This window comes from Coturnix japonica, chromosome 2, assembly GCF_001577835.2.
Source record: "Coturnix japonica isolate 7356 chromosome 2, Coturnix japonica 2.1, whole genome shotgun sequence".
Lineage (NCBI taxonomy): Eukaryota > Metazoa > Chordata > Aves > Galliformes > Phasianidae > Coturnix > Coturnix japonica.
In genome coordinates, this window is record NC_029517.1 from 133,810,596 (window position 1) to 133,882,684 (window position 72,089).

General features: G+C 45.1%; 1 long non-coding RNA gene across 1 annotated transcript; it reads right to left on the minus strand.

The window, feature by feature from the left end:
- Window positions 1–26,870: 26,870 nt before the first annotated feature.
- LOC116652894 lies at window positions 26,871–41,809 on the minus strand. Its single transcript, XR_004306089.1, has 2 exons — window positions 41,602–41,809; window positions 26,871–27,202 (listed from the first exon to the last, which is right to left on the minus strand). It is a non-coding gene; the product is annotated as an uncharacterized LOC116652894 (long non-coding RNA).
- Window positions 41,810–72,089: the final 30,280 nt, after the last annotated feature.

A 72,089-nucleotide genomic window follows, 5' to 3' on the forward strand; every position in this document is an offset into this window, starting at 1 on the left:
ATTAACCAAGCATACATTTATCTGGACAAATGAGGGGGCAGGAAAGATAGTATTGCCAAGAAAATGTAACTGCTGGCAAAAAGAAGCCTGTGGCTCTCACGTAGGTGATGGGGAGGTGAGATCAGTTTTATGGGTGACCATACAGCCTCTGGTTGCGCTCCTACAGAGACCTCACTGTAAGAAGGTTTAGCCAAAGAGGCATAGCTCTTCCATCCCATGCCTGCTTTAGTTATTTCAACAAAGTCTCTCTCTAGGCCATCTCAGATACCTTCAGTTTGAACAACAAAGCCACAGATGGTGGTGTGACCTTCCCTCCCTGCCATCACTGGCTGAAGAAGTCTCTATTTCCATTGCTTTTAGGCTGAGAGCAGACCAAATGTTGTCTCAACTGTTGACCCAAAGCCAGACCTCAAGGGGAACACTTTTTCTGTCTCATTACGTTTTCTTTCTGGGTCTTAGCATAACCCTTTTAAAAGGCATCTTTTCTTCCTCTACCATACTGGTGATGGGGGCCATGGCAACCTCTGAGGTCTAGGATGAATCAGTGGGAGATGCTATTGGAGGACACAGATCTCAAGCAGGATGTCTTACTGCCCGTGACTTATCAGAGCAACAAGGACTGAGAGGGAAGGCCTGCATCCAAAGCATCTCATTTAACAACCACCAGCAGATCTCCAAGTGAAAAGGACATCCCTGGGCTGTCCAGAATCTCCACCATCATCTGCTCGATTGTCCTGCCATTGCAAGAGGAGCTACTAAAAAACAAAACAAAAAAGCACAAAACTTCATCTCACATTGAAACTCACTACCTGATCCTTCAGCCACAGCAAGGCAATCTCATATTGCTTCTTGTAAGCCTCACTCATTCTTAGGATGCACAAAGCAGCTACCTCATCCTCATCTTCATCCCCTTCCCTAACTCCATCCTCCATCTGACTCAGCCCCCTCCCATTTTCACTGTCAAGGCCTCAAGCCAGCAGGGATTTCGATCTCAGGAGGCAGCTATTGTGCTGTAATTAAACAGCAATTGATTGCAAACAGGGTTCTTTTGTGTTTGGGATTAATGAGAGGCAAGAAGATAAATTTGGTCACCACTAATTAACCCCAATTACAGGAGCAATAAATTAGAAGCATACCAAGCTATGTGGCATCCACTGCCCCCTGTCTGAGGCATGAAGAGGGCACTGATCCTTCTTGCTTCCTTCTTTGAGTTCACACAAATCTGTGGGGCTTTCAGGAGTGAAGTGGAGGCCAGTGGACAGCAGGTGGGATTTTGACAATGCACAATACATGGGGATGCTGTCATGAAATGAGCAAGCTGGAAGAGCCATTGTGATTCCTAATGCCCACATGGGAACCAATGGTTTCACTAATTCAGACCTCTAATCCCCTTCAGTTTTTAAGAGCTTTGATTTTTCATGCTGGTAGAACAGGGGCAGGGAAGCCATGTGTGCTCTGCTCACTGCCTGCTGTGTGTTATCCTGCTGCTCTCCAGGGACAAAATCTGTGTGAGGGTAGCAAGGCAGAGGAGAGAACCCCTGCAATTAGAATCAGTTTTATCCAGAAGATTGGTCAGGCATTGGTACAGGCAGCCTGGGAGTTGGTGGAGTCATTGCCCTTGGAGGTGTTCAAGAGATGTGGCACTGAGGGACATGGTTTAGTGGTCATGGTGAGGACACGAGGGGGCTAGTCTTGATGATCTTGGAGGTCATTTCCAACATCTATGATTCTAAGCTCATCAAGCTAAAAGAGCAGGAAGATATTGTAGGCTGGAATTACAAAGACTTCCGTCAGCTCATTTCAGTCCTGGCTATTAATTGCCATGCTGCAATGTGGCAGCAGACTCCATCCTTCCTCATGTCCATAAACATTTCTGCCTTAAACCTCCCATGTTTTCATAGCTGAACAGCTTTGAGGCTGGGCCACTGATACCCTGCAGCAACAAAGTATTAGATGAAGAGTGTTTCCCAGGGCCTTCCAAGCTTCTCCTTCATAGAATGGTTTGAGTTGGAAAGGACTTTTAAAGGTCATCTAGTCCAGCTCCCCTGCAATGAACAGGAACATCTACAGCTCAGTCAGGTTGCTCAGAGCTTGGTCCAGGCTGACCTTGAATGTCTCCAGTTGGCTTCCATGATCTCTCTGGGTAACATGTTCCAGTGCTTTACTTTGCAAGAAAGACCCACAGTTGCAAAAGTGTTTGTTCCCCAGTCCAAATGAGAGCAAGCCCTGCTGTTTACCTGGGTACAAATCCATATTCTACATCAGTGTTGAGAGCACCCCAGGAAGTGTGGGAAACAAGGAGGTCCTTGTGCTCTCAGAAGATTGACATATCCATGGGAAGGGCTGCAATACTGGGTCATGGTCCCTGCCATGACCCAGTATCCAGATAGGATACTGACAGAAAAAATCTCAGCCTAGCATTTGCAGCATCTCCCCTGGCAGATATGTGAGCATCCAGGTGTGACCCCAGCCCCATCTCAGTTAGGATGGGAGATGACAGAGAAGCAAAGGGTGAAAATACCCTTGTTCCCATCAGATCTTGCCTCTTTCATCCCACATCCCTGCTATGCATCTGAGCCCTTGCTAACGTTCTCTTCCTCACCGGGAGGAAGAGCAAAGGGGCTGAATCGCCACCTCTGCCTGCAATCAGACCCTCTTCTCATGTCTCCTCACTGTCATCCCAACCTGGGTATAAGCACAGAGGGGTCAGTGGATGCCGGTGCTCAGAGGCCAGGGCAGATCCCCATGTCTAATGCTATAATCCTCCTCTCTTTCAGGCAGCAGGAAAGCCCTGGCTGACAGGATCCCAGTGCAGACAGGGTGTAAAGAGCCATGGCAGCTCCAAAGCAAACACTCCCACATCTTCATTCCTTCCACCCTATTGGCCATTGATTTCAGATAAATATCCGTCCAGCCCTGACAGGGCTCAATTCTCCTAATTATAGCCCTATTGACATGTGATCTTTAGCTGCTCAGCTTGTCAGGAGCCATCTATCAGGCAGACAGATTTCTTTGGCTCAGGAGGAAATGAGATGAGAAGGGGGGAAAAAAAGGAGGAGACAGGGTTGGGGAGGGGATGGGTTTAGCAAAATGGCTCTATTATTGTGCTGAAGAGGACCTCTGGCCCAGATTTCAGATTATTAACAAATACATTGCAAAGGGCCCCAAACACCTACCTTTATGGTAAAGTTATGAGGACAGAGTTAAGGATAAGAGTTTTAGTTTGGGAACGCTGTGTATGGATCCCTGCAGATAGTGTCCACATCTCTCTCTTTTCCATACACACGTGAATTGATTTTGCCAGGTCTGTGCAGCCCTGAAATCAAAGAATCACAGGATCACTGAATCACAAAAAACAGAATCACAGAACAGCTTACTTTGTATGTGACGTTAAAAATGATTATGGTCCAACCCACCCGCTATGGGAAGGGTTGCCACCCAACCAGATCAGGCTGCCCAGGGTCCCATTCATCCCAGTCTTAAGCACCTCCAGGGATGAGGCATCCACAAACACCAGATGTGGGTAGATATAGCAGGGGCAAGACATGAAGTAAGACAGACCCCAGGCTCGACTGGCCCTGGAAAGAAGTGTTGCACTGGACTTGTAGGTCTTGCTCCTGAACTGGACCCACTGAGAGGCATGGGGACAAGGCCAGGAGACCAGACTGGGGCCGTGTTTGGGGGACATACTACCTTCACCTGCCTTAGAATCATAGAATCATTAAGGTTGGAAAAGACCACCGAGATCATCTACCCCAACCATCAACTCATCACCACCACACTCACTAAATCATGTCTCTCACTGCCATATCTAACTTCTTCTTGAAAAATTCTAGGGATAGTGACTCCAAATGCTCTTACAGATGGCTGCACTGGGAAAAGACATACAACTTGGGGTCCTCCCTGTCTGTTTCTCCTACTGTATGAGCTGCATAGGATAGCCATGGAGTTCTGTAGACTGCAAACTGCTGTTTGAATCACCTCCAGATCCCCAAAATGACAACACACCCATGTGGGTTTTCCAAGCTCATTCAATAGATGTCTGTGCTCATTGCAGGGTAGACTAGTGACCTTTAAGGGTCCTTTCCAACTCAAAACATTCTATGATCCTATGATTATTGTTTTTTTTCCTCCTAAAATCCACATGAGCAAATACCGCCTTGATGGTGATGCTGTTACAGATGGGTTACAGGCTACATCCATCATCAGCCAACACTGCAAAGCAGAGTGGGGCAGGCACTCAGTCAGCGATCAGGGAAAGAGCCCTGTTAGCTGACTCATATCCTGGTCGGCACATCTCTGTATTGTGAAAGGACCCAGCCAGCCGGAGTGTCTGGAGATAACAGCCTTTACCGGGGAGCCCTGAGAGCTCTGGGTTCATTTACAAAGCTGGGCTTATTCATTCCGGGCTGACTCTCTCTGTATCTGCATTATCGATCCTCTCCCCCCCCCCCAGGTCTGCAGTATCAGCCCATCCATGGAGATATCTGTCTGCAGAACCTGCTTCCACCCAGCTCAGGTATCCAGGGTACGAGTGGCAAGGACTGGCTTTGCTGAAGTGCTGAGCATTCAGAAATACTGGGTTTGGTGAAAAAAAAAAGCAAAGACCCATGCAGCTCTCATCTCTCTCTCCATGGGAAGGGAGAAAGAAACAAGGACTGTTTGCTGCTGCAGAAATGGGCACAGGAAGAAGAAATGATTTCTCAGTGTCTTTGGTGCTCAGTTCCACAGCTCCAGTAGAATAACACATCTCCCATCTCTTAAATTTCCTTCCCTTTAGTCCATTCAGCAATATTGTATTGAAAGGCAGGACTGATGAACTTCTGTGATGGAATAGGATGGAGAGGAATCACCATGGAGTGGGCCAGAGGTGCTGAGCTGCACATCTGAGTGCTGCTCCTAAGATCCAAGCCATGAGCCTAGCATCCTTTCATAAGCATTTCCCACATGCTTGGCAAGTCATTTGACCCACAGCATGGCATGGTACTACAGGACCTATATGGGCACCATTCTGGGCACATGTCAATCCTTATTGAATCTTCATCCTAGGTTCTTCCTCAGGGGTCTCTGCAGGAGTTGGGATTGACCATTCATGGTAGCTGCATCCATGAAAAGTGAAATGCCCACCAGAAGGGTGATGTGCTAATGGAATTGTGCTTCTTGCAGATCAGGGTTGTGCACATGTGCATGAAATATTTAGAACAGATGTGGCTTCAACAGGGAGGAAAACCCAGGGTATTTTGTCTGGGGTTGGGAAGCCTCATTGCTGCAAGACTAGTGCATGGAACTGCAGCAAAAAGGATTGGAGACCATCTTTCCAACATTCAATCTGAGACCCTGGCCTTGTGCAGATCAGTTTTGAAAGGCATTTGAAGAGAAAGCAAGATCAGAAATCACTGCAGACATTTAACAGAGCCATCTTCTCTCTTGTTCCCTGCAGAGAGCCCATCCCACCATCCTTGGCTGAGGTCCCCACAGCCACTCTGTCATGGGTCATGTTCATACAGATATCCACACCTCCTTTCCATACCAACTCCCCATGTGCCCCAAAATAATCCACCTCCAACAGTTACACAATGTCAGAGTCCTGCAGGTAAAGAGCAGGAGTATTTAAAGCCAGCAGTGACTCACAGTGCTGCTCAGGCTCTCAGCAGGGTTTGGGATGCACCTATAGCTGGTTTCCATGTCACATTTGCAGCTGACACATATACATTTATTTCCATGCATACATTCATAGCCAGTTCCTGTTCTTTTATCCCTGCAATTCTTTGAGCATCCAAGTAGAGCTTTGCTTTCAGATGACCCAAAGCAGAAATAGAACAACACTATTCTTGTCAAATCAAATGCTGCTCAAATGAGAATTTATTTTAACTCTCAGTTAAGCATAAACTTCAGAAAGAGGAAGAGGCTTTGGTTCAGAACTGGGAGAGCTGCTGGCAATCCAAGTGCCCCAGTGCTGTGTTATTTCAGCTCTCTCAGCTTGAACTTCACAGGGACACAATGTCTGCTTCTTCAGGGTTTTAATCCCAAGTGGAAAGTACAGCTCAGACTCATAACACAGTGGGAAATGGCAAAAGCAATGTGAAGGTGTGGATGGAGAACCCTCAAGGATCTTACCCTTCTCCTGCATCAATTTGACACTGTCACAGTATCATTGACTCAAGGGTAAATTATTGTGATTTATGCAAAGTTAGCATAATAAAAATATATATATATAATGAGACTTGGATGCACACACTTGCCCTTTGGCTGACTTTGCTTCACCTGGACACTCTTAGGGGCATAGCAAATGCAGTATGGCCAGGATGCTTATCCCAGGGCTAGGAGCACTTCAGCACAGGAATTGGACTCATTGATCCCTATGGATCCCTTCCAACTCAGGATTTTCTATGACTCTGTGTTCTCATCAGTCTGTGGGGCAATGGGTATGGAGTCAGCATCCCCATCCTGCCCACCCTCTCCATGTACACCATTCATACTGGAGAGGGAAAAAAATCACACCACTCAGCCGACATGGTCCCTACATCCAGTCCCCTTTGCCTCCAGCAGAAGCATCGACAGATCCTTTGCTTTAATGTCAGCTGAGTTTTAGCACTGGCCCCCAGCTCTGCCATTTATCTAGAAGGCTCTGAATCATGAGTGATCAGAGTTAATAAATCTACTCCTATGTTGCCTATAATCAGGCTGGTAAATAAAGTAGAGCTGTCAGTAGCCCATGCCATCAGGTTCCTTGTTTTTAGACATGTTATGTTGGTGTTGTCCAGGTAGGATATCCATTTATTTCTGCCCAGTCTGCAGCCACCATCGACTGCTTATTCCAGAGTGGAAGATGCTGAACCTAATCCCAGGTGGTGCCTGGAACCTTTTCTTCTTTTAAATTCTTCTCCATTGATGGAGACAGCTTTATCACACACAAGAATCATAACACTAAGGTTCTAAATGAAATCAACACTAATCTACCCCCTTGCCTTCACAATGGGTAGCAAACCCAGCAGAGGATCAACTTCATTTTTCCTCCATCCGTATTCACCTTGTGCTTTCCTGTAACCCCAGGAGCCCAAGCTGCCCTACCAGGGCTGGAAACACTATGGGGAAAATGATGGGATTTAGCTCTATTTCCCATTCAGCTGACAGTCCAGAATGTGACAGTATCTTTCCCCAGGATGGGACTGAGAAGCAGTTTTTCCTGTGATGGGTGGATGGATGGATGGATGGATGGATGGATGGATGGATGGATGGATGGATAGATGGATGGATGGATGGATGGAATTATGAATGAATTATGGATGCCCAGCTGGGACTAGCATCTCCTGTGAAATACCCTGGTATCCTCAGACAACATCTCAACTCTGAGAGGGGAAATCAAGGCATGCCAGGAAGGGAAACAGCACACATCAGGTTCATTTAGTTAATAAGTGACTTCCTCTGAGTGTAAGTGGAGGAGAATTGATTCCAGCCAAGTCCCTCAACAGACACAGGTACTGTAGGGAGGTTTGGTAGGAGCAGGTTTCCTGTAAGATGGGAAGTCTTCCTCTTGCTGTACCCTGCTCTCCTCATTCTGCTCTGGCTCTGGGAGGCAATCCAAGCACTACATATCTTTAATTATTAAGTAATTACCCATTGTAGTTACTTATGTGCTACGGAGCCTCCGGGATGTTTCTGCCAGCAGTACCAGGGCGTAAAGCATCCCCTGATGCTTCCTCTGCAGCATCTGAATCACCCAGCTCCATTAACTAACATCCACTGCATCCCCACACATAAAGACATCCCTCTATGCATCCCCCTTTCCTCCACTAGTGGCCTCCATTCCTCATCAAGCCCCTGGGAACCCTTCTGGCCACCACTACCAATTACAAAGCAGTTCCAGGAAGGAGGATGGAGGTGTGAGTTCTTCCGTCATAGCCCCAAAGGAGCCTTCAGGCTGGGGTGCATCCTGCAAATTGGCTGATCATGGAACATCTAGGGACAGGTTCAAGAAGACCTTTCTTGTCCCTTCCTCATCCTTGTCAGAGGGAGAACTCCGCTTCTCTATGGGTCCTAAGTGCCTTCAAATGGCCATTCGCCAGCTCTTAGGGTTGGACTTTGGGGCCAGACAGCAAGGAGAAAACTGTAATGTGTTTTTTTGTTCAGAAAAGGATCTTCCACCGGCAGAATTTGTCACATGGACATGACCTTTTGTCCTGTGGCCAAGACAGACATACAGCTGAGATACGCTGTTGTCAGAGCATAGACGGAGTCTCCTTTTCTCAGTCACTTGTGTCCTGGCTACCATTGTCTTTATATATCCTCTGTGACCATTGCTGACCTCAGACCATGATGATCTCCTCCTCATCTCCACTGAGAGCTGTGGAGGAAAAGCATTTTTTCAGCAGCCCCAAGGCAAGGTGAATCCTTTGCTTTCAAGTTCCTTGAAGCTCGTGCTCTCCAGAAGAGCTGAATAAATATTTTCCACGGAGCATCAGAAAAATGCTGCTTGGGCAAACTCTGATTGCTTCTGGGGAGTGCACTGCAGAGCAGCACTTGCAAGGGAAAACTCTTAGTCTGTTTGCAGGTAAACTGGAAAGTCTGGGTTTGATTTGTGTTATTATCAAAGTGTGAAACATTAACACAAACGCATTTGGCTTCAAGGTAGCAAACCTGCTTGTCTCCAGGAGGCATTCTGCTGTTCACACATTCACAGATTCTATATTTTTCCCAGATTAGAGGAGTGCTAGCTTCAGTGTTTCCTAAGCACCATTTCCAAAGTTTCAGCATTTACTGATGGTCCAGATTCCTCTTGCAGCGCACTGAGCTAGTAAGGAAGCACAAGACTATGACACACAGAGTCATAGAATCATTAAGGTTGGAAATGAACACTAGGATCATCTAGCTCAACTATCAACTCATTGCCAGCATGCCCACAGAACCATGTCCCTCAGTGTCACATCTACAGTGATTCCAACACCTCCCCTATTTACCTGATTGCTCCAGGGTGTTTGGCCAACAATCTACTTGCATATAATAGCTTAAGAAAAGGTATAGGATCTGTGCAAAACTTCCCACGACACTCTCCCAGCCTCCAGCATACACTCTAGAGCTGTGTAAGCCAAAGATGGGTCACTAGGTGGAATCTACACAGGTCTGAGGTGCAGTCTTGCACTGCTTCCTCTGGACAGAGCGTTTCTAAGGAATTAGACTAAGAGTGATTTACACCCCAAAAGTGGTCATCATCCACTACTACATTTGTGCTAATCATAAAATCATAGAACCATTTGAGTTGGAAAGTACCCATAAAGGTCACTTGGTCCAACTCCTCAGGGATCTCTAAGGCTAGATATAGACAGCAAACCAGATGTATGCACCAAAACATACTTACCATGCTTCCTATGAAAGAGGAAGCCCCCTTCCCAGCAACATAAAATCAGATGTGGGCTGACAGTGAAACACTTCACTGCTGCTTTGCAGATAAAGAGGTTTGAATGGAAACATTGCTCTTCAAATCCCTTGAAATAAATAGGTCACTTTTTGACTGCGGTGCACTGCCTTTACTATTTGATGCCAGCTCTTCAGCAAAAAATGAGACAAACTCAGTGTTAGTGACCTGGAATTCATTCATCACTTTTTCTCCCTTGGCCAAAGATATTTTCTCCCTTCTTCTATCCCCTTTGTCAGACAAATGGCAAAAATTCTCATTGCATCCAACTAAAAGTGAGACATTAAGCCAAAGAGTGTGCATGGCTGTCACTCCCAAAAAGCGATTCTTTTGGTAAGTTTTAATTTTCTGGGTTTTTCTTTCTCTTTTTTTCCTGTCTTAATACAGCTTAAATACTCTCCACTTATGCAGAAAAATAATTGATTATCCTCATCCAGAACCATCCCTTGGACTTTTATGGTCTGCACGGGGCCATAGAATGGTAGAATCATATCCTGGATTGGAAGGGACCCACAAGAATCACTGAGTCCAGCTCCTGGCTCCACACAAGACTACTCAAAACCCAAACCCTATGTCTGAGATTGGTGCCCCAACTCTCCTTGTGCTCCATGACCACTGCCCAGGTAAGCCTGTTCTACATCCACTGCCCTCTATTGAGAACCTGCTCCATGCCATTCCCTTGGGTCCTGTCATTGTCACCACAGAGCAGGTGATGTGAATTGGCTGTAGGACAACATAAGGGACCTATAGGTCACCATGATGCCTCCTCTCAGCCTCCTCTTCCCTGGGCCAAACAAACAAAGGGATCTCAGTCACTCTTCATACATCTTGCCCTTCAGATCCTTCCCCATCTTTGTAGCCCTCCTTTGGATGCTCTCTAATAGTTTTATGTCAGTGGCAGTGCTGGGCCTGATGCACTTCAGAATCACCTTTTTGTCTGTCAGGTCACACTGAACAAGGTAAAACTCTCTTGTCTCCTGCCCTGAGGGATGTGCTTATGCTTATTCATTTCAGAGCATGATGGTGGTGAAGTAACCCAGTGCTGCTGACAGCTGTTCAACATCTTCTCCAGCAACCTGCATGGAAATGCATCCTTCCCAAGTCTGTGGTTGACAACTGGTTGGGAAGTGAGGTTGGTGTAACAAACAGCAGAGCTTTGGCCTGGGCAGCCTCTTCCAATGCATTACCACTCTTTCTGAGAACTTTTTTCCCTAGTATCCAACCTGAACCTTCTCTGTTGTCATTTCCTCCTATCTTGTATTAACTCTCTGTGTCATCATGTTTCTATCAGTGTCTACAGAGGACCTCAGCATTGCCGTCATCACAGACCAGGTGGGATAACAAAGGCTAAGGGAGAGGTGACCTGATGAGGAGCACCTATAGCAGAGGAATGGGGAACAGCATGTCCAAAATTCCCTGCCTTCATCCCTCATCTGTCTTGCATTTCCTAGAAAGCAAAGCTTTAGGAAGCCTATGCAGAAATCCACCCCAGGGGTCCTTCTGCCTCTCCACAGGCCTGATTAGCTCATGCTGCATTTCCAAGGGCCTCTTTGGACTCCTCCATCTCAGGAGGGAGCACACAGCAGTCTGCAGCCTCAAACAACTTCTTGATGTTAAATTTCCCAATCTTCCAGTACTGAATCCACCTTGAAATTGGTCTCGAAACCTCTCTTTGCAAGCAGACAGGAAGGGAGCTTAGGAGATGGAAGGAGAAGGAGGGGAGGTGGGAGGGAAAAGAAATTAGATATATATTCTGTAAAAAGAAGAATAAACAGGAAAAAAAAAATAATCTCAGCAGTGGAATAGTGGAGCTGTCTCTAGGAAATGCCCATTGTGAAGGAATAGCACAGAGAAGTAACTGTAGGGAGCAGATAGATGTGAGGTTTGGTGATGGTAGGGGGACTCCAGGAGCTGTATTAGCAGCGGCAAATTTGGCATCCTGACCAGGCCAACCCTGGCTAAGGCCAAAATCAGGATCTCTAAAGAGAAAAGCCACAACAGAAAGAATTTAATCACCATTAGGAAATATAAAAAGTAATTTTCCCATGTGTTCATACTCTGTGTGCATCCAGGGTTTGATCATGGATGAAATGATGACCTGGGGCAGAAACAATTTCAAGTTCTGGGGACTAAGATAGAGAAAAGAGACAGGATTTTATCCACACTACTTGCTCTTCTCTAGCATAACTCTGCCTGTCATGAAAGATGTTTGTGCCTGAGAGGGACAAGAGTAGCATCCCCTTAAAATCAAAGCTTGATAATCTGTGGTGGGGATTCTTCACTGATGGAACTCAAAGGCACTGAAGTAAGTCATTGCCAGACCATTTCTTTCCTTGGGAGTCCCTGCAAAATCCTGAAAAAGAATGGATTGGCAATATCTTCAGAGCTCGAAACACTCTTTACTCAGCCCTGCTGAAAACAGGGAAACCACCAAACATATCTGTGCCAGGGGAGAGTGGCTTATAAATCTCCTTTCCATCTACATGAACTGATTTGAGGCAATAATTGGAAAGGATCTAAGTCCATTTAGAGACTGGATACCAGCACTGTCTGTTTTTCACTGTCTAACCCAAACCATACTTTTTGGTGGGGGAGACTGTTTCTCTCTCCTCTCTTCTCCCCCTCATCTGCTCCAAGCTTGAAAGGGACAGGTCAGTCAGTCTGTCACCACTAATCTTCGGATACTTTTAGAGTCACTCTAATGGCAGCACACCTCTCTGCTGAGCCACTGAGTTGCAGCAATAAAAGCCTCTAAAAGCCAGCAGCCCCTTTGAGCAAAGTGCCTTGTCCACTACTAGGACCATTCCTTCCCCCTGGAAATGGTATCCAGCAGATTAGCCCTGCTGCCCGTGACAAGAATTGGACATGAAGACTTCCACTTTAAGATGCATTAAAGTCCTTTGCAGGAAGTGCTCATAAGTCCATCCTTTGCCTCCTTCACCTGCCCTCCCACCTCCCATTTCTCCCTCATTCTTCTCCATGCTGAAGAATGATCATCTCAGGTGATACTCTCAGGATTACCATGGATGGGTTGGCTCCTTCCCCACCAAACCCTCTCTGTTTAGTGCTGAGGAAGCTTAGGTGATTAATGCTCTTTGGTGCATTGGGATGGAATTGTCAAAGGACCTCTGACATTGGCCATGAATGCCCCAAGAGAGACTGAGGTCTGCTGAGGTTCTGGATGCCCCATTCCTGGAGGAGTTCAAGGTCAGGTTGGATGGGTCCCTGGGCATCCTGATCTAGTGGACATCAAGTAGGGATCTGGAACTGGATGATTATTAAGTTCCCATCCAACCTAAGCCATTCTATGATTCCATATGATTCTGTTCCCAATAGCTCTGCATGTACTGGTAAACTATTAAAGGGCATCCAGCCAGTACTGTTGCCCTGTCTTGTAGGATAGGAGAATTTCATAATGTAAATTTGTGCATCCCTTGCCCATTGGCCTTGGGAACAGGAACTCCAATAAAGACATAGTCTTTGGGGCTGCCAACTCCCAACCAGTCTTCCTGCCACTTCTGACCACAAAGAAATAGTAGGCAGATGGCAAGCAGGCAACACTCTTTCAAACTCGCCTCTTCATTGAGTTTTGGCAGTTTTATTCCTTAGTTTCCCTCCTGTCACCAGCAATACATGGGAATAAGAGGGCAGCAGCCACTTGGATAGGATGTGAAAAACATAATGGTGTCTACTCCTAGGGTGAAAGTCTAGGAATTAATACCAGCTTGCTCAGCCCCTGGACCCTCTACTCCATCCTCAAGGGAGCCAGTCTGTCATTTCACACCCCAAGTGGTTGCAGAGCTGTGCTATGCATTGGTGAAGAGCTGCTGAAGGAAATGCACAATAATATGAATAATAAATAAGCTTGTCTGTTGGTTTAGAGGATTTTGTTCTGCTGCAGGGTTCATCAGGGCATCCTTTGGGATCTGTTGCATTTGAAGGGAGCACTGTGTCCCTAGATCATTAAGCCATCTCAATAGCAGTACAACAAGCTTGCTTTGGATGTCATGGGTTGGTACAGCTCTTGAACCCCCTCTCTCAGCATGATGGCGTTCAGAAAAGAAATATTAGCTTTGTCACAACTCAGTGGCAGAACTGCTTTCTTATTGTTTCCCCTCATTTCACCAAGTCTGAGTTTGGAAGGTAAAAGGTTGATAGCCCAGTATGGTTCTGCTCAGTTCAGCAATTTGGAATCACTCAGAGAAGTGCACCCTGGGGAAGGTGAGATGTGTTATTCCCATGCCCTGGCGTGTGTCCCAGGCAGAGTAAGGATGAAATCAGCAGGCAGATGGGTGTGCTGAGAGCTATAGGCAGCCAGCATGAGCTGGAACATGGATGAACCAGAACCAAGAGGCTGTAAGTCACCAGGAGTCAGGAAGGGCACAGTGGGAAGCTGGGATTGCACGAGGCAACTCCAACCATTTAGGGGTTTGCATCTGACTGTGCAACTCACTCTCTTGAATTTATGCAAGGCATTTATGTATGGTTCAGGCTCCCCCAGTAGAAAGCAATTTCATCAAGTCCTCTGAATCAGTGGAGTTTGACTGTCTTTGAGATAAGGCAGTGCTAGGGAACATGCTCAGGCCCCGGAATCCAATCACCATTAAATTAATAGTGCAGCTTTGGACCAGCCCAATTAGCTGCCTCCCATATGATTCACAAGTGCATTTCCACAGTCATCAAGGGCCAAGAGGTCATTCCCAAGAGGCAGTTAGATACGACCAGTGTGTCAAAAAGGATACGAAATTTTAATGAGGTAAATATGGATATTCCATGCCATGTGGCCTCTGTGTCACAGACTGATCCAAAGTATGTTTAATTTATTAATAAAGATGTGTCCTGGGAAGCTAAGTCAGCCTTTCTGATCTACAGCGGAAGAATAAAAACCCAGTGTCTCCAAAGCACTTAGGCAAGTCACTCCCAGCAATCTGAGAATCACAGTATTGTAATATTGTTTGAGTCAAAAGAGACCTGTAAAGGTCATCTAGTCCAACTCTTCTGCAATGGACAGGGACAACTACAGCTAGATCAGGGGGATCAGATTCCCAACTAGCCTGACCTTGAATGTCTCAATTATATGTGTTTGGGAAACACTGACCACTGCCAGACAAAAAAAAAACAAGGATCATTTCACATGATGAATATCATGAAATTACCTTTTCCTACAGTGAAAATCATAGAATCATAGAACTGTCAAGGTTGGAAAACATCTCCACGATCATCCAGTTCAACCATTCATCTACCACCAATATCTCCCCAGTAAACCACATCCCTTAGTACAACATGTAAATATCTAAGCCTCTAAAATCCATACATCCCATCCAAATCAAGGGGAAACCAAGGGAAAATCTTCTGATTGTTGAGTAGATGTCCTTCCTTCAGATGTTAAGAAGCAATTTTTTACTCAGATGGTGGTGAGCACTGAAACATGTTATGCAAAGAAATCATGGATACCTCATCCCTGGAGGTGTTTAAGGGCAGGTTGGATGGGACTCTGGGCAGCCTGATCTAGTGGCTGACAACCTGCTCAGGCAGGAGGGATGGAACTAGATGATCTTAAAGGACCCTTCCAATATAATATTCTATATTTCTTCCTTCCTAGCTTTTGGGCAAGCCAAGTGGTGACGGTCTTCTCCTTTCCAGTTGCCTTTATAATCATCTTGGCAGAATAAGATATGCAGGGAACAAACCATCTCAGCACTGTATCTGTGGGAACATACATCAGAACCACGACCCTTAGTGAGGCTGGAGAAACCCCAGGAGCCAGAGAGGCAACGAGGAGTTGGATGCATGGCTGATGGAGGCTGAAGTGACCTGAGAGCATTGCAGCAAGAATGGTTGGAGGTCATGATGAATCACCAGCATAGGTCCAAGTGGATAAAATCATGAAAGGGTTTTATACACCTAAGAATATGAATCTCCAAGCACCAGAACCAGCCCAGCAGCCCCACATCTGGAATCAGAAGTGATATCAGCAACTTTACTTATCTAGGTACAGCATGGCCAGAAAAAGAAAGCCAGATTTCTGCAGACCCTACTTCTTTTTCTGACCCCATCTCTGTGACATGTCTCAGTTGCAGTCAATCAGAGTTGTGTACCAATTTAATATTAAAAAAAAAAAAAGGAAGATAAATTACTCAAACAAGCAATCCCAGAGTCTGTACGGGAAGATTTTCTGGTGTTGGTTTGTGAGATTCTCCTCTCTTTCAAGCCAGGCTCCTCTTGCAGCAGCTCCTGTGTCTTGGATCACTTCATCCCTGCTTTCCCATTCCCTTAAACCTTTACAAACCCTTCTTACAGCAGCTGCACATATGCAGAAACTCTTCCTTCCCCTCCACACTCCTCCTCCTCCTCCCTCTTCCCCTCCGGCTGCTTGAGAAATTCAAACCTTCCTCCTATTAGGAAGAAAAAAGGTTGCGCTACCAAGTTGAAAGGGAAAGCAGAGGAATGGGTTAAAGAGGTTTAAATTGGAGTTTTATGGATATTTCTCGCTCTCCTTTGTGAGCCCGTTAAACTTTTCTTTCGTTAAAACCAAGAGGACAGGAATGGGAAAGGAGAGGAAAGAAGGGAAAAAGAAGGGGGGGAGGAAAAAAAACCCTCAGATATTCATGTGTGACACAGCTCAGGGAGGTGAGACGTACGGCTGATTTGCTTAATGCTGACAGGTCTTTCTTCTTATTGGAAAGAAAACACAGCAGGGATCCTAAAATGTGCCGTGTAAAGGTCCATGGCAGGAGCATTTTCAATCTTCCGTGGTGATGCTGCGGGCCAGGTATTCATACAGACACATCAGGGGAAAATAACACAAAAAGTTCTTAAGTAGGCTTCCATTAACCTGCTGCCTATGGTAATGTCAAGCCTAAAGCTGCTCCTATGCACCCAGCTAGACAACACAGGGAGACATAAGTGTGCAAATGTGTGTATGTTGATGTGTCCATGTAGGGCAGAAAAGAAAGAAAAAGGGGAGAATAAAGGGAGAAAGAGGAATACAAAACCAAGGTGGAGAGAAGATTGAGAGAAAGGCAAGACAAAGAGGGAGGGAGAGGATCTAAAAGAGGATAGATACAAAATGAAGGTGAGAATGATGATAGAGAATTCTTCCCATGCTGTCCTGTTCCCTGTTGGGCTTTGAAGGTTCATTCACCTAGAAGAGAGTAGGGCAAGCAACTAAGCATTTCAGAGTAAGAGAGCCACCAGTCTGCCTTTTCCTCGTGCCCTGCGTAGCTACAGTGCTCTTCTAGAGGAGCAGCCCCTCCAGACAGCCTGACTGTGCTGTCTGTCTCCTCCAATGAGTGGATGGCTTGCCCTGGGGGACTGTGCATTTGCCTTCCCTTGTGTCAGCTTCACAACCAGTAGGGTATGTCTTGCCAACATCATGCACAACACACGAGCTGACACAGTTGATGTCCCTTGATACTGGGACAGCTGAGATGCCCTACGAATAAAGACATGACTCAAGGGCAATCATCCAGCTGTGGAATAGGCCATGACAAAGGCTGGCATGTTACCTCTCCAAGGGGACATCGTCCCCACTAATTCCCTCTCCATACCTCATGGCCCTGCATCAGAGAATCACAGAATGGCTGAGATTGAAAGGTACCTTTAAGGGCCATCTGGTCTAGCTTCTACTCAAGTAGGGATACCTAAAGCAGGTTGCATGGGACCGTGTCCAGTTAGCTTTTGAAAATCTAGAAGGAAGAAGACTCTACTACCTCCCTGATCAACCTGTGGCCGGAAGGAATATCCTGTGCTCTGTTTTGTGCCCACTGCCTCTTGTCTTGGCATGGGGCATCACTGAGAAGAGCTTGTCTCCATCTTCTTTGCACCCTCCCTTTTATGTATCTGTACACATTGATAAGATCCCTCTTTTTGTCTCATCTGAGATAAAAGTTGGGACAGATCATTATGTAAAGTTATGATGTGCAAGCATGGTTACAATGGCAAAATCACAAGCAGAGGTTAGTGAAAAGGAGTAGCCAAGAGAAGAGCATGGAGCTAGGAGCTGGACTTGATGATCCTCATAGGTTCATTCTAACATAAGATATTCTGTGATCTTTGATTCTATGATTCAGAAGAAAGACAGGTACTTATATGGACCAGGATTTGGGTTTTCAACATTAACCCAGAAATGGAGAAGAGGTGATGTTTGGTGCTGGTCAGACCAAGCTGATGGCATGGTGCAAGCTGAACATATTTATGAATAGCCATGGAGCACAACAGGAACAACAAGAATGCAGAAAGAACAGTTTACACCTCCTATCTGCAGTTATCATGTATTAGCCTTTTTGCTCTGGGTGACTAGAAACAAAATGTAGGCCAAGTCACAGAGCATTGCAAAGGCAACAGGGACACTTCATGTCCTGCTCTTTCTAGAGTTACCTAAGCTACTCATTCCAGGCTCACTCTTTGTGCCATTAGTAGTCCAGAAAATGAAATGTGGGCTATAGCTAATCTCTAAAGTGCTCAGAAAAACTTTCCCTGTTATTGACCCACCACACATGCAGAAAGGAACCGTGTTTCAGTCCAGCTTTCCAACAGCTTCTGTATACAGAGGCCAGGACACTTGGGCATTTTGGAAGGTGGCATTCAGATGCTAGAAGCAAGGGGTCTATGAAGGACACAGAGAACAGGCACATGTAATGGACTTCAGTTAGCAGTTGGGTCTCTTTTGAGAGGGTCTACCCTTGCCTCACAACAGGACAAGCAAGAGGTGCCATGTTTCAACCGGGAGATGCATCAGCGAAGGAGTGATGGGATAGTGTTAGCCAACTGATGTTCTTGTGCTACTCAGAGATGTTCACCATCCCACCATGTCACCCATGGGATCACCCCATAAAGCAGCTTCACACCAGGAAACAAAATCTTACTCTTCAAGACATGCAAGTCTCCTCCCAAGGATCTTAGGGCTTCACCACTCCAAACTCCATCATAGAAATATCTTTTTACAGTCATCCACCAGCTGGCATGGAGGCTGGAAATCAGGAAGGGAACACTGATACTGCCCATATAACATGATACTGAGGTTCGTGATGGGGACATGGTCACTGTAATGACCTCTTATTAGGGCCACTGTGGCACAGCTGTGAGAAGGAGAGCAAATGAGTCCAGCAAAAGCCACCAAGGTAGCTAGAACCAAAGCAAAGAACATAAGATGAGGGGCCAAGAGCTGGGCTCATTCACCAGAAGACCAGGCAATGGGAGACCATATTGCTATCCATAGCTGTTCAGTGGGACAATAGAGGCAGACTCATCACAGATGTACGCAGTAGGAGAACATGAGGCAATGTGGACAAGCTGGAAAACGGGACAACAGGGCTGCCCCATCCTTCCTTGCTCCATCTCCTGTAAACATCATCTCTCTCCTTGAACAGACATGAAGTTAAGGGCTAAACTCATGGAAAAGAACATTCCCATATGGCTCTTTTGTATTGGAAAATATTAGAAATCATATAATCATTTGAGTTGGAATGGACTCTTAAGGTCATCTAGTTTCATGTGATGTTTATTTACTCCTACTAAAGCATTTCCCAGGATGAATCTCTTGTGTGAGCAAGATGAAGAGGGGGACATGGGGTTTCTCAGGTTGTAGGTAAACTTACAGCAGCAGAACCAAGGGGCACAGGATAGGCTCAAAAGGATATAGTCCCTCCAGTCTGCTCTCCTTTCCCCATCCTGAACCAGCTCTTCTCCCACACCACTGCACTGAAGTATGGGAAACTTTCCATTGCCCCAGAGTGAATGCTCTCGCTTCAACCCCCTGACACTTCCCTCTTGGTTTATGTCCTTTGCCATGCCCCAAGCTATAGGAGCAGTGCTTCTGGGCAGCTTTATTCACCCTACTCCAATTGAAGAGAAATGCCCCTCTTGGTTCATTCCTTCCTCCTCCTGGGAAAGCAGAGTCCTGTGTGGAAATGAGCTCCATTCCTCTCCCTTCTCCCCCTCTTCTCTCTTCCCCTCTGTATCACGCCCGTTGTTTCATCCTTTGAGAACTCTCTGCCTCTCCCTATGGGACCCACTTTAAAAAACAAGGGGAGGAGGAGGGATGGGGGAAAAAGGAAAGAAAACTCCATTGTCTTGTCAAAGGGAATAAGTGAAAAGTTGCAAGTGTCTCTCTGCAGGTTTTGGCTCCTGTGTGTTCTCCTTTCAAACCCTGCCAGCCTCAGGGGCTGTCATTTCGCCTTCATCTCAGCGGATCGACCCGTGGTTTCCCACTGCTCCCCCTCCCCAGCATCAGTGAGCTCGGAGCTGCCAGGCTTTTCACGGCCACCATAAGCTTGATCCTATTGACAGGTCTCTTCTCTTTGCTTCCCTTTCAAAGGGGGGCTCAGAGTCCCTTCCTTCCTCCCTTCCTTTCCCTTTCCTTCCCTCCCTCCTTTTCTTTTCCTGATTTTCTTCTTCTCAGAGGCACGCTGCCGAGGTGCCGCTGTGCAATGACTTGATGAGGCTACACGCGGTGGAGCCGGGGCCCAATTATAAACCCCTCTTTAAGAGAGGCCTTCATTTAGAGAGTGAGATCGGAGCTGTCGGAATATTAACGAGCTCTTGCCAGCAGCACAGCATCCAGCAGTGGGGAAGGTATGCAGGGAGGAGGGGTGCATTCATCAGGACAGGGTGATGCCCTGGGCAACACTTTCCAGGAGTGGAGATGGTGATGTGCACCCACCACTGTGCTGGGCATGGTGTTGGCTAGACCAGCTTATCCCAGCAAGGCTGAATATAGGTTGGACACGATGACCCTAGAGGTCTTTTTCAACATGATCCTATGTTTCTGTTATTCAATGATTCAATAATCCTACAGTCCTACTATTCTATGATTCTGTAATTATATGATTCCATAATTCTATTATTTTATGATCCTACAATCCTATGATTCCACGATTCTATGAGTCTATGACCAAGAAAATGGTTTCAAGTTGTGCCAAGGAACATTTATATTGTACACAAGGAAGAATTTTTTTCAGGACAAGAGTGGTCAAGCATTGGAATGTGTTGCCCAGGGAAATGGTGGAGTCCCTGTCCCTGGAGGTAATTAAGAGATGTGTGGACATGGTGCTAAAGGATATTATTTAATGATGGAGCTTGACGAGGCAGGTTGATGGTTGGACTTGATGATTTTGAATGTTTTTTTTCCGACCTAGACTAGTCCGTAGTTTACTGTGGAATCACCATAACCCCTCCCATAAAGCATCACCCAGACATAGGGTTCTGTTCCACTATTCCTGATGTGGTCTTGTGGTTACAGAAGGTACAAGAATTTCTGTCACCACCCTTGAAAGTGGCCTTGGAACTTTGTCCCTTGGGTGGCACAAGGCTTTTTTCATCACCTTTCCTCATCTATGCAATGCATTAGGGACTTTTTTTTTGTGGACATTCAGCAGAAAAGCAGTTGTATGCTGCCAGGTTTCATCCAGCATTGCTGGATGAGCAATTGAGCCCAAAGCCCATTAAAGCCTTGAAAAGGGATGATGTAAGAAGTGGGTCTGGAAAGATCTCCACTGATTACTGGAGGGGCATATAGGTGCCCATCAACAACACAACCGTGTTGGCAAACATATGGAGCCAAAGATGAGCACATGCATGCAACAAATGTCAACATATGCAAATGCATGCACACAAATGGCAGGCACATCTGCAAGCACATCTAAACTAGCCTATATCTAATGAAATATTTATCACCCTGACCATACAACACAGCCAGACCTGCACACAAATGCATCTGCACAACCACACAAACACAGAAATCCAACCTTCTGCTGGCACCCTCAGACACCCTTCCATGCAAGAAAACATTGGCTGAAGGTGTTGGAAGACTCAGAAGCTACATGACAAAAAAAATTGGGTCTACCACAAGCAAAGTCTATGAGAAAAAACGGAGAAAGAAACCTGCAAAGCAACAACAAGATATATAAACAGAGATTTCTTCACATTGAAACTATCCAGCTATGTGATCCAAGCCACGTCCCAGATCACACCCCAGGACAGCTGAGTCCCATTTTTGGGTCTCTGGGGCTTTTATCAGCTGCAGCAGAATCCCAGGGGCAAGATGCTGGAAGCTGAATCAAATGCAGTGATCAAGGTGCTCTGATTTTTCATCATGTGCAAAGCCAGATGGAGGAGCACAGGTGGGAGGGAATAGAGATATAGCAAAAGAATAGTAATAATAAGAGAGTGGTGAGAAATGTATTTTTTGAACCGAGGAAGTCCACAGAACACCAAGGACCACAGTTCATTTGACTACAGAGTGCACTGCAGCAACATTTAAGAACTAGAGACAGAAACCAGCAAAGTATGCTGAGATGGATAACACCTTTATTAGACCTTTAGCATAGGTAGCAGGTGGATTTTCAGCCCATAAATGCTTCTCCAGATCTGAAAGAGAAATTGTCAAATTGGTAAAAAAATTTTGTTAAGTGTAGTGTATTTATGTCGATCAGCTGGAGAAGGTAGCTATAATGTAGACCAGAGGAGATATCAGATCCTTGGGACAGAGAGAGTAAAGAGGTGCAGGTAGAGCCCCTGGAACACTATAGAATTAACCTCAGAGGAGGTATGGGATAAAGTATAATACTGAATAAAATCAATTGATACTCATCATAAATCCATAATTCCTGGTCCTGAATTGTTTTGTGATTAAGGTATTTAACAGTTCTGCTTCAAAGATCAGAACAGAGAGCTGTTAGGAAGTATTTGCCTGCTGGGGGCTCATCAGGCATCATTGCTCTGGCAGATGATGATCATCTGGTCGTACTGGTTTTGTTTCCAGGGCCCACACGGTGTTATTTTGTGGATAGTGTGTTGNGAAACATTATCCTTTGCAATACAGTAGCTACCATGGATCCCAAGAGCAAGTGGGCAGGGCTTAAGAAATTCAGAAAGGCAAATTTCTGATGCCTTTATGAATTTTCCTATTAATACAGGATGATAGGTAATGATAATAATGATAATAGCTAACAGCTATTAGCTAAAAATGCTGCAGAGGGAATGCTGCTTCCTTTAAGAGCAGACTTCCAGGAGCTATTTCTTCTATCCCACCACCCCATTAAGCTCTTCCAGTCTTTTCCACAAACATTCTCCATTGGGAGCACTCGGGTTCTGCCTGACTCAAAGGATGAGCTCCACATCATTAAATGGATTTTATGAGAAAAAACTGGGACTAGAACCTATAAGCATAACCATCATTGCCACCACCAAATCCTCTAATGAGCAGCCCAAGAAACTCCCATCACTGTAAATGCATAGTATGTGGCTTCAGGTCATAGATATCCCCAAAAACACACCACTGGGGCACAACATAGATCCATGGGGCATCCCACTCCCCACTCCACCAGCACACATAAAGCTCTATGCATGGAGGCTGAAAGCCAGCCTGAGCTGGGTTAATGACATTCAGCAGTTGCCTGCCAATATGAGAGTCTACAAGGAAGCAGGAAAAGACATTTATGCCTTGGAGATGGACTCAGCCCACCAGTTCCTTCTGGGCTACCAATTCTCTCCATGGAAACACCTTGGTGCATGCAGGCTTTGCTTGAGTCACTTATAGGGGAAAAAACAGAGCTGCTGATTATCTGCTGCCCAGGGCTGAGCTCATGGTGGGGCTGGAGTTCGCAAACCAAGTGACGATTCAAGGTCTTGATGTATTTGTTGGATATCTGGGAAAATTTCTTCTCAGAAAGAGTAATAAGGTATTGGAACAGGCTGCCCAAGGTAATGGTGGAGTCACTGCCTCTGGAGGTGTTCATGAAAAGAAAGCATGTGGCACTGAGTGACTTAACATGGTGGGGATGGGTTGGCTAGATGATTTTAGTAGTCTATTCCAGCCTTAATGATTCTATGAAAGTCACTACAAACAGGGAGACTGGACCCAAGCAAAGAGTACCACAATATTAATGGGGAGTAGACAGCAGGGATTGGCTGGTGATGGAAAGGGCAGCAAACTCCTCAAAATACCTGTATAGAGGGTTGTGTGTGGCAATTATGTCCAGATGGCCCTCTACAGGTGTATTAATTAATGCTGGACCATGGTGCTGGTGTCAGCATCTCCTACATTTTGATCTCAGAGAAGTTGGTCCACAGCTGAGGGTTTCATGGCACTTTACAGTGTAGAATCACAGACCAATTTTAGTTGAGAGGGTCCCTTAAAGGTCATCCAGCCCAGCTCCTCTGCAATGAACAGGGGTGTATCACACATCTGAGTGCCCTAACACCTTCCACCCAGATCTCTGCTAAACAGCCATGGAGACCTTTACAATGAAGCAGATTTTTGCTGGCTCATTTAGGAAGCCAATGACCCATAGGTGGTGAGACTGCTCAGGATGGAGCAAGCAGGGTGATGGGATGCACCATGCAGAGCTTTGAGTCATAGAATCATTAAGGCTGGCAAAGGCTACTAACATCATCTAGTCCAACCATCAACCCATCACCACCACGTCCACTAAATCACATCCCCCCAGTGCCATACCTGCCCTTTTCTTAAAGCAGCATCTCTCCCACATGCTCTGGAGATGCAGAAGAGGGGAGAGAGTCCTGCAGTCCCAGCACTGCCAGCTCAGCACTTCTGTGCTTTTCTTGTCAGAGAGGGGGAAAAAAAAAGTATAAAAATCCCCTTTCTGTTTTGTTTCACTTTTTTTTTGTTTGCTAATTTATTGTTTTGTCCTGAGCTCATACTTCTGCGAATCCCTTGTTCTTGATGCTCATTAAAATATTCTCAGCTCACACACGGGTGCAGTTAGTTGCTGCTACGTGCTTTTTGTATTTATTTTTCTCTCCTCCCCAGACCCCCCCCCCTCTATACAACCCCGCGGTCAAAACGTCCCTGTGTTTTCCACATGCTTATTACCCAGAGAATCAAGGCTCCTTAGCAATTTGCTAGTCACTCCAAAGCAATCAATTATGCATCAAATGACTTTTTGATTCTTTACCTTGTGAGAGGAGAGATGGAAGAAGAGGCTGCCTTTTTATTCTTCTCTCCTCCTCTATATTATTATTATTATTATTATTGTTGTTATTCCCTTCTCTCTCTTCTTCTCTCTCTCCCTTTCTGTGCTCAATCAGGTCTGCCTGCTGGCATTGGGACTATGACATGATCAAATGGCTTGCTCTTAATTGGCAACAGCTCCAAGAAGAGGGAAAGATTAATAAGAAAAGGCCACTGGAGCTGGAGCACTTGTGCATGGCTTCAGAAGCTTGTTGTGGTGCCAGGTGAAGTGGGAGGACAGGGATGAGCCCAAGGGGCTCCAGACACTTTGGGTGAATGGACAGAAAGATGGAGACAGGCTAATGGAGACAGACAGGTTGGACCAGACAGATGGGGACAACCATGAGGATGGTGGAAAAGGAGAGGGGTCAAGATTGTGGAGCTAGTCCAGCTTTGCTTGTAGCCATGAGTTCAGAAAGAGCAATTAACTTAAAGGTTACCCAAAGAAGTTGTGGGTGCCCCATACATGGAGGTGCTCAAGGCCATGTTGAATGGGGCCTTGGGCATCACCTAATGCCTGATATAGTGGTTGATAACCTTGTCCATGGCAGAGGGGGCCCCTGCAAAGCCTTCCTATCACACCTGCATATCTGATTCCCTGTTCCCATCAGTGATCAGTGATCCCCTAGGGACGCTTCCTCTGTCTCCAGGGGAAAGGAGATGCTTTGTAAGGTGGAGAGGTCACAGCCTGTGGAATTTTCCTGTGTATAAGCTCTTCTAACTCTCAATTTACAAGCTATCAAGCCTCAGTGAAAAGGGCATCTGAGTGAACACTTAGAGTGGAATAGTCACAGAGGGGAAAAGAGAGAAAAAGGGTCCAACAAAAAGGTTTTATACAAGCAAAGTGCAGTCTAAGATTGCCCAAGATCCCAGACAGGATTAATCCATGTCCTGCTTTAAAGCCTCAAAGGGAAAGCTGCCCTCATCCCAGCCACCTGCAAAGCCTCCCCACCTGTCCTGCTCTCTGCAGGCATCAGCAAGTGACCGTACTTTTCCTGCAGACTCTGACACTGCAGATGGTTTTGTGCATGTCCCTCATGAACAGGCAGCAGGAACTGCATCCTCGTCCTTTGCTCTTTTACAGTTGTACATTTGGACCTGTATATCATAATTTGTGGCAATGGCCTGTGCCACGTACATGCTGAGAGAGACTATCACAAAGGGGTTAAAACAACTGCATAGGAAAATATACAGTTTACAATGCCTGAAACAACCATCCATTTTCTCTCTAACCTTGATTTATAGGGCCAGCCTTGTGTCTTCTTGGTCCAGTTCAGGTGAGGAGGTTATTTATTTGCCAGGGCATGGACGTTTTTTTATTCCCCTGCTCAAAATATATAAGCAAATAAGCAAAACAAAACAAAATAGAAGAATAGGTTGTATTAACTTGTATGTTACACTTGACCATCGGCAACTCAAAATGTGTTGAAATTTGATGAGCCCTGAACTTAGGCTTCCCTCGAATTAGTAAAAGTGATTTAAAAATCCCCTCCTCCTCTCCTCTTGACTATGATGTCAATAGAAAGGATGACCATCACCCAGGAGCTGAGCTTTTTAGTAGTGTTAACAGCACAACAACAGCAGATTCTCACCAGCCCTTAAATGACCTGATGGGTATGACAAGTACTTTCTTACATCCCCTGCTCCCGTGACTCCAAACATCCCCGAAGATCTCCCCTGCAATAAGAGGCAAGAGCGCATTCAGCCTTCATTGCATCTCCATCTCTATGGCCCCTCAATCAAGATGTTAATGAGCCACACTCAGGTCATGCCCGAGGCTGTGGATGTCCTTTGTAGGGCACAATAAGGATTTGTCTCGGATGTGCTGCCTCCATCAGCAGCAACCCTTTCAGCAAAGAAAGCCGATTGCTTCTTGGGCTACATTTGTAAGTGCTCAGCCATCAGTGCCAGAGAAGTGATTATTCCCCTGGATGTGGCACTTAGGAGGACAACTCAAACACTACTTTTAATTCTGGGATCCTGGTACTAGAGGCAAGCTGACAAAATATAGCAAGATCCGTGGAATCCATCAAGATATAAGAAAGTAAGATATAAGGAAATATATATATATATATACCGTTAAGCTTAATGAGCAGATTGTCCAGAGATGTAGAGACATTCAAAGTCATGCTGGGCTCTGAGCAACCTGATGTAGCTGTAGGAGTCTCAGTTTGTTGCAGAAGAGTTGGACTAGGTAACTTTTAAAGGTCTCTTCCTACTCAAATGATTCCATGATTCTATAGGATGGATTGAGAATTGGAACCCATGAAAGACAAGGGCAAAGTGAGTGAAATCAGAGAGGAATTGGGATGTGAATAGAGCACTCAGTTACTGACTCCAGTACCTGAGAGATGTTCATAAAGAAGACAACACCAGACTCATCTTTGGCTCTGTGATGTCTATGACTCTTAGCAGTGCACAGTGAAAGGACAAGAGAATAGGATGAGAGGGAATGGCCTCAAGTTGCAACAAGGGAGGTTCAGATTGGATATTAGGAAAAATTTATTCCCCCAGAAGAGGGCTAGTAATAGAAGATCCAGATGTCAGGAAGCCTGTGTGAGCTTGCAGCAAAAGGTCTTCATATGTTGGTAAGCAGTGTGAATAGTGCTAGGAGAAAACACTCCTGCTGCACCATGTTCAGAAGCAGTTCTGGTTGCTTGAAGACTGGGGGCACTATCGAGCTGGCTTGTTTCTCATCCCCATCCATTTTGGCAAGGTATAGTGTTCTCAGCAGCCAACCCTTCTCCCTGCACCACATCGGTAACTCCAGGATGACGCAGAACTCAGGGCAGAGCCAGCAGTGCATCCCTTGGCAGCTGTAAATAGAAAGGAGACAGCGAGCTGAAGGGATGACAAGCTGCAACTGCTATCAGTGTGATATCTACATCACCCATTCAGGGAATATGGGATCTGAAGTAGCAGGCCAAAGGGATTCATTCACTGGTGAAATCCATGAGTGATCAGAGTGGGACTAAGGGGAGTTAATGAGAAAAGAGCAAGAGCAAAACTCAACTTGCATTCCAACAACTCTTCATGAAGGAAGACACTATCCAATACTAAGGGACATACTGAGGACATGGTAAGGAGAAACATCCATGGTTTTATGATAGCATCAAGTAAGAGAATGTCAGTGTCTCAAGAGATTTGCAACAGTCTCTGGCTTAGTGTTGGTTTAACACTGGCTGAAATGAAGGAGCACAGGGGAGGTCTGTCTATACTCTCCATGTAGCTAGTGCAGATTCATAAGCATCTTTATGAAATGATTATTTCTTGTTAAGTGGATATGTCTTATGGCACAAAGAAACGTGGTTTAGTGGGTGTAATGGTGATGAATTGATGGCTGGACACGATGATCTTAGTGTTGTTTTCCAACTGTAATGGTTCTATGACCCTGTGGTCAAGCACTGCCTATTGACAATGGGTACTTCTCAGGTTGAGGAACCTATGTGTTGAATGTTGGGATGAGATTCATACTGCCAGATCTGACCATCCATGCTTTAAGACTATACCAGTACAAATCAACTTTAAATCTCTTAACCTTTAGTCAGCTGAAGGTTAGACAACATAGTCCGGAGTACAGCTCATCCTCAAATAGATTCCTGTCTTTGATAAATGTAAAGGTTCCCTAAACTCTTCTCTCTACATTGATTAACAATCTCTACTAGCTGCAGAGGGGTATGGACCTCCTAGTTCATCTGTCCAATAGAAAATTCAAGTCAAATACAGGATCATAGAATCATAGAATCATTTGAGTTGGAAGGGACCTTTAAAGGCCATCTAACCCAACTCTCCAGCAATGAACAGGGACACCTATAACACTTTGCTTAGAGCTCCATCCAACCTGACCTTGAATGTCTTCAGGGATGGGGAGATAACATCACTGGGCAACGTGTTCCAATGCTTCAATAACCATATGGTGAAAAACAATACATAGAAAGAATCCTACTCTATTGGATTATCCCACCTGCTCAGCAGCTTTGCACTTGTCCTCAGATGGGCAAGTCCAGATGCTACAGAGCTGACTGGCAGTGTAATTCCAATGTAAGGATGCCAACACATAAAACAAGACAGATGTGTGCCTGCAAAATGAGAAGGGATCTGACTCCTTTGTCCAGTGGCTGATATTTGGGAAGGAGTATTAATGTGACTTGATAATGGAGTTGAGCTATGCAGCAGATTATCGATGTCCCACCCAAGACATATGGTCAAGCTGCAGTGCCCTCTCTACTACAGAGCTGTCTTCACAGAGGTCTGAGTATTGGTTGAAGGTGGCATTCTCTTTAAAGAATATGGAAAAGGTAAGATCCCAACCATCACCCTTCAGGCACAAAGCAGTCATACAGCATTCACAATAATGTCTGATCTTTAGATTAAAGATCAAATTAGATTAAATTAACTCTTTAGAAGTGGATGGATTAAACCCAGAAATGGCCAGAAAGTAAACATCTTCTATATACAGCCATGATCTCAACTGTGCTGAAGGCTGCACAGATCTCTTCAGTGGGAATATTACATTGGAAACCAAGTTATTTGAAACTGGCATTCAGAAAAAAAAAAAAAAAAGAAAAGAAAAAAAAAAGAAAAAAAAAAAAAGAATTAGCAATTCCTGCAATTTCTCAGGAATTCCTTGGGCCATTGGGATGAACGGCTGAGCCATGCAGAGACCAGCTGTCCAAACACACATGGTGTGAGACTTTAACTAAGCATGAACAAGAAACAAAGTCTATGGGGAGAAGCACGGAGAAAGCACATATTGCTGTCATCCATATGTCCCTAACTTTCACCCCAAACCTCAGCACATCAGAAATGATTAGTGCACAGGAAAAAGGAGAACGATGCAGGAAAAATCAAGCTCTTGCCATGCAGAATCCAAGGAAGGTATGTGGGGAATCCTTATTGCTTACTGAGCTGCAAAATTTACTACCTCAGGCAGAGAAGTAAAGAATTCTCCAGGGACCAGTATTCCTTTTTGTGCAACAAATTCTTTTGGAGTGCTGTGACACCACCTGAGTGAATGCTTGATGAGGCCCAGGTAGAATGCATCTCAACTGTAAAGCTGTAATTCTGGCCATCAGTGGAAAGCTAAAAGTTGAAACAAATTACAGGACTGAGGGGTAAATTAAAACCATTTAGATGAAATATCTGAAAAACTGAGGTCTGATATGTGAGGAGATTAATGTGAAGTCCTGGATGTTCTGTTTTTTGTTTATTTTTATTATTATTATTATTATTATTATTATTATTATTATTATTATTCTATGGTTGCTCTCATAGGACTTGCTCCAAGCACTAGTGAACAAAAGAAGAAATAGAAGGGTAAGCAATCAAATGTTTGACATCTCCATCCCACCAAAAGTCTCCATTTGGATAAAGCCTCCAGAGTGTTTGGGAACTGGTTATAGCCAGTCAATACTTCATTTTCACATTGACCCATGCTCAAATAGTCATTGGCATTGACACATTGATGCTTCAGTTAAAGAGTAGGAGGAATTTGCATTAATACCTGGGGAGCTCAGAAGCACCAGCTACAGACTGCAAAAACAGGAGACATTGCTGTTATATGGGGATTTTAGGCTTGCTGGCTTTGAGTGGGTTCTTGTGAGGCACTTGGGAGGGTGGGCTCATCCTATGCCGCTGGCACTTAGCAATGATTGTCATGCATGATGGTTACGGAGAAGCTGATCCATGCAGAGTACTGTGGTGGCTGATTTCAGAGCTCTCCTGTGCATTAATCTGTTATGCACATATCCAATTAACTCACTGCCAGTCACTTTCCAGTACAGATTTGAAGCTATTGACTCATGCTAATTTTGCATGCAGCAAACTCAAAGAGCATGTTACCTGCCTTCTTGGACACAGAGGCATCTGAGACAGAGAACACTCTGTAGGAGGCTCTTAACGTGGAAGAGAAGCAGATTGTTGTAGACTCTGCAAAGCTTTTCTATGCTGCAACATAAATGCAGATGGAAATGGAGTTGTAAGATGCAGTGCAATCACAAAGACAAAAGAAAACCATAGAATGACAAAAGAAGATCATACAGCCATTTGAGTTGGAAGGGATCCTTAAATACAGTCTGATCAAACTACCCTCCAATAAACAGGGACACTCCACAGCTAGATCTGTTTGCTCAGAGCCTGGTCCAGTCGTACCTTGAATGTTTCCAGGGATGGGGCATCAACCACATCTCTGGGCAACCTGTTCCAATGCCATGGATTAGATCTTGTAGAGTTACAGAAGAATATTATTTACAACTTGGTGCAAAATTAAGACCATCTAGTAGGATACAGTACCAATGTTTAGTATCTAACTGACCGCAGACTGCAGATGGCCAAACACCACTGTGCTTGTTCTGCTCAAACTCTCTTCTTTCCCTAAAAAGCCTGTAATCTAGGAAAGGAAAATGTAGGACAACTGTATGAAGACAAGGAGATTAAATGTTCTGTATTAGTCTGCATCAGAGCAGGATCTATTGAGACTATACCCAGCATCTCAGTCACAGAACCATCTTTCTCCATACAGGTAACAAAACACTTTTCTAACACCATGGAATCATAGAATCACAGAAGCATTAAGTTTGGAAAAGACCAGTAAGATCACCAGCCCAACCCTACCATGCCCACTTACACCACGTCCATCAGTGTCACAACTCCCTTTTTCATGTATTTCTCTAGGGACAGTGACTCCATCATGACCCCAGGCAGCCTTTTCCAATGCATTACAACTCTTTCTGAGGATAAATTTCTCCTAATAGCCATCCCAAACCTCCCATGGCACAACCTCAGGCCATTCATTACCTCTTGTCTTATTTCATTCCAGCCCTTGCCAACCTGTGCAAGTGAGAGAGGCAAGCTGTCAACCATCCCCATCATCCTGATGGACAGCAGCTTATATCCCACGCTGGACCCAGGAACCACCAATTCTAGCAGCTTATTCCAAAACAAAGTGTGCATTGAGGGGTTAGGTTTCAGTTTTTCCGGCTGTGAGAAGAAGAGGCTGCCAAACAAAATCACACTGACAGCTGCTCTGGGAGTCACGCGCTGCTGAGTAACCTCAGCCCCTTTGCAGGGTGGCCTCCAAACAGCCAGTGGCCAGCAGTGGCACCAAACACCAGAGCAATCATTAGTGGCAGCCAGGCCAGTATTTGGAGAGACAGAGAACTCATAGTACAAGATGGAAAATGCACCATCACCCTCCAGCACTGTCCTTTCCCCTTCTTGCCCTCTCCATGATGCTCTCACAAGAGTTACCACTTCAGGGGTCCCTTTTGCCACAGTGATTTTCATCAAACTCTCAGAAATGCAAAGTATTCTGTAGAATACGAATTCTGCAATATTTAGGATCATAGAGGGAACCAGCCACCTTACAGGGAATTTGCCTCATGCAACACAAAGAGTAAAGTGAAAACACTCCACAAATCCCTTTCTTATTCTCATTCCTCACATGCTGAGTTATTGAGAGTTTGTAGAATATCAGCCATGCAATCCTCTCCTGTCTACATGCTTTGTTGCTGTCTCAAAATGAGCTCCCAAGCTGACTGCTTGAGAAGGAATGATTTCTTGGAGACTGCCATCACAGGAGATAGCTCAAGGGGGTCGTAACAGGGACCACTTAGAAACCACACTGAGCTTCACAAATTTTCAGGCCCAGTTCTCACATGGCAGAGATTTCAACCACAGTAGATCAGTTCAAATCTGCTGAAGCTCTGACAAATCCTGTCCTCCCAACTGCTGAGTCAATAGCCACATTACATTCAAAAAGAGAAGATAATTTCACTGTTTCTATTGGATATGCTGAATGTCCATGCCCAGGAACTCAATCCTGTCTTTGACACGGTATCTTTGCTGATACCTCAAGGTATCCTGGTTGACGTTCAATTGCCAGTCCAAAAGAGCTGAGGGCATGGGTTTTTTCTTGATACTTTCTAATTCTGTGCAGATGTCTTACATATTAAAGGATATCTCAAAGCTCAGTAGGAATCATCTTTAGACAGTTGAATAAAGCCCTTGACAAATGCATAGTCCCAGAGCAGTATATCAAAACCAGCAAATGAAAGCCTTTCTGATTCTCCATCAAGCTGAAGATCATGGACAACCAATGCATTAGCACTCTTTAATCTGACATCATATTGTCTTTCTCTTATGCATGATTCCAGTCACTCCTTGCTGCGCTTCTAAGCATTGCTTCAGTTGAGAAAATGTAATGATTTAGGCAACAGTTATGATGAATTAGAGGAATACTTTTCAGATTGTTGTCTACTTCCTCTCTGGTTGAGGCACTCAAGTTAAGGGTTTCCAGGTTGATACTGGGTTTGGGTTGGAGTTGGGGGTGGTTTGGGCTGGGGGTGAGGAGCTGTCACTACAGGTTCTGGATAAAGCTCTTGATCTTCTCCTCAAACCAAAAACAGTTGTCATTTCTTGACTATTGTGTCTGTGGCTTTTCAATAATCTGAAATCTCCTGGATGTGGTTATCAGGAGAGACCATGATGGTATCTGTTACGATCCTCACACCCCAACATTTTTAAACTTCTCTGGTGTAAATTACATTACAAAGAAAATTGTGATTATAGCACACTGATAGCCTCTGACTCTAACTCTGACTCTTTTGTTGAGTTTTCTTCCTGCAGCAACAGGTGGCATGGTGGAGATCCTTCCAGTTTTGCACAGTGGGGAGAGTGGCCCGTGAACTAATGACTCTGTCTGAGTCACTTTCACTTTCTTTACAGATTTCCAGCTTTCTTGCATCTGTGCTTTCCAGCACACATGGCAATTCACTTTCCATAAGAGCAAATTAAATGCAGCCAGGAAAGTAGGAGATGCCTCACTAACAGAGACTCAGGCAGGAAAGTTTGCACAAGCAATCACAACCCTAAGGAAGTGCAGAACACATATCCAGGTGGTCATCTAAATTCTCAGCTCTTGCAGTTATACATCCAAGCAGCACTTGGATATCCAAACTTCTTAAGCTAAGGAAGTCTTTGGATCACTCTTCGATCCACGTATTTAAAGAAGACAAAGTGTTCACCTTCTGCTTGGGTCAACATTGACTCTTGGAAGCCCAGATAGGGCTAGCTGGCCTGGATTGCTGTCCAGAAACGCATCCCTATCCCACAGCCTCCTTCCCATTCACCTTCTTGATCTTCTCTTTGCAAACTGGAGAAGTGAACAGATGTTTTTCTGCTTTCCCATCTAGCTCCCCCACACCTCTCTGTTGGAGCGAACTCACCTCCCCAGTGCAGGAAAGCCCCGGAGCAACCTCCTTTGCAACTCTGCAGACTCCGTGTTACCTCACCTGTCACACAAGCTGGCGACAAGGCAAGCAACAGCACACAACCCGCCAACCATCACCGCGAGCCAACGGGGGAGAGGAAGAGGGGGTGGTGGTGGAAAGCAGATGTACCACAAGTTGCTCCCCGAAAGCATTTGTTTTTTCATCAGTAGGTGTGAAATAAAGCCTGCACCTCCCTCTCCCAGCATAGGTACCACAGCAGCTGCCAGTGGCTACAGGCCTACCACATCAGCTTTGCTATTTCTGTGAGATGTCAAACATGCAGCGCTAAGCAATCATCCCTTCTGCCATCTGCCAAAGTGAACATGGCGTGTGGATGTTAGATCAAACAACTTGACAGGCTCTCATCTCCTCCCCCCTTCTTTTTCCTTTTCTCCCTTTTTGTAGAGAGAGAGGGGAGGGAGGAAACAATACCACATTCGAGCAGACTTGAGTCACAAGTATGGTTCTGTGACTATGAGAGCAGGAAATTCATTTCAAACTGGGTTCTTTTCCATTTCCAGACAGGACATAAATGGGGAAGGGCAGCATCTTCTGTCCTTACAATACCATCAGTTCTCTTTGGGATTAAAATCACCATGTTGGCCCTAGAAACACCACCAGTCTTAGAGAACATCTGTAGTCAGCAGGCATTGAGTGCTTGTTGAAATGCTGAGTCCATTCTTGCCTATCAAGGTAACTTTCAAAAGGTATGGCAATGAGAAAAGACTTGGGCATGAGAGTTGCCCTTTCCAGTAAGATAAAGTGACAAACACAAAAGGTAATAGGTTTTCTCCATATGTGTAATAAGTTTTCATTTTCCTGCTTTCTGGACTGCACACAACACAGAGCTACTCTGGATAAGTTCAGTGGTGATCAGTGAGCCACTCTTCCCTCATTAAAACATGAAGTCTGAAGTAACGAGCAGGAAGGACCTACAAGGTCACTCTATGGCATGCTCTTCAACATAACACATCAGGAGGAGATATTTTCTGTTTCTTAACTAGTTCCTCATGGCAGTCATGCTAAAGAGAAGGTTTTCTTTGCAAGTGAAGTCTTCTTGCAATGTTTGGGTCATCTCCAGTTTTCCTCTGACATTTATCCAGCTGATACTTCATCAAGAAAAGGCTACGGTTTCAGGAATCCCAATAAATAACTTGCATACAATCTTCCAGATATATGAGTCTACAGCTTCATTCCTATCTTGTTTTATAGATCTTTATAGTCTCCTTAGCTTTCTTGCCCGGTGAGACTCTGTGATAATTGCAAATTGAAACTGCTATTGAAGCTTAGAGAATGGGAAGGAAGACCAGTAATGTCTGCCAGTGGAACCAGTTGCTTGTTTGACTCGTGAAAAGTCTCTGTCAAAGGCTGGAAGGATGATCTCTCCTCTTCCTCTTGTATTTCACAATTCCATAAGACACAGGGCTTTGATGGGAATATAAGAGGAGCTGCTTGTTTGCTTGAGTATTGAGAAGGAAAATCCTCCAGCTTGGCTTTAACTATGTCAAGTCTATAAATTCAGACTTAAATCATGAAAGGCAAAAGACAAATCCTACCCAAAAAATCCACACATAACTGTGTTTAGTTGCAGCCTTTGCGAAACTAATTATCAGTTTCCACTGTTCCATCTCTTCTACCATTTGTTTTTGTTGCCCTGTCTACCCTCCTTAAATGTACAATTTACCGTTTCCCTCATTTTACCTGTATTTTCCTGAGCTATGATAGAGTCCTCCTCATGCTTTGATGGAACTTCACAATTTGGGCATGTTTGATCTTCATGGTCCATTAAGCTCAGAATTTACAGACTTACACAATTTACTTACTTACAATCTTGTTTGCCCTGAGCAGGGACTTGGAAGTAGTTTTACAAAAACCTCCCTGATTTGGGAAAATCAGAGTTAATCCTCAATACTAGAAGGATACAAGAGGGAGTTCATAGGGAAACATCTTCCTTTTCTGGCTTTGCCTTCTTTTCTGAGATCTGCTTACAGCCCACGTGACTCAAAATCTCAGCAGACCTTATGGAGGACACAATGGCCAAAATCAAATATGTAAAGAATGCTTCATGGGGTTATTTAGCATGCTCAGACAGGCACAGAATCATGGATCTGTAATGTATGTTCAAAGGTTTGCAAGCTCACTTCATGGTCAAGTTACTCTATAAGTACCTATATCAAGAGTTCTTTTACCTTCTGCTCTTGTAGAAGACCAGAAGAAAAGATTGGATGACCCCCTGCTTATGGTAAACAGGCAATATAAGTATTTCTAGGCAGCAACAATTCAACAAGATGCTTCTGAGGGAACAAAGAGAGGAAGCAAGGCTTGAAGACAAATAATTCTTGATAATGATGATGCTGAGTAGGAATTTCCCCAGCTCCTCAGCCATCACCATGACCAACTAGTCATAGAGCTTTGGAGCAGAGACATAAGCATGCCTTCTGCTTGGACATAAATCCCAGAGCAATTCCCAAGAGTGGATTGCATCCTCTTCTCAAGCAGTCCAACCAGCACATTTGCTGTGCAAATGGGGATGTGAGCCTGAATATCTCTTCCCTAAAGCAATGAAGGAAAAGAATGTACTTCTCCACATTCCTATTTTGTACAAAGACAGTAAGACTGGGTTTATTTTCTTTTGAGCCATCTGGTTTCACAAAAATGTACTGATGTTGTCTAACTGGAGAGGAAAGCAAAGTATGTGAATCATACAATACAGATAGTGGTGGTGTTTGTATGTTTGTCATACAATGAACTGGAAATAGACATGCTCTATTCAGATAACCACACATTGAATCCAATACACCCTATCCTCAGAGATAGCAGAAGGGATAAAATATTTCCTTTTTAATACCAAGCCATCACCTTTGGGACTGAGCACAAATGTTCAAGGCTTACCTCTCCAAAGCAAAGAAGTAAGAAGAACATGATAGTCTGGAAAGTGGGAATCACAGGGAGAGCCCCTAAACTGAGCAGAAACCCAAAGTAGGTGATTAAAACCTGAGGTCACAATGAAGATGAGTGAATAGCTTGCTGGAAATACAACTTATTTGAAAGCTCCAGCACTTGTTACTATCCAGAAGAGGAAGAAAACTAACCTAGGGTTGCCAGAAACCTAACTGAAGACTTTGGCGGGGGAGTGGGTGAGGGAACTGCACCTCTGAGCCCATCACCTCCCCTGGCTTCATGTCAGCAGCTGAATCTATGACTGATGGAGAGCATCCTGGCTGTCCTGGCCATCCCCAACTGTAAATCAGGGACCTGTCAGAGGAGTCGGCCCTTTGGAGAAAGAGGGGCAGATAAATCAATCCTGCCAATCGACAGGCTTGCAGTGAAATGCATTGTTGGTTTATCAGTCAATAGTTATCAATCAGGATCATTTTCCCAGGATGATATTCTGCTCTCAAAAGAGAAAACAAACAGTACTGGAAAAGTAGGCTGTAAAAGTGCTCAGAAGCACTGGGAGGAAAACTGGAAATAAGGGTTAGAGGGAAAAATGTAACTGAGCAGATGGGGAGAAGACTGGCACCTGGTAAGGGTGCAAGTGAGGGTTATAGACAAAGAGTGATGGTGAAGGGAGACAGAGCATGATGGTTGGCATTTATAAGAGATGTAGAGATAAGAAAAGTCCATATCTGCTTCATGTCCAAAGCCAAGAAAGAATCCAGAAATCCCAGTTTTTCCAGTTCCCTCTAGTCTGCGAAGCACTGTCTGAGTCTGAGTCTGGTCCATGGTGAATACAATAGCCTAACTCTGCTCTCAGCTGCTCCCAGGTATGGTTGAGGAGAACCAAGGGGAACCAACAACCTCTTCAAAAGACTCTGAAAACAACACATACCCCAAGTTTCAGAGCAAAGGGGCTGAAGGATACAAGATCAAGCACCAAGAATTAGGACTTAAGGGTTCTAAATCTGCATTAGGCATCTTTTCTGAGATGAGTCCACACCCATATTGCTCAGTCTTCCATGTATTTCTATGGAAAAATATTTCATCTTTCTGAGGGGCCCTTACAAAAACAACAAGCATCAGAACACCTGAAGTGCTGAGTCTAGGTCTGGATTGCCAATGCAAGAGTGACCTGGGCAGGCTGGGGGCATCCTATGGCTCTACAGAGATATAGCACAGCCAGACATCTACAGCAATTTTTCTTCCTGCTCTTTGTCCAGTGTTAAGCATTATGGGGACCCCCAGAATACAGCAACATGCCTTAACCTCCCAGAGTCCCCCTCAGCTCCTGGCTCGCTCCCACACCATTACTGTTTCAATCAGTCCCTAAATTGGCTCTTTGGGAACCAAGGCTGCTCACGGTTGGTCACTGCCCTGTCTCTTTTTAATTGGAGGCTTAATCTCCTGCTGGCTATAATAATACAATTGGTATCACCAGGCAGTTTGCGAACGGTTAACTACCCGTGCCGTCCGCAGCCCATTAGACACATGAAATCTGCCAACTGCTCACATTAGTTGGAAAAGACTTTAGCAGAGGGAATGGAGCTACTGCAGGCATGAGGGCCGTCTGAGCTAAGCAGTGCTCCATTCTTTGAGATTTTCAAGGCCAGGCTGTATGGGGCCCTGGGTAGCCTGACCTGTTGGTAAGAAACCAGCCCACAGCACTGGGGTTGGTATAAGATGATCTTTAAGGTCCCTTCTAATCCAAGCCATACTATGATTCTATAATTCCTTCTATGATGAGGTGCAGGCAGAACTCTGGATCTTGTCCCTGCTGTGCTGTTTAGTAATTAGTCCCCAGGGAGACAATAATTTGGGGTTGAAGGAAAAAAAAATAAAAAAAAAAAAGAAGAAAATAAAGAAAATGGTCACTGGAAGCAGTGACGATGTACTGATGTTGTCTAACTGGAGAGGAAAGCAAAGTATGTGAAACATACAATACAGATAGTGGTGGCGTTTGTATGTTTGTCATACAATCTTGGAAGCAAGATTGGTTGGCTCAGGACTCCTGGGTGCTATTGTTTATTCTTGAAGTATTTGGGATTAGCAATGGGTTCCAATGTATGAGCTTCGTATGAGAGGTATGAGAGTAGGATGTTTCTACCATCAACCCATCAGAATTGTTCTGCCCACGTTTTTCTCATTTCTTTATCAAACCTATCTGGTGCCCAATATAAAACATGGGCAGCAGGAGTGGAGATTAAATTCTTGGGTTTTCTCCTCAAGCTTTTCCAGGGTGTTGAAATGACGGTGCTCATGCAAAGTAGAACTTAGGGCCTCAAACAGATTGGGAGGAAATAGTTCCTGAACAGCCTTCAGTGTCATCATTGAGGACATTAAAGAGTAGTAGTCCCAGTACTGACCCCTAAGGAACACCACTCATCACTGATCTCCATTTAAACACTGAGCCATTGAGCACCAATCTCTGGGTACAATCTGCAACCAGTAAGCTGGATTGGGCTGAACTCGGGGTGAGCAAAGACTTGTGTCCACAGAATCAGTATTACAATCAAGTGGTCACGAGGATAAGGACAGGAAGAAACCCAAACAATCTAAGTGTGGTGTTGAGCTTTAACAACGATCCTTCAGTCACTGTCAAATAAATGTGCTCACAAACCGGAGTTGTTTAACACAACATGGATTATTCTACTTCTTCCTTTCCCTCCTGCATGATTATACATCCACATGGGTGTGAGCCTGAGCTGTTCACTTGTTTCATTTAATTTATGTCCCCTCTGTGGAGGGCACAGATGACAAGGCGAGCAAATCCCATAGCAGCCTCTTAAACAACTCAGTAGAGGGGGACAACATTTTCTTTTTATTGTTGTTCATAAAATTTTATGGATTGGAACTCACTATTTTTGTTCCATAGAATGAAAGGAAGCGGTTCTTTTTTTTTTCTTCTTCTTAATATTATTATTTTTGCAAATCTACAGTGACTAATGGAATAGCTCATAAATGTGTGAGCCTGACTCTTCTTCAGAAGGAAGCCATGCATCAGAGTAGGAGAGGTCAGAAAAGAAAAGGGGAAAAAAGAAGGCATCTCCCTTCAACATCTTCACGCAAGTTGCTGTTTTGCACAAAGCTACCACTGAAGATACAGGACCAAATTTAATGCTGTGTGCCAGTGTTCATGTGTATGCAGATGTCCCTGAATCCTATGAAGGGGGATATTGCTATACATAAGGACCATCTTTCAAGGTCGAAGGTTCACTACCTGTTGTGCTATTCCCAACAAGATGCTCTATGCACCCAGGCCTGCCAAATGGCACTTATGCAGCTTCTCAATACCAAAAAAAAGAAGAGTCTCCCATCACCCAATCTCCATCAGAAGAAACTACAATAGAAGACAACCTGAGCAATGAAGTGAAATTCAACCCAAATTGACTATGTGGCAGCACAAGCTATATATATATAGGAGTAGGAAAAGTGGAATAGATCATATTCTCTTCACCCCAACCCTCCACTGGCTTAGCTAGAATGAATGTTATTCCCTCCTACTGCTATCATCTACACAGAACTTCTCTAAAGGTGCTTTAATCCCTGAGCTGCTAACACAGCTGAAGACATCAGTGTAAACTCGAATATCATCCCAGCTGTGGAATGGTGACCCCTCTCAAGGCTGCTCACCCTCCCATGTCTTTCCATGGTCCCAGATGATCTGGCTTTCCTTGGCTGATCTGACCCAGCAAGGAAAAATCTGACCCACTTCACTGAACTTGTTCTGCAGAGAAGGCAGGTGTCTAGGGGATAACAAAGGACATGGAATTTCTAGGGAAATTAGCAAAAGCAAAACAAAACACCATTTTCAAGTACTTTTTCAGTGCTGGGTTGTAGACACAGGGATATTTCTCGATTTCCCATGTCCTCCCTTTCTTCTCCCCCTTGGGCTGTCAGCAGCGAACCAGTTTCCCCTGGGAGAAGGTGAATGTAGATGCTTTGCTGCTTGTAACCACAAGCCCTCCCCATGCCTCCACCTCCCCCAGGACCCTCACAATGTGCACACTTCCTACAAGCAGAAGCTGTCCCTATGAGCATCCTTCCCCATGCACACACCTTGCAGAGACTAACACTCCCACATTTTCTCCTTCCTTAGATGCTTCCCACTGCAATACGCAACTGGGTTCTCCGCTAATCCCCCCCACCCTCCTCAATACCTGTGCTTGTCTGGGCGCCTTGAGAGGATTTGGAAATATAATTAGACGTGATGTTGCCCTCGGAGTGAGAGACGGGGCCAGCATGTTGAAGGGCAGCGGTCAGCAGAAGGAGCGAAAAGGAGTCAATTTAGCACGGCTTACGGTGCCGTTACGGCTGATTAGGGATTTGATGAGGGAAGGGGTTTGATTTTGGCAGCCAGAGTGACAGAAGCCTTACGGTCAGTTGAGATCTTGTTTAAGGAGGGCAAGCGGATCTGGACTGGGGATAACAGATAGGGAGGCAGGGATGACCAGGACAAATTGGCATGGTTCCCTGTCCTTCTTGTCATCTCCCTGACCTCATCCAGACAGGGCTGGTTACCAACAGGAAACAGCAGAAAGGAGGGCGGCAAGGAGCTTGAGGGAGGAAGAGAGGGTGAAAACAGAAGCGGTTAAGAAAAGAAAGAGAGAAAGAGAGAAAGAGAGAAGGGGAGAAGGAGAGAAGGGGAGAAGGAGAGAAGGAGGGAGAGAGGAGAGAGAGAAAAGAAAGACAATAAGACAGGAATGAGAAAGAAAGCAGAGAGAGAAGAAAGAAAGAAAAGAAAGAAAGAAACGAAAGAAAGAAAGAAAGAAAGAAAGAAAGAAACGAAAGAGAGAGAGAGAGAGAGAGAGCAGAGAAAGAAAGAAAGTAAAGAAAGAAAGAAAGAAAGAAAGAAAAGAAGAGAAAAGAAAGAAAGAAAGAAAAGAAGAAAGAAAGAAAGAAAGAAGAAAGAGAAGAAATGAAAGAAAAGAAAGAAAGAAAGAAAGAGAGAGAGAGGAAGACTTGTGTGACTTTTAAATACCTCCAGGAATAGTGATTCAGCTACTTACCTGAACTTTTTCCAATGCTTCACAGCCCTCCCGGTGAAGAAATTTTCCCTAACATCCAAACTAAACCTCCCCTGACACAGCTTGAGGCCATTTCCATCTCTCCATTAGCCCCATGCTCAGAAAGTTGGATCCTCCACTTGGAGGAGGTTTTGAGATGCCGTGGTGCATCTCAAGAAGAAACAACTCCGAAGAGGCAAGTGATGACATAATACAGCATGACTATGAGGCAGTCATAGAACCATAGAATCATTAAGGTTGGAAAAGACCAGTAAGACCATAAAGCTGAACCCCAAAACACCTCCACCAGGCCCACTAAACCATGTCCCTCAGTGCCACATCTTCCTTCTTGAATATCTCTAGGAACAGTGACTCCACCACTTCCCTGGGAAGCCTATTCCAATGCCTGTCACTCTTCTGAAAAACCAGTTTGCCCTAATATCCAACCTGATTTGTCCAGAGTCTCATAATGCAGGTACTGTGACTACAGTCACACCATTCTTGCAGGCACAGAAGCAACACTGTTAATTGCAGCCACTGTAAATAAGAATAAATTCATATTCCCCCCTGGAATGCACAGGTAAGAGGCATCTCTAGGCACCAGGGAAACTGCCACAAAGATTTCTGATCAGACAGAGCTGCTGTAAACAGCACCAGCTCCCTTTTGCATTGTCACACAGAGATTAAGTGACTTTCCCAGCTGCCCAGCTAGGGCTCCAGGTGTCAAAACCAATCTGCTAAGCCCCATGCCAATGTCTTAAGCATGGCACAAGCCCCCCACCATTATCAGGTCACTCAGCAGGTTCTGGAAAGTAAACTATTAGGAGAAAAAAAATCAAACAATGTGATCTCTTGTTCTACTGGAGAGGGGAAGAATGTCCTCAATGTAATTTCAGAACTAAACTGTGGTCTTCATCAGGACCGGACAGAGACTTTTGACCCAGTACACCCATTTAACTGTTGGCACAAGGAAGAGGATACTCTGGGATGAAGGCCAGAGGGGGTAAATCACAAGAGAAAATGTTCAGCCCTCAACACCCCAAAAAGCAAAATCTCCACAGTGCCTGGTGCTGTAATCTGCCTTCCTCAGCACCCAACAGTGCAAAAATGAGGCTAGAAAACATTTGTTGGGGAAGCCAGCAGGAGAGCTGTGCCAGCACGGCTGAACCTTTTAGAAAGAAAACAGCTGCAATCTCTAGCCAGAAACAAAAGTAAGGAAATATTCTGCGTTGATAAACAGAATGAAAGGGAAAGTTAAAGCCATCATTCTCCCTGTTGTACTTATGATGTGTTTGGCTTTCAATTCTCTTTGACAATCTGTAAGAAATTAACACCATGAGATATACAATTATTGTCAGATGTGAACGAGGTAATCAAAACATTTCAAATCAATGTTTTGTCAACAGAAATAAATGAATGTATCTGCCATGAAAATTCCCACCAAATATTGGCCTTTCTTCCCCTGAAAAGCAAGGAATCTCATTTTATATCAGCTCTGAAGATCCTTTTCATCTGTCATCATATCTTGAAATGATAAGAATTACTCTCAGTAGGGAGTTATTTCTTCACTTCTTTTTCAGCTCAAAATAGAAAACACTTTTTTTTTTCCCACCCCAACTAATTTGAAATAAGCTTAATATTGTCTGTGAAAATTCATCATCAGAACAGAAATATCAAATCTTTCCACAACTCATAATAACAAAGCAGGGGACTCTCACCTGGTAACTGGTGCTTCCAAATGCAGTCTCAATATAATTAAATAATAATACTACAGAAGATACAAAGACAGAGATCTTGGAGTAGTGCTTAAAGCTGTGCCACCTCTATTTCAGACAGCTGAATGTGAACGTGGGTGATTTATTTGATTAATTAGCTAGATAGGTTTCTAGCAACCCTCTGCTGCATTTTCTAGAGGCAATATCCAAAGCCCTCTTAAGCCAGTGTAATAAAATCTTTTGCCTACAAAGGGCCTTCAGATAAACCCATGGGTATGTGCCAAGGGGTAATTTCAGTTTCAGCTCAGACTGGGTCTATTGCACTGCAGTCCCCAGTGATTTCACTGGAATTGTTCCACATTAACACAAGCCATCCCTGGGAACACACACCTGACTGTACAGAGGAGATATTTTCAGAGACCCTTTGAGGCATCCCCTGCCCAGGATCAATCCTCCTCCACTCATCACTTCACCCTGGAATCTGCCCTGGAAATTGTTATTTTGAGTGGGGTTAAATAATGTGGAGTGAGTTGTGCTCTAAACAGTACAGTTCCCCCAAAGGTGTTACACCATTGGCAGCAACTGGAGAAGAACAGTTGAGCTGGCATGAAATGCCATCTCCCCATCCTGGGCATCCCTCCAGAGCCATGATCTCATTCCTCCCACCTTCCCAGAAGTGCCCTATCTGATGTCCCAAACATGACTGTTTGTTGCCATCTTCCCTGAAATTAAATATCTTGAGGGGTTTGGGGACTGCAGTAGACATCCTGTTGGGCACCCATCATTACCAGTGCATCCTCATTTTCCCCCACCACTCTACAAGGATCCCAAACCCACTTGGATGCCCTACAGAGACATGACACAACCAGAGAGGGAGGATGGAGAACATCCTCCTCTTCTGGGAACAGAGCCTTCAGGTTGGGGAAGACCCCGAGGTCTGGTCCCAGGTGCTGCTGTGGTTTGGGATAGCCATGATGGATTGATGCAGGCAGCCAGCATTTCAGTATGCATAATGCTATCCTCTCTGTAGATCCAGCTCACCATCATTTTAGGTTTTTACTTGCAGGATTTAGTGGTTTGAGGAGGAAGGAGAGAGTCTTTATCCTATTTTTTTATTGGGAAGGAAAGAAGAGAAACCCCACAGCCCTCCTGTGGTATACAACAGGGATGGAAGCCATGCTCTCACGTCTCTGAGCTCAGGAAGGTAATTGCCTCTCTCGCTCCAATCCCTGAGAAACCTTTAATATGTGTCTCCGCCAACTTTTGAGGCCTTGTCCAATCTTGACAAATTTTAGTGGAACAAATCCTGTTTGGTTGTAATACAGTGATTCGAGGGAAGATGGATGGGGGAGAGATGGCATGTCCCATGTAGCCATTTAATGTATTTTGGCTAGGAGTGCTCAGCAGAGGCAAAGCAGGCTGCTGGAGAAGTGTTGCCCCATATCAAGAGGGGATCCCAGCACAAACAGTGCACCCAATCCCAACTGCATGGGATGCTAGCAGGGATGCACCCCCAGAATGGCACCTGTGAAAACAAGTTGGATAACTCACCCCATCTCTCTCAAAGAAGCAATGTGGTGGTGGAATTTCTTTGAGGCATCTTTTGAGGGCTTCCAACCACCCCAGGATCTCCTGGGCCATTCTAGGGTATACAGAGGAGTTGTTTGGGGCAGGAAGAAGAAATTCAGCAAATCCTAATCCCACCCTGTTACATCCAATCTTATTTCTTACCCCCAAAAAAGGCAAATCCAGGGAGCAGGGGAGAAAAACTTTGCATTTCCATATATACTATCCTGTAGCTGTAAGCTGGAATTTGATTTTTGACAATTAAAATGAAGTCTGTAGGACTGACAGAACACATGTTAAAAAAAAAAAAAGAGTGACAAAATTGCACTTCTAACAGTCCTCTGCATACAGGTATAACCTATTTGCCAGCAGATGAATGTCAGTCTCCAGCACAGAGCAAAGAAAAGAAAATCCAAAAATGTACCACATCAGGAAATTGACAGGGAATAAGCTGTTTTACTAACTAAATCTATGACTGAAAAGATATCAGCAGAGTAATGCTGCCGGTATTAGACTAGGTCACCGTTGTGAATTTCCTATCGTGTTTCATCCTAAATCATGATATATATACAGAAAACACATGCATAGATTGATGTGTATTTATAATTCTATTTAAATATGTGTATATGTATATATATATATATATTTCTCTATGTCTGAATATATAGAGAGATATATACAAAAATAGATGAATGTTTATGAAAGAAACAGCCCTAAGAATATTTCTGAGAACGTGTCCATCATTCCCCCTTTCCCCCCTTTCTTTTTTTTTTTTTTGTTTTGTTACATTTAATTGTATCAGGAATCATAAAATCAAACCAAGCCTTTCTGATGTGGTGGAGACGCCACTGTAATTCCTTGCCAATACTGGAATAAAATCTGTGTGTCTCTGCAGAAGTTGTTTCTTCCCAACTTCTTTTGAGTTGGCCTTTCCCAATCAACATCTCCTGTTCAAAGACACTCAGCAAGTTCAGTTCAATGAACTGTTGGTTATTCTTTCAGTAGTTTAGGTCCTTTTTTCTATTCCCCAGAGGGAAGCTAGAAACTTCTGTACTGTATTCAGGCAGAGCCTTCTCAGCCTTAGTTGGCCAAACTCATCATCATGATAACCATGCCCGTGACTAATGCGTTTGGATGCCCCATCCCTGGAGGCATTCAAGGCCAGGCTGGATGTGGCTCTGGGCAGCCTGGCCTGGTGGTTGGTGACCCTGCACAGAGCAGGGGGATTGAAAATAGATTATCATTGCAGTCCTTTTCAACCTAGGCCATTCTACGATTCTGTGATCTTCATTTAGCCAAACCCTTTAGAAGGAAAGGTGCATAAGCAGAAAAACACCATCCATTCTATCTCACTTTTCAGTCTGCCATTTGTCCCAGTAAAGATAAAGGTTAAAATCTCCCACAAACATTTACTCAGTAATTTGTGAAGATAATATTCTGTTGCAAGGAAATTGCTGAAAGAATGCTTTTTACTGTGTCTTATTAGACAGAAAGGGAAGATGTATGTGAAATTGATTATATGACCTACTTGTACAATAACACATAGAGCACTACAAACATAAGCACATTGGACTTCGGACTCTGAATTTTATGCTTATAGGTTCATGATCCTGCAGAAAATGACGTTTGTATACCTAGAACTCTGCATTTAATTTTGTTAGTCCCGTTACTTTTATGAATGGGGTGGATCAATTTTGCTCTTCTATTTGTGGAACATAAGTCTTCTCTTTTCCCAGTGTGTGTAGAATATGTATTAAATATATGCTCCATATCATGAACAGCAAGAAAGGAAACAGAAGAGGCTGTGATAAACCAAGAATTTAACCCATAACTGTTTCACATTCATAATGTAGGCATTATTCTGAGGATGTGAGTGAAATAAAGAGGTACAGAAGGTGGGAACAGGGCTGATGGATGCTCAGACCCCATCTCCCCACCCTGTTCCTGTACTATTCACAGATACAGCCACGAGGCATTTTATTCTTCCTGTCTTCCTCTCATGGGGCAGGCAAGCAGACAAAATAAGTTTGTTTGCAGGGTTTTTATCATTGCCTTCTCTTCCCTTGCAGAGTCATGCAAAAGCCATGGCACTGCAGGACCGCTATTGCCAAATGGTGACAAATCAGACTGCTCTACGGATGTAACAGAGAGCAGAATTTGAGCACTTGACTGCAGAGCAGTTTCACTTATTAGCTTGTGGTAAAATGCAGTGCAGTTATGTGGTGAGATATTGGAATGTGGGCTGAGCTCTGCCCACAGCAGTGCTATTTGTTTGAAACCAAAAGCAATCGGAAGGAAAACAAGCTATTATTTGGCCACAGACCATTGAAAGCAATAGGCAGTTACAAGGTCAAAAGCTTTGGCTGCCTGCAGTGGCTTCAGGATAAAGAAACTTATTTCATTTATGAAACTTTGGCATTAAAATGAATACTGGAGGACAGAGTTGGTGGCTACCACACACAAAATCCAGGTGCTGTTCATAGCCAGTGGAAGGGGTGCATCTCACTTCGGTATGTGATTAGCCCCAGTCAAAGGAGAGTCTCATCATCTTGAATAGAAGGAGAAGTTGTGGATACTCCATCCCTGAAGATGCTCAAGGCTAAGTTGGATGGGGCCCTGGGCAACCTGATCTAGTGCCTGATTTAGTGGTTGGCAGCCCTACCCATGGCAGGGGGGCTGGAAACAAATGATCTTTGAGGTCCCCTTCAACCAAGCCATTCTATGGTATGCTTCTATCATATGTGATATAAAATATATTCTAGGATGTCTACGCTCAGTGTTTGCAGATGTACAAGTGGTAGAGCATGATGGCCTTTTTGCTCCATGTCCCTCATGCTCTTCAGAACAGGAATTTGGGGAAATATCTGGACTTTGGTTAGCTCCATCATTCTTTTATTCTCAAAAGCATGGTACTCTGGGGTTATTTCTAGGTTACCACCTCCATTTCAAACATCCCACTTCTGTTTTGAATGGAGAGCAGTTCCATAGGCAGAGCCTAGATCTCCAAGACCTTGAAAGAGAATAAAAGAAGAAATAAAGATTTGTGTCTCCCTGCCAAAATGCTGGGTTTGGTGTGGGTTTGCTTGGTTTTCCCCGACACTTGAATTCCACATGCTTTTGAAGAAAGAGGACTCAAGCATTAGGAAATAGACACCCTGCCACTGGAAGAGTCATTGAATGAACACTTCTGGGAAACTTATTGCACTCACTTGACACATTCCACATCCCAGGTGCCTACTGGCAGTCCTGGAGTGAAATACGGTATTCTTGCCATGCAACATGAGACAAGGAACGAGAAGACTGAGTTAGTCTGACATGATGGACAAGCTGGATGAATGGGTGGCAAATGGGAGCAAAGGCTATGAAACCTCAGCCACACTGAACAGAAGCCACATCAAGCCCAGCACGACCCTGCTCATCTTTAGCTCTGGGTATTGTTCAGAGTGCATAAATCTATATAGCCACGGATTTGTCTGCCTGTCAGGGGAGAGGGAAGGGAGATGTACTTTATTTCCAGTCCCAGAGCTTTTGATGAGCTGCAGTATTGCCCTTCATACTCCTCCAGTCTCAATAAACCTGGCTAATTAGCATCCTGACCACTCAATTAATTAGGCAGTACACTTAATTATGACAAACTACATTATTCGCTATAGCCCAGAGTCCAATGGACATTAGCGTCAGGTTATGTTCAGTAACAATTTGATTTGAGAGGGAGTTTATTGACCAGAAAAGACATATGATGAGATTAAAATAATCAGTAGAACTAGCTCAGTGCGATTGGCTTGTCGTAGCTGTGAGCTTGGGTTATAAAGACATCGAGGATGGCCAAATTAGTCACTTCATTCTCATTAAGAGCCACCGCATAAATGGAAAGATATTGGCAGAGTGGGAAGGGAGAGGCAGCCAAGCTACAAGGGGGTTTCAAATAAGATGAAGGAAGGTGGGTTTGGTTTGGCTTCTTTCTCTTGATCATGTCCTGTACTTTGCCAAAAGATAAAGGGGAAGCCCATAAACAGTGCTAATCCCAGAGAGAACCAAGGCAAGGCTTGTATGTAGACCATATCTCTCAGGAAGGAGCTACCACTTCCCCAGAATTCTATCCATAGCTTTTTCTGAATTGCAGTCTGCGACCTGCCAGCATCACAGTGGGTCATATATGCAGCTGTAGGGCTGACCTTACCCAACTGCACCTGCATGAAGAATTCAGGACAAAGCACAATGTCTTGGGGGGTATATAAAGCCTTTCTGCAATGCTGTTGAACCTTCTCTTTTTTCCCCAGCTCAGCTGAAAAGCAAAACCACTCTTCTTCCTTTTTTTGTCTATCATTTCAAGAGTGACCACAGTCAGTTCTGTTTGAAGTAGGAATAAACTCTCTTTGTTGTGGGTTTAATACCAAGGAAGAAGATAGTGGTCACTTGAGCTGTGGGAATTTATGGGCCCTGAAAAGTAGATCCTGACTTGCACGTACTGCTGTTCCCTTCTTACACAATGTTGAAGTTTTCCCTTGGAAGGATTTATGGCATCCAGGTCATTGCAGATATTTGTGGTTACTCTTCCTCAGTTTAACAGCCATGGTTGAGCCCATTGTATAAAATGATCACAGAATCATAGAATATCCCATGTTGGAAGGTACCTATAAGGACCATCATGTCAATTTCCAGGCTCCACATAGGACCACCCAAAAATCAGACTATGCTACCACCAAGACATTGTGGAGAAAGTGGGACATACTAACATCCTCATAGGTCAAATGACTCACCACCATCAAGATAGTCCTACTGGGAATCCCTGAGTTGCTTTCTCAGTGGCATCAATATACAATAAGGTGGTTTTTTTGAACTGTAAAGCTGTGAGGATCCTTGTAGATGTAGCCGAGGGGTGAGAGAACCATAGTTGTAACTGAAGCATATGCAGTGCAATATCAGAGACAAGGAGTGGCCTTTGTGTTCCTCAGATCATGAAATCAAAGGATTGAGGCCCTTTGAATTCAGAGGATGCATCTACTCCAATGTTAGCCCAGAAGTAGCTTCCTTATTCAAGAAAATTCAGTGAATGTGATCCAGTTCTTCACATTTCCAACACAACTTGCTCCTTCTAGTAGCTCCTAACAGTGGTGGACAGAAAGATGGAAGGAACTCTAATACTGTCATTTGTGGATCTCATGCACCTCCTGCAGTCTTCAATGATAAAAGGTCTTTTCTCCCTTCTTTTTATTTATCAGCTGGAAGGACGAGTTCCAGAAATCATACTGATCACTCTGCATATTTAAGATCATTAAAGGTTTGACGTTTGATCTGTTGGAATGTGAGTTCCAAACAGTTTTCTCCTAGACCACTAGAGATGTGGCCCATCTCAGACCACACCATGGGCCCGTGCTGTCCCCTTAATATTCTAAACCTTTTCTCTTCTGTTGCCATTTCCTTCCTAGGGTCACCAGGAGATTTTCATCATCCAACTCACTTGGCCTGGAAGGTGGAAGCTTTGCACAGGACAATAAACCAGCCATATCTAAGATAATTCTCCCAAAAGATCATATCTGCTTCAGAGTGCCCCCTCCCCACCTCTACACCCCATGAGTAGAAAGAATCAGAGAAGAAAATAAACCTAATCATTTTTAAAAGGTTTTGTTTTGTGTAAAGAATATCAAGCAAAAACTCATACTCATCTTCAAAATGTAGATTCTACACCAGCTTACAATGACTTGAAATGTGATGGTAAGTTTGGATGGGCTGCCCAAGGGCAGAGCTAAGGCTCTGGATACCAAGGAACTCTATACCTTAAGACACTGAATTTCGTTTCAGTTTAACATTAACTCTGCATGTCTGGGTTTATTGCCCTTGGCTCCAGGATAATTATAACATCCCTGTAATTTATTTTGCCGTAATTACTGATATGCACTGCCAACTTTAACTGTGTTTTAGGACTGATGCCACAGTCCCACGAGAGAAGGTGGTGATCCCTTATGTTGTGAATGGTGGAAAACACTCAGTCCCATTCAGAAAAATAAAGGGCACCCATAATTTTCACAGCATGCCTCCAGATTAAAGGTAATGCTGGCTTCCATCCATCAGGAGCAAGAAGGCAACAAATATATCTGAGAGGGGGAGGTCCTCCCAGTGAATGTCTGTATCCTTCAGCCTTCACTGAAGGAGAATATTTCAGTTATAAAGAGTAATGGAGAAGAAGGGGAATAACCATTAATCCTATAGGAAGCCTATTCAATGACAATCCAAGCCCAATGCTGAATGGAGTTCTAGCAGCACACGTGTCCAGATCTACCTAGCAAGATCATCAAGGGCAAAGACAAAATAATTGGAAGAAGTCTGAATTACTGTTACATTGTCCGCAGGGTGGCTGCCATGTAGTGTCACAACCAGAATTCTCATTATACTGTAGCTTTCTACCCCAAAAAGCAGACTCAAAGCCCAAACATTTGAGTCCAAGAGCTCCATTTTCCCAAGAGAATGAACAATAAAAAAAACATGAATGGATTGAATGGAATGGATTAGAATAAACTTATTTTATTTTTAATTTTGCAACTTGGAACAACTATCCTAATTCATCTTAAAAATAATATAATAATAATAATAAGTAGAAAAAACTTGCAGCCAAGTTGGAGCATTCCTAATTCAAATAATATTGCAGCCCTATACAATCAAACGTCTCTATTAGTCAAAGTCCATTTTTGCAACTAGTCAATCTTCTGAAGTACATAAAGAAAGGTTCATTTCCATTCCAATCCAATTTCAAGACTACAGATGAACCTGATGTTTTCATATTTGCCCTTTGTTAAGAACGTACTCAGTCTCTCTGCTTGTCCAAATCTCCCTGCTGTGTCTCTGCTCTCCCCACAGCCATTTCTCCTAGCAGATAAACCTAAAGAACTGAGCAGATCTGTGTTCATCATCCCCCAACTTCAGCCCATTCCAGACTTTAGCTGGTCAGCCTCAACCCATTGGCAGTCTCTTGCACTCACATGGTGCTGGCTCTAATATGACTTCCAAAAAAATTTTAGGTCAAGAGCTTCGAATCAGGGATGGATTTCTTCTTAGTTCCCTTCTCCCAAACAAGGATATATTGCTGGCTGCACCCTACTCCCAAATAATGAGATCATGCTATGGTTTTATATTTCCCTCAAGCACAGCTCTTGGGTCTGGCACTGATTTTGGCCACATACAGTGTTAAGTGTGTGGTATAGCACACTCAGGCTCTATCTGCTGGATGGTTTGCAAGAAAAAGGTGTGCATAGGTGCATAAGTCAGGAATTTCTCCTCAGCCATCTCTACCCAACATTGAATGGGCTGCAAGCAGCTCTCTTCTGTGAGCACGTTTTCCTCCCCTACCCAAAGTGTTCAACAGAAGTGCCTGGAAATCAGAGAAATTTAGGCAGTCTGGGAATGGGAAGAGGACAGGTCTCATTTGTTTGACTATTTTTCATTATAACCTTTCACCTAGAGACTACGGGCCATTTCTCTAACCATTGCTCTGTCTGTGTAAGTCACTCTTTACCCACTTCAGATGTTATTCCCTTAAAAGCAACATCTTTTTGCTCACCAGAGTGCATTCACGCTAGCAAGGCACACTGACGAGAGAACAATCCTATACTTCTGTAGTCAATAAGATAAGAGAATTGCTATATCATATAATATACCAAGTTGTAAGGGACTCATGTGGATCATCAAGACCAAATCTCGGCTCCGCATAGGACCATCCATAAATCAGACAATACGACTGAGAGCATTGTCCATACAGCACACTTCTTGAACTCCAGTAGCTTGGGGCCATGGCTACTTCCCTGGGGAACCTATTCTATGCCCACCACTCTCTGGTGAAGAACATTTTCTTATGCTAACGGGAGGCAAACAGGGAATGTGACTTCACAGGAAACAATACAACACAAGAGGCAGATTTGGAACTGGTAGGAAAGGGGAAGAATGGGGAAAAAGACAAGTGAGCTTATTGAACAAGAGGCACTGAAGCCAATCCTTCAGATGCATAAAAGGCAATAATTTGCTCTACTGACCATATGGGAGAGGAGGAAGACCTGAGAGACAGCCCTCTCTTCATCTCACTCCCTCTCACTCTTTCTCTCCACCCTTCCCTCTCAGAAAATCAAGTGAATTAAGTTTTCAGAGTTATGTAGGAGGCACTGGGCGTCAGATACAATTACTCATCCGCTGCATCATAATTACTGCAAATGGTCCATTAAAGGAAAATTATCATCAATATGATATTATCAGACAGCGGATAAATGAATAAAGGAAAGTGCTTATTCTTCCATTGTCCTGTTAATAGAGACGTCTTTGAAATTGATAATGTGAAGGATGCCACTTCGCTGGGGAATGTGGGCCAGCAGGACACGGAGGGGAACTCTGGGTGAGAGTACACCAAAGAGACAGAGGTGTGAATGCAGCTGTGCGCCTTCATTTGACAGAGAGCAATACTGGGATGCCTGGGCAAGAGGTCATCCCTGTGCAGGACCTTCTCACACCACAGTTCCTTCTCCCCAGGCATCCGTGCTGCCTTTCTGCATTTTTGTAAACTCAGCACCAACAAACTTGAGCAGAGAAGAATCCAATTCACCACGCAAACCCAAAGCAGAACCAGATCATTGACCTAACCTTGCTATTTAGGAGTGTTTTTTCCCCAGTCACTGCACCTGGGACCAGCCCCACCTGGAGAAAAGGAGGTCAGAGGGGCTCATCATGCAAACCACTTCTGCACTCATCGTGCTGAAATTAGGCCACTACTGCAAGAAGCATCAACTAATCGCCTCTAGATCAGCAGATGTTTTCTGCACAGTTGAACCCTGAGCGCCGAATGCCTCTAGGAAACTCAATCTCCATCTTCACAAATGGGAACCTGTGCTTTGGAGGCAGAAAACTTGGGGCAATTGTTGTGAGCAATGACTATTCCACGTCCAGGATGGCATAAGGTGCTTAAGGTATCCTGGTGACTGAGAAAAACAAGAAGACAAATAGAATTATAGAATCTGAACATATAAGGTGGCATCTTTCCAGAATGCTTCAGATATCCATTTAGGATGTAAGAGGGAACAGACCCAACCACAGGACCAAGGAGCATCCTCAGTTTGGAGCATCCTTACACTCCCATTGAGAAGCATTTAGCATGTTTCTAAGGCCACCTGCACTAACAAGGGAACCTTTACCCTTCTCCAGCACATTGATGACTGAACACTAGGGTGACAGCATCACTTGCAATGACACTGAGAGATACACAGGCTCTGACCAGGGCACCCAGGCCTATTCTTCAGTTCTCCATGCTCTGCCAAGAGTCCCCTATTAAAAGAGAGCTTGAGATAGGTAGCCTTCACAGAAGAGTAAGCATCTGGCCAGAGCAGGAATACGCCTGCAGGGCCAGGTTTGGTAAAGCGGCATGGAGCTGCATCGGTCTCAAGTATAAAAAATAGTCAGTGAAGAGAGTAAAGCGGATCTGCTGCTATTCATTTCACAGCTGTAGTGGGATTAGTGGAACGAGGGCGATGGGGTAAGCTGCCCCTTTTATCTCATTCAAACATGTTGCTAATTCAGCAGAGCACCGCAGCCAGGAGCAGCTCCCAGCCTAATCCACTGTATCATTCTCACCCAGCGTGAAGAAACGAGAATTTTAATCCTCTCCCTGCCCCCCACCCCATCAGTTACTCCAGCAGGCTGTGCCTGGCCTGGCCAGGCATGGGGGACCCACTTCATGCCTGTCACTGCTTCCCCCAGCCCCATTGATGGAATCACTGGGAGCTGAGAGAGGTGGCTTCTTCCACCCCCATGCACTGTAGGCTCAGCTGGGCTTTTGACCATCCTACATCATCCAGGCTTCAGGAGCTACAAGTGCAAAATAGCAGGAGCATCAAGGGTAAACGTATCTGAGCTTGGATATTATGAAATATTTCTTCTCAGAAGGAGCCATCAGGCATTGGAACAGGCTGCCCAAGGAGGTGGTGGAGTCACCATCAGCAAAACACAGTGCAAGCTCTCTTTGAGTGAGAGGGTATTTTGGCTACTGCAATAAAAGGACAGTGTAAAACTATTAGAGTGTCCACAGGAAGGTTATGAAGATGGGGAAGGGTCTAGAGAGCAAAATGTGTGAGAAGTGGCTGAGATTCCTTGGTTTGTTTGGCCCAGAGAAGAGGAGGTTGAGGGGAGGCATCATGGTGGTCTACAACCAACTCGTGTTGGTCTACAACCAACTCATGGTGGCCTACAGCCAAGGCATGATCTCTGCTCTCTGGTGACAGTGACAAGACTAGAGGGAACAGTGTGGGTTTGTGTCAGGCTGGGTGGTAGGAAAAGGGTCTGTACCAGAGGGGTAGTGGGCATGGAACAGGCTCCCCAGGGCAGCAGACACAGCCTCAATCTGCCCAGCTCAAGGGCAATGCTCTCAGACACAGGGTTCAGATGATGGGTTAAACAAATGTCTAAGTTGTGAAGATCACCTCACCAAACCTCTAAGTACCAAAATACTGCTGATTGGAGCAAAGAGGAAAAGTAAAGAAATGCACAGCTCAGTGTGGCTGAGGGTCGTGCCTTCTACTTAGAGGCTATATAAAAAAGGCTTTAGATGGGAAGTTCTCCTTAACAAAACTACTACAGATGTGTCTCTCCCAGAGATATATTTGTTTCCTTCCTTCTCTAGAGGAAACACTGGAAGTGCTCTCTGGTGGAATACAGAAAATAAATACACAAGTGATGAAAATCAGGGTCAGCCTAAAGCTGGCATCCAGCCCAGGCAACAGCAGCCAGCTTGACAATTGTTTGTGTTCAGGAAAGCAGAGTGTCTCTGCAGGATGTGTTGAGGACCAAAAACAGAGCGGTCACTCTCTGTGTGGGGAGACAATGAGGAGACAATGAGATGCAGTGCAAAAAAGCAAGAGACTTCATCCTAAGTCTAGGGTATATCTGATTTGGAAGATAAATGCCCTTGATTCCCAGTGGGCTCAGATCACCAAGACAGCATTCGGGAAGCATTTGGACAAAGCTCTCAGATATATGGTCTGTTTTTTGGGGTGATCCCACGTGCAGCCAGGAGTCAGACTTGATGATCCTTATGGGTCCCTTCCAACTCAAGATATCCTATGATTCTATGAATTGCTGTGGCTGAAACACCAAGTCCAGACACCAAAGCCTGATATGTGATTGGAGATTGCTACTGAAATAGCAAATAGATGTGGTTGATGCCTCCATCCTGGAGACTTTCAAGGCAAGTCTGGATCAGGCCCTGAGCAACCTGATCCAGCTGTTCGTGTCCCTGGTCATTGCAGTGGAGTTGAACCCGATGGCCTTTAAAGGTCCCTTCCAACTCTAAGGATTCCATGATTCCCTGGGGGAGCAACTCCAAGGATGCAGAGTTCCCATGGGGTAGTGCCTGATGGACACCCCTCTGACTTACTCCTGACCTCCTTCCTTCCTTCCAAGACCTTTGTGGTTGGGGTTAATAAACTCAAACTCGCCCTGTTTCAGCCCCTGCACCCTGCTTGCTCCAAGGCTCCTCCTCAAACATCTCCCTCCCCACAAATCCCCTGAACCTCTTCCAATTGCACACCAATAAAAAGTGCATTATTAACACCCCTCTGTCTCCGCTCCCTCGTGCTCTCTGATGGGCAATGAAACATCTCTGAATTATGCCGCTCGGCATGCTTACAATTTAATTACATTTAAAGTCAATCAGGAGCTCCTGCAGCAGAGTGGCTGTTAAAAGGATGTAGTGGAGGAGTGGGAGGAAAGGATGGGACAAAGACCCCCAGAGCTGATGTATACACTCTCATCTCCTGCAGAACCATCAGTATCAATCTATTTCTATCCCTTATTTCATTCCCCCTCCTCCTTGCCCATCTTGCTGAGCTTTCTATGAAGCTTTCCCATAGCAGAGTCCTGTAGGGAATCAGAGGGAACAGGGAAAGAGCTGGAGAGGGCTGGAAAAAGGGTGGATGAGGCAGGCAGCATCCTTCCCTCTTCTCTGCTTCCTCTGTGTCATTGAGGAATGGCATGTGCCTTGATTTTAATTAGATGGAGGTAATTGCCGTGGTGCAGAATAACATTGTTTGCGCTGGTGGGAAGTGAGAGGGGCTTCAGGCTTGGCTGCCCCAAGAGCTGGGGGAGGGAAAACCTAGGCTAAGTGATGAGACACATTCATTGTTCAGAGAGGACAAGGGCAATCGGGGTGGCTTAACCCTTGCATTCCCATGCTGCCAAATGAACCTGAAAAAGTAAGACAGGAGAGGGTTCAGCCTTGGGGTATGGACAGGTCTTGAGGCTGAGTTGGGCTCTGCTATGTATCTCCACTGTGTGTGCCTCAGGGGATGCTCAGAGCACCCTCTGGGTTCAAAGAGGGGGAAGAGAGACTGTTCAAAAACTGAAATCCAAGGTACAGTATCCCAAAAGGGAATGGAAACATCACTTAATGCCCCTGCACATTGCAATGCAGACTTTGGCTATGGCAACCTGCTGAGGGACTCTTAGAATGACTCTCAGCATCACTGTGGTTGTGGTCACACATCACGACAAAAGAGCATGTAACACAGGCAGAAATTTGGTGTCACCTGCAAACTCACTGAGGGCACACTCAATCCCCTCATCAAGATCATCAATAAAGATGTTAAATAGAAGCAGCCCCATTACTGAGCCCTGGGGGGTTCATGACCAGCTGCTAACTGGATTTAACTCCACTGACTGCAACTCTTTGGGCCTGGCCATCTACCCATCTACCCAGTGTTTCAGCCAGCAGAGCATACACCCATCCATGTTGATATATTGGGAAGGTGTCTGAAGTTCTGTGCACTGATTCCCATTAGAGTGCAAGACCAGATGATGGTGATAGCTCCCCATTGCCTGCCTGGCTCTTCCCTCCCCAGGAATGTTCACTGCAGCAGATTGAAGCTGACTCAGAAGCTGAGCACACCAGGGCACCAGGAAACATGTACTTTGAAAACTCCCACAGATGCTGCAAATAGTCAAACATCTCCTACGTGGCCCCAGCAGCTGGGATAAATATTTATGAGAGATGTCAGTGTTGTGTTTCAGGACACATGCCAAACACTAGCCACTAGAGGTTAGCAAGAAACTGCCCCCATTGGCACATTATTGGATAAGTGTCCATTACAAGGGCTGACTCCTTCCTCTGAAAGCAGATGGGAGGGGATGCTCTCAAAGACAGGATATTGGATGAGATAGTGGCATCCCCACGTTCCTTGATGATTGCTCATAAAATTAGCCATCCTTTAAAAACAGCCTTCCCTTGTCAATATTTAACTGTGGTCTACCGGAGGGGGAGAGGCCCTATTCAGCTTCCTGCTGCTTCCAGCTGAGTATGTTGCCTGTAGGCTGGCAAAGCTCTGATCCAGCTCTGTTTTCTGGTCAGGATCTTGCATATCAGCCATAAAGACATCCAGGGTGTTGGGACATTTGGCTCATGATTGATGCTGTAAGTCCAACCAGTATACAGCCTTGGATGTCTTCTGCCTTGCCAAGATTCAATGCTTCTCAGTCATGTCAGCCCTATGTGTATCATCATCCTCTTGTGTTGGTGTCAGGAGATGGGTTGGTTGTGCATCAGAAAACAGAAGGGAAGGTACAAAAGCATATTCAGTCTTGCTGAGGCATGAAATGTCATGGAAAGTGTGATACTTGCAGAGGCAGAAAGACTGTTCATCATCATTGCAGGGAAACTGAGGCACAACAAGGCAATTCAGCCAAAACAAGCAAGAGCAGGCATCAAAAGTGATTACATAGCAGTGGCAGGAGAAGGCAGTGAACAGCATTTAGGATGGAAGCTCTTTATTGCTTTTTGGGCTTGATAAGATTTCGACCATGATGATATCTCCCATGGATTTAAATGTCTTCCTTTAGTACATGGTGACAGTGGTTCATATATACATATCTAAAGATACATTCATAAAATTCATTTGGAACAATAATAGAAGTGATGATAAGGCACTTTTCTTCTCTGCCTGTCAAACCTTCCTCTGTAGTGCTGGGAGGATGGATTAGAAATGGTTTGATGTATGGATGGGTGAACAGATAAGCAAAGTCTAAATGGATGGAGGTGAGATGGATGGGCTCTCCATGCATCCTGACTACTGCCAGTGTGTTTCAGTTCTAAATTATATAGATCTAAAACATTTAGTTTGGCTAAGGCTTTTCTACTTTGAAAGGTGGCCTCATGTAGTTGCCTATCAGGTTTAAGCCACCCTAAAACCATACTCACCTACTGTGATATCTTTGGAGTATGTGCCCAAATTTCCTTCCCACACCTCCATCCTGACACCAGTTCCCTGTAGGGAGCAATGGGACTCGTGCAGAAAATCCCCACTGAGAACTGATCTCCCTTGCATGGAAAACGAGCTCTTTTTCATAGAATCACAGAATATCCTGAGTTGGGAGGAACCTATAAGGATCATAGAGTCCACCTGGATGGTGATGGGTTGAACTAAATGATCTTAGTGGTCTTTTCCAACATTAACGATTCTAGAGATTCTAAATTCAGAGGTGTGCTATTGAAAAACGTAGCTCCTAATTCTATAGTAACCCTGCAGCATCCTACACAAAGAGGCTAAGTGTTCATGGAGAAGCAACTGTTCACTCTCTGCTTTTCCTATGGAGACGTACCCATAGCCACCACCACAGAAGGCGAATACTCGATGGAGGACTATACTCAAGAATGAGTGGCAGTCCTGGACTACCAAACCAAAGGTTCTCAGACATATGGTCTTATTTTTAGGTGGTCTTGTGTAAAACCACATGTGGGATTCAACAACCTTTATGTATTCCTTCCAACTCAGGATATTCTATGATTCTATGACAAGGTTATGGTGCAAAATCTTACCAGGCTAAGCATCAAATTTTGTCTCCCAAGCCAAGCTAAGCCAAACTATTAAGGGTAAGCCTAAATTCTTTCTCAGTATGGTCTTGATAGGACATTCAGGAATGTGGTAGGGACAGTGATAACTTACTTTCCTTGAAGAACAGAGAACTGAATACTTATGAGCCCACTTGACTGAGCTCCTGAACACAAATCCATCATGATAGCTACAGAGATGCCAAAATGTTTGGTGATGGGTTGATGATTGAACTAGATGATCGTAGTGGTCTTTCCAACCTTAATAATTCAATGATTCCATGTTTCTAAGCCATGAACAGAGATGGGAAAGGGAGAGAGAGGCAAAAGGATGACAAGGCTCTTGGTCCACCCAAGCAAACACCATACAGCTATAACAAGCCACAGACAACAGACTGCACCATCCCACAGGACGTATCATGCAAGAATCTAAGGATATTGGGTTTCCCATCCAGCCAAGTGCCTCATCCTCAGGCTGGTCAGTAGATGTCTTGACAAGTTGCTGTGTTCTGTGTGCCATGATCTCAGCCAGTGAGTTGCCCCAGCACCCCATAGTCCATAGCTCAAACATTTCTGCCCAAGTGCTACTGATACAAGGAATGTAGAGAAGCTTTCCAGCAGCAGGAATGCTGTCCCCTACCCCTGGAGAGGCCACATACAGTTCCTGAAACAGATCCCAAAGCTTTGCCAAGCATCTGGCACAGGGCACTGGCCCCTCCATATGTCTGCAGCAGTAATACAGTAAGTGCTCTTTCATGTCATATTGCTTTGGCTTTCGAGGATCCAAGGGGGACTCTGACACACAGCATTTATCTCAAGCAACTATTGATCCCCAGCTCTATAAAAATAATTATGCTTGACCCAAGGCTGCCCTTGTTTCAGTGGCTGAGCTGGAAAGCAGGGGGATGCTGCCCAGCAGAGCAAGGGTAGGAAGGAGGAGATTGGATGCTCAAGATGGGGCCAATCAGTTGCTGTAGGATCATGAAGTTCTAAGCTGAGGGCCCGCAGGAAGTTTGGGTCAAAAGTAGCCCTTTGAGGGCAGTTCAGCCTGGCCTTCAGTAGTTAGAGGGCATACAAACTCATAATGATCCTGTGCTCAAGGCATTGTGACAATGTGGAAAAAAGTAGAGGAACTGAGAGAAGATGATGGAAATAAAACATAAAATCATGGAATAGTAGAAACATTAAGGTTCAAAAAGACCTCTAAGTTAATCTAGTACAGCTGTCAACCCATCAACATACCCACTAACCATGTCTCTAAGTGACCCTACCATTTCCCTGGACAGCCTATTTCAGTGCCTGACCACTCTAAGAAGATATAAGAAAATACAGAAACAAGGAGTGTATGTCACACAGGTGGAAATGCTTGGATTCAGCATTGGAATGCTTGGATTCAGCTTGGATTCTTCACTTGCAGTGAGATCATCTTGGTGGTTGTTAGAAGTAGAATGACAGCAGTGAAGACAGAGGGCTGTGCTTCATCCACCAGTGACTCTAGGGTTACCAAACCCACCAGATCCCATTCAACACAAGCCCAATCCCACTGACAGTAAAACAAGAAGCCCTGTTAGCTATAGGAAGGTTATAGAAAGACATCCTACAAGGCGCCTCTCTCCCTTAGTCTGCTTCTGCCTCAATACTATCCTGGAGCATGAGGAAAAAAAAAAATAATAAAACACCTTCAAACAGAAAGTAATCCTTTTGCAAACTGCCCTGAATTAGGACCTAAAGAAAGTGTCTGGCTCAGAAGTACAACACTTGCCTCGAGCTCCCAGGCTGTGACGGAAACAGAAGGATATCACTGAAGCTGATGTTCTGCAGAGCTGGCCGTGCCCCAGCACACTTATTGGTGTGCTGAGTTGGGGAGGGCTTTGCTTCCAGCACAGGAGGGTTATCAAGGGATTTGCTGCTGTTGCAAAACTTTTGCATGGATTGGGAGGGAGAGGGAGAGGTTTTTCCAGTTGTCAGCAGTGCACGATTTAGCATCTGCAGAGTTGAAAATGACCCTTATGATTAGACTTACTTTAGGGGACCTGGATTTCAGATTTCCCTGTGTGCTGGATATGGACACATGTGCTTGCTGCATGGGGGAGGGCTACTTGGGAACACAAAGTGTACAAAAATCATTACTCCACAGGGAAAAAAAAAAAAGAGTGCACTGCTCACAGCTGTAATTAAATGCCTCCTGTGAATTCACCAGCTCGAAATGAATAGACACAACTATTCACATGCCCAAGGCTGGAGCTTCTCAGAGGGGCAGCTCGAGTCTCAGGATGGGATGGGATGGGATGGGATGGGATGGGATGGGATGGTGTGGATGGGATGGGATGGGATGGGATGGGATGGGATGGATGGGAGGAATAGTAGATGGATGTAAATGGGGTGAGAAGGGAGGGAATGAGGTGGGATGTAATGGAGGGGGGAGGGAAAGGGGAAGGGAAGGGGAAGGGGAAGGGGAAAGGGGAAAGAAAGGAAAGGGGGGGAAAGGGAAGGGAAGGGAAGGAGAAGGGAAGGGGAAGGGGAAGGAAGGGAAGGGAAGGGGAAGGGGAAGGGGGGAAGGGAGGGGAAGGGGAAGGGGAAGGGGAAGGGAAGGGAAGGGCAAGGGGAAGGGGAAGGGTGGTATTCCTGTCCTTTGTCTCTAGAAGGAGCCAAGTACGATTCCTTTGGTGCTCAGTTTAACTCTGATGAAACCCTTGAAGGTGAGGTCACGGGCATTCCATGCATCCCTGTGACATTTCTTTTACCAGTCAGCAGGAAGGACAGTTTCACCAAGGACAGTGCTGCAATGTCACTGTCATGCAGACCTGAGTGCAAACAAGGTCTTGCTCACAGTTGATCCAAGGGGACTTCAGGCCCTTGGCCACCATGGTGAACCTCCATTGGACTCTCCTCACTATGCCCAGCTCCCTCCTGCACTAGGGCCCCAGCACTGGACCCAGATCTCCAGGTGTGGCCTCACCAATGCTGAGCAGAGGGTCAGAATCACCTTCCTCAACCCACAATAAAATTAGCCTGTTAGGGGGAATCCTGGACAGCCTGATCTAGTGGCTGACAACCCTGCCCATGGCAGGGGAGTTGGAACTAGACAGTCTTTAAGGTCCCCTCCAACCTAAGCCATTCTATGATTCTATAGGTGATTTGATGATTATTTGCAATGAGGACACGCTGCTGGCACTTGTACCCCAACAGGACAGCTCTTGTGGGAATCCATGGGATACAGCAACAAGGACAGGGAACGTTTGCAGGAAGTCCCATGGTCTGATCCTGATACATAGCCACCCTGAGGGCAGAAAGCTGCTCCAGGCTGTGCTCCAGAACCTGTCTATCCATGCATCCACTCCATGCAAAATCCTTCTTGGCTGTTTCCCAAGAATGGGGTGGGGAGATGTACATCCTTTCCGGCCTGGTTGGCAGGTACATCTCGGCCAAGCATTTCCCCCAGGGTAGCCCCACACAACAGTGAGCTGGGTGCAAGCCATGCCTGCCTCTCAAATATCCCCCCTCTTCTGTTCCCCCCTCCCCAACTCCTTCAGGGCAGCTGACACGGGGTCCACTTGGCTCCTTCATGCTGAGAGCCACACCAGGTCATCGGTCACTGTTAGAAGACACCCTGGCTGGCACCCAGGTCTGACACCCGATGCATCACCACCTCCCGCTGGGAAGACACAGAACTCAGCCCGCATCCACAGGCTTCCCCCAGGGTTACTCCCAGCCCTTGAGACAGGAGAGTGTGTGGAGTGTATGGTTGCAGCGCCCCAAACACAAAGTGCATGGACCAGCCCCATCATCCTGCACGCTCATCTTTAATTGGTGCATCCTCTGAAGGTCCCCGGTGGGGAAGAGTACAGGTGATGCTTACAGTAGGGATGCAAGAAGTGCTCTGGATGTTGAGCTATTTGGCACAGTGAGGGCTTTACGTCATGGAGAAAAGATGCCATCCCTTATCCAGGGGCCTCCCTGTTGCAGGGAGCATCTCCAAATTCCTGAAGGTGCATGCTAACCGGCACAGACTGTGCTGGAAAACATAACAAGCTATGAACTGCAGGGATCCACTTACAGTGCTGGGCTGGAGAGCTGGCAGCAAGGCTTGCGAGGCTCCAGCAGGTAGCTTCTCATGCTGGGAGGGGGTGTGACAAAATAGATCAGACTCCATACTGGCACAGCCAGAGGTCCCAGCATTAGGCTAGGGTTTCAGCCTGAAGGGACAGGTGGGCTGGAAGTGAATAGCAACACAGGATAGCCACAGGCTCAGGAGAGTGCCCTGAGCACATGATCTATCCACCCACAACATCTATAGGGTAAGAGCAAGCTGTGCTGTTGTAGCAACCCGTATCACAGCAATAGGGCATCAAGGCTGCACAGTCTTGCATCTGCCCTGGGGCATCCCACAAGACCCTTCCCTTCTCAGTACACAGAACACAGTCCTTGGCAAAGTGGAACCAGCATCAGTTCTCCTGGCCATCCTTTGCTCTGTAGCCCCTCTATGAGCAGAAGCCCTGAACCAGGTCCCTTGATGCATTCTGGCTGCTGGCTCAGTCTCTTGATAGAGTCCAATTGTCTATTTTTCATTATTGAACAATTCCTTTTTATTGGGCTTTTTGGCTTGTCCAGGAAATCAAATCAATAAGAGTTCTCAAGGCAAGCACTGGCTTTGCATCCTCATCCTTTCACCAAAGATAACTTTCCCCCTGTGCCCACTAGCATTTTTGGGGCTAAAGGTTTGTGATCTGGAGGAGGGGGACTCTGGTTTTCTGGATCTGGACCATTATCACAGAATCATAGAATGATTTTAGTACAATTACAACCATTAAAGGTCATCTAGTAAAACTCCCTACAGTGAACAGGGACAGTAGGGGTGAATGATGCCCTGAGATGATGGAGCAGCTTTCTGCAAGGGTGATAATTCAGAGGGAAAAGGTAACGTGCAGGCATGAATGATGCTGATGCTGAATGGAGGGTGAGAGCCCATGTTGATATGGTCCCACCCAGATCTTCCAGCTTTACTCCTTGGGATAGTTGAGTGTGGTTTTCAGAGAATCATAGAATTATTAAGGTTGGAAAAGACCACTAAGATCATCTAGTCAAACCATCAACCCATCACCAGCCGCTGACCACCTTTTTATGGAGGTTATGTGCGGCTTTCCAGCCTAAGTTAATGGAAATGTGCATTATTCAGAAGTTGGACACAATTAACCATGAGTCCCTTCCAACTCAGGATAACTTATGATTTGTTGGCGTTTTGTGAATGGGGACTGCTATACCTCCTAGAGAGAGAATCACATATGGCAGCACATCTGCACAATCCCTGGCAGCCCCAGTAATGCTGATCTGAGCAATGCTGCATGTTCTCGAAGTACACATCCTGCTAAACAGACCCAGAACCGTGCTGCATGGAGCACATCTGCCAATACCCCACCAACACACACATACTTTGAGCCCTCCTATCAATGTCTTGAAAACACATTGTCGTGGAGGGGGAGAAAGACCCCAGGGAGGTACACACTCAGGAAGAGCCAACATCAGGTACAGCTGGTCCCATTAGCTATTGGGATACCCTGCAAGTGCTACTGCTGACAATAAAAGCAATTCTTACAGGGTATTTCCACCTTGTGAGACTGCAGGATAATGATGGAAATCTGGCTAGGAGTGACCTCTAAAGGCTGCAAAGCTGAAGAAACCCAAAAATAGAGATTTTCTAAACAAAAACGTAAGCCAAAGGTGGAGAAGGGTAGATTGCTCCTTGCTTGGGTACATGGCCATAATGCAGGAATAATGTGTATGTGTGCATATGTGACTGCATGGGATGCAATACGATGCCCATGAGTGTGTCTGCAGGACCACATTGATGGACACTCACACTCAAACCCAACCCATCTTCCTGGTGGAAGATATGGCTTTGTATGCATGGTTTCACACACATAGAGCAAGTCATAATGGAGTAGGATCCCTTGGAGAACTGTATTGAGCTTTGATCCTAGAAAGAAAGTCAAAATTCCCCAACCTAGGGATGTTTTTCACCATGGCTGTAGCTCAGTGTAACCCGAGAGCCAGCAAAATTAAAATCACTCATCACAGGACGTTGGCAGGGGGAGATTAATGCATTTCAGCCATGACAGCTCACAGGCCAGAGAGACACCTGCTCCCAAAATTGTGAGGTGAGAAACTCATCACCCAGGGGCCAAAGCCAGTTGAGCACTGAGAGTGGGCAATGCCAAGCGGCCCAGGCTGGTGGGGTGCTTTGCATCCCTGATGGGGGATGAGTTTGCTTTTCTTTTCCACTCTAAATGATCTTTTCTGGGCAGAATTCAGTATCTTGGTGCCATTCTGTTCAACAGAATCCCCGCTTCAGCGCGAGTTTATTTGGCTTTCTGGTGCATGTGAGATTGTTTCCATTCTCTGATGGAAAGAACCAGATTTGCACAGTCTAACTGTGACAGGACAAGTGGGAATGTCTTTAAACTAAAAGAAATGAAATTCAGGTTAGATGTCCAGGAATTGGCACAGGCTGCCCAAAGAAGCTGTGGATTCCCCATTCCTGGAGGTGCCCAAGCCCAGGTTAGACAGGGTCCTGGTTAGCCTGATCTAGGGGGGGCAATCCTGTCTACAGCAGAGGGGCTGAAATTAAATGATCTTTAATATCAATTCCAATCTAAGCCATCCTATGATTCCATAATTCTCCTGTTTTTGAAATATATATATATCCTCTGAGACTACCACAGACAGCAATAACCCTTACATTGTCCTGCATGGCATGCAAGCAGTTTAGGAGAAACAGGGGAAGAGAAAGCTGCATTCAGAGAGACCCCAGTTTTGAGGAGCAGGAGCCTACAACAACAGGCATGCTTAAACCCAACCATCTGCTATTCCCACATTGCATTTCACCCAAACTCACCAGGAGCAATCCGCTTGATCAGTCAAAATCCATTTTATAGGCATAGCTTGGCTCTCCTTGTATAAATTCTCTCCTATGCTCTTCTTCTGTCAAGGACCACATCTGAAAATGCCTACAAGCCATGGCTATGTGACAGGGTCCTTGTGCTTCTGCAGGACCCTCACACTGGGATTGGGCAGGTGTGCAAGTTGTGTGGATGGACAGGTTTTCACCATGAGGCTCAAGTCCAGATACCAAGCTATTCTGGGCTTCTAATTTTCTCTCACCTGCTCTGTTGATCAGTTTTCCATTGGCTCCTCCCCAGTAGGCACAGCCCTCCTCTTGACAGCCCAGAGGTATTCCCCTTTCCTTCTGAAGGTCACTATTGCTGCTGTGGGGCACCCTGAGGAATGAGTGGTGAGCTCTGAGAACTCAGTGTCTACAGTTGACACAAGTCCTCACAGCCCTGAGTTTCTTCAGGGATAAGGGACAAGATGCTGTCACTGATATATGAATTCTGCTGCTCTCCAGAAGCAGCTAGGGCACACAGAGGATCACACAGTCTCAGAATCATAGCAGCTGGAAGGGACCTCGGGAGATCATCTAGTCCAAACCCTCTGCAAAAGCAGGCTCTCAAAAGTAGAATAATAGAGTTGTTTGAGTTGGAAGGTCATCTAGTTCAACTCCCCCCCAGTGAAGAGGGACATCTACAGTTTGACAAGGTTGTCCAAAGCCCTGTCCAGGCTGAATTTGAATGTCTCCAAGGATGGAGTATGCACAGGAAAATGTCCCCATCCACCTGATATTTCCACTTAAGATACTGATAAACATGGATAAAATCCTCCTTCAGCCCTCTCTTCTCCAGGCTGCACATACTCAGGTCTCTCAGCCTTTCCTCATAAGGGAGATGCTCCAAGGACCCTCATAATCTTTGTAGCCCTCCAATGGACTCTTTCCAGCAGTTCCCTGTATTTCTACAACTGGGAAGCCCAGAACTGGACAGTTCTCCAGATGTGGTCAAGCACTGGAACAGGCTACCAGAGGCAGAGCAGAGGGAAAGGAGAATGTCCCTTGACCTGCCACCTAACGCTTTTTTAATGCATACCTGGATGCCATTGGTCTACTTCACTATGAGGGCACACAGCTGGCTCTTGGTCACCCTGTTGTCCGTCAGGACAGCTAGGACCTCAGCACACCTAGGACCTCAGAAGACCCATCAAATACCTTCTGTTGCCTCCCTTCATCCTTGGCCACAGGTATTAGAGCAATGTCATCCAAGCTAATCATTACATTGATTTTGCTCGTGCCCCCTCATGCACCAGGTGAGTGCCCACATAATCCTCTGGATGCTGCTTTGTAGAGGGTATATTCTCCTCATCAGAGAAGTAAAACTCCTCCTGTATCCACCTGTCAAACCATCCTCTGAGGGCAACAAGGATAATGTTTCAGCATCACCACTGCTCATCGCCTTGCCATTCTTCATCATTTGTGCCAAGCCTGTTCCTCCACATTTTCTGACAAAAGGATCCAGCCCGTGGACTAAACCAGAGATCCTGGAGCACTCAGTTAACGATGCATCCTGCCAGGATTCCACAGACCATTGGTGATGAGCAGAAATGATAATCTCCTCTTTGACATTGTCGGCATCATCATACTTCACAGCCAAGTGTTTGAGCTACCCGTTAAAAGGGGCCCAACTGAAGACAGACAGAGTGGACCACAGGAGCTGCATTTACCCCTGATGGCTCTTCTAAAGAACCCCAAGAGCCACACCTGTGTTCCCTACTGTATCTTCTTCCCCCTTCCTATATCACCTCTTTATTGCATGGCCAACAAAGAGCTACTTCGGGTTGATGCACATCTTGTGTCAGAGCCAAAGGCTGGCAAGAAAGAGTCCCAGGCAATTTGAGGATTAAACACACTCTGGTTTATTGGTTAAAAGCAGAGCCAAAGTTGGTATTTTCATGGGGGTTACCTGCTGGCCAATTTCTGCCCTATGTCAGGGTAGAAGGGGGCAAGCCCGTATGTGTAAAGGCTCTTTCATATGTGATTTTGAAGCCAAACCTGTGAGATCCTTAAAGCTCCTGGATCAAAGGAGGTGAATCATCCCCAGGTAAATGGATGAATGTGGTTAATGGCCCTTCTTCACTTTCTGTTCCAAATATCTGACCATGCTCATCTGAGCGACATTTCAAGATGTTGTTGCATGGAGGCAGAGTGATGTTGTAGGAGAATTAACCATTAACCTTAATGAACATGGTTATAACAGACATTTGGGAGATTCCAAGATCTCCCAGATAAAGACAGCTGCAGGAGGTTAGTATCCATAGAGCCATAGAACCATAGAATGATTTGAACTGGAAGGGACCTTTATGATTGTTTAGTCCAACCTCCTACCACATGCAGGTTTTCCACCCATCAGATCAGAGTGTCAAAGCTCCATCCAACCTGGTATCCATGCTAGACTGAATAAGGCCTTGTCTCCATTACCCCATGGATTTCCTGCCTGCTAAAAATCCCATGCTATCCTGTTTTTCTGAGGGGATCAATTTGTTTTGTCACCAGCGTGTACTGATCACCCCAGGCAGCAACTTTCCACACAGGTGATCAGTGGGACCAAAAGGATTTGAGGATGGACAGCTTGATATTGACCAGCCCAGCTATGCCTGTTGTCTTGAGGTCCATCATTGAAAGAGATATTTGAAATGGGATAAGGGTGTTAGATAAGGGAGTCAAGCAAAGGGATGGCTCAAAACAAGGACAAGAGAGATCTCACTGCCACATGATGGATAGCCAGAGAATGGGTGAAATCCTGAAAAACTATACAGGGAGATGAACAAGCAAATTGAAGATGCCCCAGTATAGGTAGATGGATGAGCAATAAATGTATGTCTTTGCTGAATGCACGGTAGATACCAGGGTGGGAGGATATTGCAGACAGTCAGAGGGATACATGCACTGGAGCCGCATGTAATCTCATTCCCAGTGTGCAAGTCACTTGCCTGCCATCCCCTTGGGTCCCCTTTAAAAGAGCATTTCCAGAAACTGCTTCATAAACATTATGGGAGGGACTGGGAGGTGGAGTGGTGGGGGAAGAAGAGATTGTTCCAAACTCGCCAGGTTGTCTTCGACAGAAAATGAGCCTTAAACAAATGAGGCTCAGTTTATCTGGGCTTCAAACATACACACACACACACACAAAGAGCATCTCAAAAACAGAACAAAAACTGAGGAGGAAAAAAAAAAAAGAATGAAAAGTTAAAAAGAAGAATTAAAAAAAAAAAGAAAAAGCTCTGTATTTTAGAGTCAGCTGAGAAGTGACAAAGTAATTTGCTCCTGGCAGTCTATCACGGCAGTCTAATTCCCAGTGACACCATTCAGCTGCTGACTACACTAACTGTCAGAGTCAATTAGCCAGCAGCCAGCAGCGCAAAGTGTTTACGGGTGCTAAAATTCACTCCACACGCTGTGCGGAAGTGAGAAAAAATTACTTTGAGGGAAAGGGGGGAAATTCAAGCGGTTGATTTAACACTAATGTTTGCCTCTGCTGTGCCCCAAAACAAGATCAGGGTCTGGAGGATATTGGGAGGAAGAGCAGAAACAAGAATGTCCAGGGGTGTTGGGGTTGGTTGGGTCTGTTTAACCATGGAACTCACCACTGTGGGAAGTGGGACTGATCCTGCGGCAGAACTGGGATGCAAGCCAATGGGGCCAGCTGCAGGAGGCAATAGGGCTACAGGATTTCCCCATCCCTTCAGAAGCTGTGGTTTAGAAAGCCAAGAACTGAGCAGCCACTCTTCCAGGGATGCATTCATGCATTCACTGCAGGGAAGGGAAGGGAAGGGAAGGGAAGGGAAGGGAAGGGAAAGGGAAGGGAAGGAAGGAAGCAAGGGAAGGGAAGGAAGGGAAGGGAAGGGAAGGGAAGGGAAGGGAAGGGAAGGGAAGGGGAGATTTCAGTTGGAAACAACCTTCAAGGATCATCTAGCTCAACTGTCTGACTTCTTCAGGGCCAATCAAAAATTACAGCGTATTACTGAAGGCAATATCCATATAGATATTTCAGCAGCAGCTACTTGACCTCCACTGAAATGAGGGTAAAAGGCTGAAAGCACAGTTTGTATGAACTAGGGGTATTTTGACAGTTTTCCTTGAAAAAATCACCAGTAAGTACACCAGACTTCCCTTTCTTGGGTAAATAATCAGTTCTAGCCAATTGTGTCTAGGTTTATTAGAGCAAGAAAGTTCTGATCAAATGTTGCACACATTCCAGAACATAGACAGTAGCATGGTTGACTCAGCTCTGCCATACTTATACATCTCAACCTCATCTCCTCAGACCAATGGTATGACCAAATCCACCTTCGGAAGAGGTCTCTTCTTCACTGCTTCCCCTCCTTTTGCTCACATGGTGTTTATTTTCCCAATTTGTTTTGAGTCAACTTTGAAATCAGAAACAAACCAACCCCAGGGGTAAGTTACCCCATAACTATTGCAATGTGGATGTCCCATGGATGCCACTGTATTCATTACTGTTCAAAGTGGGACACGAGGCTTGTTGGATAGGGTCCCTTCCCACAGTTATGTTCCTACATCCTCTTCTGTTCCGATCTGTGTCTGAGGCTGGGTGAAAAGGAAGGCAGAGATAAATTCCTGAGTTTTTCAAGCCCTCGCAGCAAGAGCAGGTGGTTGATTAAAAAAGATATTGCTCTGGATCCAGCCCATAAGCCTGGCCTTTAAACCTACCCCTTCACAGGGTTACCTGGCCCCTCTCCACGGATGGGAAATCTCTTGCTGTAGGATGGGGTGATCTGAAAGGGCAACACAACTCTGGTATTTACCAACATCAGTATCATCACTCTCAAATCTCTGGCATTTTAATAGGATGTACCAGGCTGTGAGATTGGACAGTTCTTATTTCATTTAGAGATGGAGAAAGTGAAGCAGGAGGGCAGTGAGCTAAGAGCTTGATAACCAGCCTATACGTCATTCATCTCATGGGAGATGCATAGACTTTGTATGAAGCATTTCATCTTAAAGTTTTGGGAACAGTTTAAAAGGTCACACCTTTTAAACTAAAGCATACAGTATCTCCCCATTCTGGGATATGGGGCAGACCAGTTCAGCCCACACTAGTTGTCTACCTCCTGTTGAACTGGTCTTACCACAGCTTCATGGTTTGGACCTCAGTTTCTTCCCATTTCCTATGTAAATCTTCATGCTACATGAAATCAAACCTCCACCCCAATTTCAGAGATCAGACAGTAAAATCCCCAAAAGAGGCAGGTAGTGTCCTGACTAACTGGGAGCAGGAGGAGGTGGACATGATTCCTGGGCCAGCTCTTGAGGTCATGCTCTATTGCCATGACCTAAACCTTCTGGCTCTGAATTGCTAAATGCAACCTAATAGCAGCTATTTCTGCCCCTAAGCAGCAGTAATATTAAACGTTGGACCCCTGGCTTGCCCATGCAGTGCTTTCTGCCTGCTTCCTCT